Source organism: Xiphophorus couchianus, chromosome 19 (assembly GCF_001444195.1).
Source record: "Xiphophorus couchianus chromosome 19, X_couchianus-1.0, whole genome shotgun sequence".
In the NCBI taxonomy this organism is placed as follows: Eukaryota; Metazoa; Chordata; class Actinopteri; order Cyprinodontiformes; family Poeciliidae; genus Xiphophorus; species Xiphophorus couchianus.
In genome coordinates this window covers 23,107,651-23,163,983 of record NC_040246.1, presented here as the reverse complement: position 1 = coordinate 23,163,983, position 56,333 = coordinate 23,107,651, and the positions used below count along the sequence as shown (strand labels likewise).

Genomic DNA, 56,333 nt, shown 5'->3' with positions numbered 1-56,333 from the left:
GAATGGATTCAAACACTGTGCCCTATGCCATAGTAAACATTTCATTAAACATAAACAAAGTAAAATCTTTCACATAAACACTAAATGATCTAAACAGATCAGTGATGTTTGCTGAAGATCTACTGGGATCCAGCAGGCCAGGTGCAGAGGTCACCTGAGGCCATGAAAATATCACTAATGACTTATCAGCCGTGAAATCCAACTTCAAACAGATTAGTATTGTGTCAATGCTCACAAACCTATAGCAGATTTTCTTCCATAATTTAGAGAAAAGAATTAGGTAGAGGTCCGTTACTGATTAAACAGCTTGTTTGGGAGGAAAGGTTAATGCTGACATCATTAGGCGCTGGTGGCGAGCGTCCTTCCACTAAATGGTTCGGTGGAGAAAACAAGCTGAAGGTCCAGATGAGGCTAATAGCTTCATTAGCTCCACGGCTCAACTCAACAAGTCCTGAAACAAAGCAAATAAAACGAGTCCAAAAGAGATTTACTGTCAGACAATCAAAACGCTACATTAAAGTGTTTTTCCTCATGTTTAAAATATATACTTTAATTTTAACACAAACGTGTTCAGTCTGCAGCGGTTTCATCTGCTGTTCCGTCTCTTTTCACCTCAGGAGTAAGAATGAGAAGTAAAATTATTAACTCAAAACTTCTTAGTTTGGCATTATCATTATAAGAAGGGAACAAATGGAGAATTAATAGTTTTTTTGTCTTATTTAGGATTGTATCTCCAGGGATTCACTGCTGTTGGCCAGATGCACACATCACAGCAAAGCTTATTTAATGGTGTTTAAAGATAAATTCAAGTTTCACTTTAACATTTTTATTCCATAAAATATTCATGTGAAGCATTTAAACAAGCTTATAGTTATATATTTTAATAATGAAACATAGAATAACTACCCGGTGCCTCCGGTCGGTGTCCCGCAGCAGGACTGTGACCTGTGGCTGTTTTCCTGCTCGTCTGATCAGCTGCTGTGGGACTTCAGAGCTGAGTATCGACTGCAGGTTTAATGGAGGAGACATTTTATCCCATGTCATCCACTTCCACAGGAATGCAGCCGCCACAACACAATGATTCTTCTGATTAGCCCACCACTTTGTTCTTTTTCCTAATATATGAAGGGAAGCAGCTGCTTTCACATTGTTCTCCAGAAATGATAATGATCAAATATAAATATTGTCCTGTTGCCTCTCAAGTCTCCTCTGTAAATCTGTAGGTCGGATTATGTGAAAATTCAGGTGTAAAAATAAGTGAAGCTGGAAAATGTATTGATCATCTAACAATACACATGTTTGACTTTTAAACCTTCAGATTCTGGCCTCAGTTCTTCTTGTTCAACAGATTTTCAGGTTGGGATGGAAATCCCTGACATGTGAGGAAGGTTGGAACCAGGATCTGAACCTGTCAGGTGTTCATCATCACGCTGCCTGAGTGAAGCTGCTGAATTTTCTCCATGTCTGTGGCTCCAGTCAGGCTTCACAACAAGCAGAAGGGATTTACTAACCAGCTTCAATACTGTGAATTTTTGTTTTAACTGATTACCAGTTATCTCACCAGATTTCCTCAGGATAAAATGTCCTTTATGTATAGTTTATTACACGTGTTTTAAAATATAATGAAATGAAAACTACTTTATAAATCCCAAAAGGAAATCCAGTGCTGTAACTCGTATTGTCCAAGTTTCTGCAAAGCGTCATTACAGCCGGTGATGGCGAAGGGCAGGAAGGATCTGTTGTCATGGAAACGGCTCTCTGCGTTCGGCTTTTTGTCCATCTCTGATCCACTACTTCTGTAGACGACAGAACCTCGACTTCCACTGGAAGTTAAACAGTTGACGGTGAAAAGCAGCGGTGAGAGATCAGCTCCCTGTGGTGCTGCTGACCAGACTGAAGGATCGATAAATCGAGTATTTATTTCGTTTCTGACATAATAAACGCTTCATGCAGATGACGGTGGGTTTGTCATGTTTCTGTTTCCCATTTTGATGAACAGAAGTTGGTTTGAAGTTCCTCCTTCTCTCCCTGCTTTGCTCCTGATTCTCATCCATGATATCTTTATTTGACTCATCTCAGGTATTATTATTATTATTAGGTATTACCTGAGACTTTGTCATTCAGTTTTCCCTTGTCGCCATGGTAACACATCACAATAACTTTCTAACTGCAACTATTCTTCCAGCTGCTCAGCATCTAAATCACAAACTCTTTCATTAATGCAATTTTTCATCTGATCTGTTCAGCTCTGAACCAGAAGCTCAAGCATTTTGAGTCTGGATTTGTCCAGCAGCTGATTGGCTGCAGTGTTAAAATTATGTTTCCTAACAGGTTTAATTTTTGTATTTTGTAAGTATTTCCTAAGATTCTGGGCTGATGAAGGATAAAAAGCATGAGAGTAAAATTAGTCACAAATGAAGTGGAGATTAAAGGCTAAAATGAAAATAGTATTTTTACTTCACAACAATGAAGAGTAATTGTAGATAAATTAGAGGATGATGAAAGCAGCACTTTCCTGGAGAGCTCATATTTACATATTATCATCGCGTTTCTGCAAATAAACTCTAAGCATGCTCTAATTCTCCTGTCTTTGAATTTTTTAAAAGGGCACTTCAGTTGAAGCAGAAGCCTGATTTATTATGCAGATCAGAGACTCTGGGTCGTGTGAGAAGACGAGTGAAGGCAGAGCGCCGCGCCGCTGCAGGAACATCCGACAGAGATCCAGGAAAAATGAAAACGTTACAAATTATTCAGAGGATTCTTAAATGATTACCACCCAGGTCAGAAGTTTACATACCCCACCACTGCTGACATGTTGTGTTCTTTTTAAACTTTAAATAACTGAAGATTTTCTCATCACAGAACAAATAATTTCTATTATCTGGATCTATTGCAAGTTTTCTACATTTCTTCACAGGTGGAACAGTTTTTTTCAAAGAGGTTAAAATCTTCACATTCAGTCATATTGAATGAATTATATTGTTTGTTCTGATGAAGTTTGTCTGTCTGATTAAAGAAAACTTTTTAAAGAATAACTTCAATGCTGGTATTAAACATACTTTTTATAAAATTTGCATTTCTATTTTGAAATATTCTAGTCTTAAGTGTATTTCTTTCATCAGCTGTAAGTGGTTATAACCTTTTCACTGGAACTTTGTAAATTGTGTTTTTAAAAAAAAATTTGTTAATATTTCTTTATTTTGTATGTTTTTTTATGATGAAAATAATCCCATCTGGATAAAATAATTAATATGAAGTTATCTGAGAGAAGGAAACATGTTGTTAACCAGTTTGGTTTGTTTTGTTGTCCTTCACATTTATTTTCTCTTGATTAGAAACGTCAGATCAGATCCAGACATGTCGCTGCATAATGAACGGTTACGTAAGAAGCAGAGCTGAAACCTTCCCGGTTCCTTCTGCTCATCCTTTTCCTCATGTGACTCGTCCTGCAGCTGCAGGGGTTTCTGAGCTGCAGTTAAAGTGGGACACGCTGAGACGCGTCCACAGCCGGACCTTCAGGGCAGCTGGCCGGCAGCTTCCTGCTGCCCTCATTCAACACACCTGAGTCAGATCCTGGGCTCGGCGGCTGCAGAGCAAGGTGGCGCTCAGTCTGATTTTTATTTTTAATGAGGTTTTCTATAACATTGGAAACATTAAAATTGTGACAATAAAAAAAATTTAAGATATCCAAACTTTCATGGCACTCCAGAAAGTTTCCAAAGTTTCTGTATGTAATTATTATTACAGCGTGCTACTAGTCAGTTCTTCATAAATACAAATATTTGTGGACTAATAAGCAAAAATAAGGAACCCTGGAGATTCTCAGTGAAAACACCAAAATGAGAACAGAACACTGCGGTCACATTGAAGCATCGTTCTGAGGACAGGAGAGCATTTTAATTCTGCTTCAGGTTTGGCTGTAATGAGAGGTGATTGGGTCGGTTATTTAAATGCAGCTGAATTAGACAGTAAAAGAAATTAGGACTGTTGAGGAAATGGACAAAGACAAAAGCAGAGAAAGAGCTGCACCAGGAAAAATCAGCAGATTATTGATCCGAATTACTAATAAACTGAATTGCTCGTTAAATGCAACACAAAAGCACATCAACATCCAGAGGTCCAGCGGGGAGACATTTAGCTGTTGCACGTGTGTGTGTGTGTGTGTGTGTGTGTGTGTGTGTGTGTGTGTTCCTCCCCAGACAAAAAAAGCTAACTTTTAATATCTGTCAGCATAAATAATGAAGCTGATTGAGCTAATTTAATAGCAGCTGATTATAGATGACTAATGGACAATAATCAGTCAATAATAGTTGCATTTCCATTATGACTTAACTTGCTGAATGATTAAAAATTAGCAGGAAAGTTTCAAACCGTTCCGTAATCACACAGAAACGTCATTTTATGGACCACAAAGACTAGACTGTTTTCTAGTTCACCATTTTGGTTTCCCAGTAGACCAGAGGCTTTATGAACATCACTGATATTTCATATTTAGCTCTGCTTAAAGCTCTGGGGGAGTAAAAATAGTATCGATAAAAGCATTTATGGAAAATGTTCCTTATGCATCTGGTTGTTTAAGAACATAAATTATTATACAATCAGGAAATAAAACATCCAACAAAAACTGATCATTTGCTCTCTACGTTGTTGACATGCATCAGTTTTTATGAGAATCAGTTTAGCCTACAGCAAAGAAAATATTAAAAACATTCATGTTTTCTCTTCTGAGGAGGAGGAAACGTAAGACGATGTGAAGCTGAAGTAGGAAGAACATGAGAATAAAGAGTCTGGATGTTTGAGCTGAAGAATCGACACAGTTACGTCTGAAAATCTCTGATTACTGAACAAACATCTTCAACCAAACTGGATTTTCAGTCCTAAAACTTCAGATACAATGCAAGGTTCCACAAAACTGTTTTCACAAAAGGTCTTCTTTTCAACAGAATCTTTCACTTAATCTAAACTATTAAATACAAGAAAACAATCTAATAAGCATTCTGTGAAAAGCTGATAAAACCGTTCAGTTAAAATATTAACAGGCCGATCAGAGCTTTGTTTCAGGGACATCTCTCACCAAACTAACTATCAAATGGCATCTCATTCATTTCTAAACAGACACGTCTCAGGCTGATACGGCCAAATGACACACTGTCATGTGTTTCTGAGCTGGGCAGCCTTTCCACTTGAAGCTTTTAAATGACACCAGCTGTCATTTCAAATGTTACAGCAATCAATGAGCTGCCCACACCGAGCTTCAGCTAACGAGCTCACATCATGGAGCGCAGAGGAAACCAGAACACTGGGCTTCTTCAGACTCCAATTACTGAATTCTTCATTTATTACTTAAAATTCAGCTTTATGATTCGAAGATAAAACCATTTTTATTTTATAAAATAACTACAGTAAATTTTGGGGACTGCTGAAAATCATTTCCCAGCATTTTCTTTTCCAAATGACTAATTACATATTTAAACACTACAATTCAAAAGCAAATGCTGTAAATGAACAAAAGCTCCTTTGTTTAAAACTAATGATTTTAGCCTTTTATTGTGGATCCACCATTTGTTAGCAACAAGAGTTTCTACCTGGTCGCCTCCCAGAGGTTGGCAAACGGCGCTGAATAATAATCCACTTGGAAAACAAGCGGAGCTGTTATGAATGTATTTCTGAAGCTAATCTCTGCATTTAAATTCTGACAGATGACTCTATGAGCACATTTAAACCTTGGGACTAAGTTTTTAAAGAAAGTTTCTTCATCTGAAGTGTTTTCATCTCGGCTTGGCCCACCAGGGACTGACAAAATGTTTGACAAGCGCAGCACACACAGCTGGGTGGTGCTTAGCAGTCAGCAGAATGACTGCCGGCCCCACAGGGTGTGTGATGTTGTCAGCCTCTAAAGCTCTTGCCTTTGGTCACACAGTGAGGCTCAGTGTGACTCAGGAATAATGTGGAAATGTGTCTGTTCATTCTACTCTGTGGAAGTTTAGTTCTCGGAGCTCCACTGCAGCTGAAATCTCATTTATTGTTGCATCCAAAAAGATTCAGTGTTTTTTCCTTTATGCTGTTCAGTCTTTATGGTTTATCTCCAACACTGACTCCGTTTTATAGTTGATGCAGCAGGTTCTGTCAGAGCAGAAGGTTCTGTCCTTCAGCTCAGCATGGGGCACCATCAGAACCCCAGGAACCGGCCAGTAACAGAACCTCTCTGATAACCCAGAGCCTGATCAGGAGGAGCTCAGAGCCAGAGGACCGATTTTAAACTTAGCACCAGATCTATCAGAACCAGATCCATAAGATCCATTAGAAACAGACCCATCAGAACCAGAACCAGAACCAGATCTATCATGATGTGAAAAAAGGCCTGGCAGCATTTTGAATAACTTGGTTCTGCTCTGCATCCAGAACCAGAACCAAACACTGAGAAGCAGCATTCAGGTTCTATGAACAAACTTCCAGAAAGCCACAAAATAAATAATAGATTTTGCTAAATAAATAATAGATTCTGTGGTTTATGTTTTTCTGCTTTGATGTAAAATTTTAATAATTGAGACGAAATTAAGTCTTTGCTTTCTCTAAAAAAACAAAAACAGAATATGGAAGCATAACTTGCTGCATCTGAAAGAACAATAACTACATTTTGGTCCAATTCACTCAAAGGACAACAAGGTTTAAGAATCGGTGCCAAAATTTGGAAGTTGGAAGAACTGATCCCGTTTTGCAGGCAGAAAAAAAAATCTGATTTCATGTTTGAGTCAAACATGAATGAATATTTTATGGTCAGATTTGAGTCCATCTGTCTGGTCCAAAGTGTGCCAGCAGCATGTCATTGAAAACATGGCTTTGGGTGTCCCAACTGGACAACACACCTTTAGGCATGTTGATTTTGAAAATCATAATATTAGCATTTTTTCAAATCTTCATTGTAGTAACATCATGTAAGTTTTTCTTATATCGATGAAAACTCAACATTATGTATGGCTGGTTAGTTTTAAATTCCCCAACATTTGCCAGCACTACAACAGAATGGCTGAAAGGAAACAAATTAAATGAGCTGCTGTGATTATTTTCCAGAGGTTGAGCTGCACCTGATCCATGCAGTCAGAATCAGCGATGATCAGTCTGTTCTTAAGAGAAACTCTTTCTAATTTTAACATTCTGGATTGATTTGATGTTTTGTGTCGGTAGGTGACGGTCCTCCTGATCCTCCTGATCCTCCAGATCTTCCTGGTCCTCCTGAGAGGTAAAAGTCTCGCTCAGACGCGGTGGAGCTGCGCGGCTGCAGGGGATCTGGCTCTGCTCTGTGTACATGCCAGTACTCATTATGTGCCTGATTTGGGCTGGTGGCTGTAATAAGCTTCGTGTCACTTGTGCTTAGATCAGAATCTCCTGCACAATTTTCAGACCTGAAGTGGCTGATTTGGAGACTTTGGAAATATTACATGATTTTACTACAATATGCTACAAAGAATCATAACCGCTTAATTTTCTCAGCAATAACTTTAAAAAGTTTCTCTGAGATTCAAATCAGAGATTCAAGATGAAATGAGCAACTTTATTTGGTGCTTCTAATAAACTGTTCCACATTTAAAGTAAACCAGCCAACCAATCACATGCAGCAACTGGATGAACTCAAGCATTTACAAGCTGCCGAAGTCCAATAATAAGCTATAATATAATGATGTAATTGATGCCAGATCTCCAGGATGTGGAAAAGCTCATTCAGGCAGATCCTGGACAGAGTAACACCTCCTGCTTTAATTAGGCCAGTAGCTATTCTTCCCTTCATTCTTATCAGTTGAAGCTGGCTGCTCTGTGCATCAGGAATCATCCGCAGGTTAAGCAGCTCGTCCTCTCAGCTCTGGATTCATCTGCCTGCTTTAAAATGGGTTTTTAAAATCTCCTCTGCTGACTGAGCCGTGAACCGCGCTGCGTTTAAATCCACCTTCATCAGCGGCTAAATGAACTGCACTGGATTCCTGCTCTGTTTTCATTGTTTAGCTGTAATGGCAACATTAACAGAAGCAGAATGGGAAACAGAGCGCTGTTTTATTAATGCTAACTGGGCAGAATGATCCGTCTCACTGTGGAAAATGCAGCAGAGGAAGAACAGGTCAGATGAGTCTTCATTCAACTCCTGGTCGCCGTCGTTCCTCTGAGGTCACTGCAGAGGAAACACCTCGTCCCAAACGTTTATCAGTTAAATCATTTAAAATGGTGAAAAGCAGCAGCAAAGGGTTTCCTTCAAAGCTCTCTGGATTTAACATGCATGGCTGAACCATTAGGGTGAACAGAACCAGGCTCTCATCACTCAGAATAAAAATGTATTTTAATCTAAGGAGAGAGCATAAAATAAATATCTGGTTGCAGAAATGAAAATGATTTTTAAAGCTCTGTCGATAACAACGGGAGTTAAACCTGCTGCAAATTTAAATAAAGTAAGTAGTATGTGGCAAAAGGCTGAAGATTATTTAAATGAATGCATACAAGTTTTATAGTTTAGAATTGTCAAAAAGGTAAAATAATATCTTTAGCTGTCAGGTAGCGGAGAGAGGGAAAGTAGGTAAAGCTGCAAAACAAATGAATATGAAGAAAGAAAAATCACCGTACAATAAGTTCTGCCATCATAAAGGAAAACAGTTTTCATAAAAATTGATGCATTTCTTTATTCCGCATGACATTTGGCCAGTATGGAGCCAGTATGTAGTAAAGAGTCCAGAGCTCTTTACTACAAAGCTCTTTACTAAACAATCAGTCACTGATGGTGGGGAGCTGCAGCCACAGCTGCCCTGGGGCCCAACTGGCCCCAGTAGGTCCCTGTAAACCCCTTTAGGCCCCTGCTGGCCCTCTGACCACCAGCAGCAGGAATATCAGGTGAGATGTTTTATCCCCAAAGATAAAACAACTGAGACCAATAGACTATAGATTTGAATCAGCAACCCACCAGTTACAGAACAAACTCCTACCTCCATCCACGTCCCAACATTTTATCTGTCCAGATTCACACATTCATTCTTTCTTTAATAGGAAAATATCAACAAAATATGGAAAATCAAGACTGACTGAAGCTACGTGTACAGAAAAATCAGAAAGAAGCAGAATGTCATCTGCATAAAGAGGTAGATTTTGTTATATTCATAACTGATCTATACAACAGGGAATATTATGAACTTCAAACAAAGCCCTGAGGTACGCCACATTCTAGATGAACAGTAAATCAGCCTTTACCCAAATCAAGCCTGTTAAGACAAACACACCAGCTTATTTACACTTTAACACTTTGCATATTATGATGAGGAAACCCCTGAGACAAAACTTAAATGCAACTCCTTGACTAAAACAGTTTTTAACTCAGGGAGGCTCAGTATGCAGTAAATGTGACGGCTAGCATCAGAACCAGTGCCGGCCACCAGGACTCTTCCATGTTTTATTAAACTTTCTGTAAATGGAACATGACCAACAGGGCTGTTTATTAAAACAAACTGAATAAAATAAATGCAGTTGTAAATGTTAAACTACATTTAATTGTGGGTCAGCAGTGAGTCACACACAGCATTTCAGCCATTTTTTTCTCATTCTGAAAACTGATGCTACCGGAGGAAATGCAGATGCTGATCCCTGGACAGACAGACGTCTAACTCGCTTCAGACCAGCCAGCAAACTGATGCTGATTCAAATTTCATATCATTCTATGAGGAACTAATATTTTTCATGCAGGGCTTCTTGTTTGAAAAACATTAGACCAAAGGTGTGAACCAGGAAGTTTGGTTGATTTAGCTGCAGTGATCAGACGGGTTCTCATGTCGTAGGGCCAACAGGAGCTGCAGCTTGTTATGAACAGATTCAACTTCTCCCCCGAGGAAAGACTGACAGCTCCTGACTGAACGGAGAGCGCCTGTGTGGACACTGTCACAACAGCCAGGATGATTTTACTAAATTGTTTTACTCCTCTGACAGCTGTGACACTTTCCAAAAGTTTGGACCATATTTCTGAGCAGGAACAAGTTTTTTATGGTATAAGGGGAATCAAATTATAGAAAAATAGAGCAGCTCAGAACCCAGCAGCATAGTTCATAAAAATGTAGCTTAATTACAGCTCAGATAAAAATCTGTTTTATTAGGCTGCTTAACATTAACATAAAACTTTATTTTCTAATGTGTCAGGGTGCAAAAAAAAAAAACTATAATAGTAGTGAGGAGAAAAATCTCTGACTTAAACATGACTAGATGCAAGCTGGTGAAATAAGAAAATAAACTCTTTGTATTTCATCTATCTTGGTTTGTCTTCACACAATAACAGTTATTGTTTGAAGGACGGAGTGGTAGATATCTTGTATTGCATGCATTTATTTAAAAATAATCCTGTAAGAGTACTTTTTTAATAATTAGCCCTTAAATCCCCAGTTAGCTCCTATGAAGGGTTGCCATGTTTCTGGAAAGTAACCTGTGAGTTTGGAGGAAATATCCTGTAAGCAGTCAGTAAGAAAAACTTCAACTGGTTCCAAAAAACAGCCTGTTAGGTTACAAGAAAGTACCCAATGAGAGCTGAACAGTCTCCTGGAAGCTTCAATAAAGTACACAGTTAATTTTGGAAAAGTACCACAAAGTTTCACAAAGGTACCAAATATTAACAATATATGGGAAAGTAGTTCCAAGAAAACAGCCTGGAAAATCTGGAAAGGATGTTGTAAGATACAGAAAACACTAAGTTTCAGGAAAGTTTCCTTTGGATTATAAAAGTACCTGTAGACACTATGAACTAAAACACTGCACTATGCTTGTCGTCTTGATTTAGATTAGCACATATTAAAACATTAAATAATTTCAACAATTGTTTTTCTTTTTTCAGTACTTTAAAAACCGAGCTCTCATTCTCCCTTACTTTCAATATTTAAACACCTTTAGTTTGCAGTAGGAATCCAAGTAAAACTAGCATCTCCTATAAAACACTCATCATAAAAACATCAAATATGTTCCAAAATGATATTCTAACCAGTTTTTATCTCATTGGCTTTGCTACCATGAGAGCTGGTGTGCAGGTTGCACTGTAGTGTTGAGCAGACAGCTAATCAAAAACAAAACACCTAAAGCATTCAAAGTTTTATTGCCAAAGATCTGCAGACTCCTGAATTTAAAAATCTATTTTGTGTAGAGTAAAACTGACCGGGGTCACGTAGGGAAGCAGCTTGTCCACACAGTGTGCTGAGACAGGACACAAACCAAGTTGATCCAGATGTCAGAAAGAGTCTCCATCCTGCCGTTCTGCTCTGACCTGAGGAGGGCGGCTGGGGCCAAGCCGAGCCAGGCGCTCTCACGCCAACTGGGTTCCCTGTGGACACACACAGCGGCGTGTTGAGGTGAGGCAGAGGGTTAGACGCAGCTGACCCTTTAAGAAGCTGAGGAAAGGGAAACAGGCCCAGTTGGAGCAGAAGTCACACATGAGGCGCCTCGTGTCTTTAATTCCTGCAGGCCAGAGTATTTTCTCTGGATTGACCCAACAAACACACATAACCCTAATTTTTATCTCTGCCTGACAATAAATCAGACTAAATTATTAAACTCCAATTTATTTCTGCTTCCCAAAATTAAAATTCAGAAGTTTACATACATTTCCTTAGTAATTCCTTCAGAACTCGACCCAGTTTTGGTCAAGCTTCAGTTTGCCTCATGTGATTCAGGAATACATTAATATACAGAGGAGTTTATGGTCAAAACGGTGCAACAAGCCCATAGCATCACAGTTCTGCACAACAACTTCTTGGTAAAATATTTATCTACTTGTAAATAATTTTACATACATACATTTTGTTGTATATTTTTAAAGAGGTCAAGTCTATTTTTGGGTAGTTTTAAAGTTTTAAATGATAAATTGTGACTCATTTGAGAATAAAATGTGTTTGTGTTGAGTCCTTCTATGCAGAGGGGAAAACATATTTCAGTTACTTCATATCTGCATGTTCAGCCTCATGGTGGCAGAGAGGGGTCAAGTAAGTTACTTGAAACTAACAGCGTTAATTTAATTTCCACTTGAACGACCTTACAATCCGGCTGAGCGGAATTAACCTCATGTATCCGTCCTTTAGCTCCCTTTCACAGGAACACACCCTCAGCGTGCCGCCAACGCGTTTCCCTGGAAACAGCAGCCAACCAAACAACCCACGCTAATCTCTGGCCAAAACGTGCAGCCAATATTTACCCTGACCTTTGACCTCAGCTCTGTGGCTGATGAATGAGGTGAGACTCCTCTCTCTGGCGCCGTCTGGAACTACAACCCGGCAGTAAATGTCCTTAAGAAAACATCTGTGAGATGGAAAACCAAATCCCAGAATTTGGAGAAGTGAAAAAGAACAAAGCTGATGAATGTAATACTGGGATAAACACCTACCAGAACAAAGGCAGTAAAGGTGAGGAGTAAAATATGGAAATAAATAATTACATCGGATTGAGAAATCATTTCTGAAAAGTCCGACTCTACTACTAATTTTCTACCATCTTGTTGTGATGCATTGCTTCCAAATACTCGTTTAGATAAACCTCCAGGTGAGATTAATGCTGTGACCTTATTCTCTCAGGTTCTTTCATGAATCAGGACAGTTGTTGGAGTTAATGAGTAATTCATATTCTTTATATTTGTACTTTTTCCCTTTTTCTGAGACCTTTTGCATTTTTAACTATCAAAATAAAATATATTTTAATATTTAAACATCTTAGCTTTTAACTGTATTGTTTTACTGAATAATAGTAAAACAAAAAACTACAAAACTGAAAAAGGTGTAATGCTCCTTTAATGCTGCGCCTCTTTACTAAGCTTTACACATAAACAGCCATTAGTTATGAATGTCGTAACAATATGGTTCCGATGGTTTTTGCAATAACCCATAAAGAAATCTCCATTTTACAGATAAAGAGATTAAAATCCTTTACCTGAAAATTGTTTCGAAATGTATAAAATCCAACCAGTTCAAGGTGAATCCAGCAGTCCTTCAGCTGTTTCTCAGCTAGCTCAGCACAGCTACACAGGCCGCTAGCATTAGCATAAATTAGCCTCCGGAATTATGTCCCGTTTTCTACACAACACTCATCATAAACTGGATAACGTGACTCACTAGTTGACTCCCGATTCAATAACCTCTTCAACTCCTAAAGATAATCAATATTTATGCATCAAGATATATTTTTACTGACCTGTGATACAGAAAAGATGAGACACACGTTGAGCTTCTATTAGCATCTAACAGGAAGGTTTATTCTTCTTCTGTGTGCACAACCTTCTCTATGCCACCAATGCGACAGACGCCCCCCAGCGGTTGTATGTGGAATCGCGCTGAATAGCTGAAATAACACTAAATAACTTATTACAATGAGAAACTTAAAGTAAAAAAAATATGTTGGGATGCCTGTTTTTATACTCAGTGTTTTCATTACTTATAACTTGTCTTTCACCCATCTACAAAAAGCTGAAGCTCAGATTGACACCTGACCTGTGGCGCTCTGCATCTCCTCCAGAGTTACCACAAGCTGCTTGTCACATAATAAACTGAACAGAACTTTGTGAAACTTTCCAACCATTTTAATGGTGCGCTGAACCCTTTGCAGATATTTAAAAATAATTAAACTTTGTGTTTTCCATTTTCTTCCCCAGTTGCGCTGATCCATCAAAATGCATTTGTGACCCCCACAAAGTGTGGTCACATTTGGTGGATTAAATTGTGATCTTAGTTGTTTTGAGGTTTTGGGGAGCAATGTCACGCAGTAACACGGGTGCGCCGCTAGATGGCAGAAGCGGGCTCTTGCGGGACTGACGGTGCATCATTGCGGTGTCGAGGAAGCTCCCTTCCATTCGGATGAGAGCTACCAGCACAGCAACACCGTCTCCTGTGGCTCATTTGTTCTTTTCCTGTTAAAACAGGTTGGTCCGGGTCTAAACTGAAAACTGTTACGTAATAAACATGGTCGTTCTACTAAGTGTCGCGACGTTGGTCCCCTGTGTATTTGGTTTGTGTTATTTTATGTCGTCATTATGCGGTTTGCTAATAAGCTCTCGGTTAGCTGCTCGGAGGATTTCCTCAGATGGTACACGAAGAATGCGTATGTTTTATATAACCGCCTGTAAGGTGCATTTATTTACAATTCCTGATATAGTAATAAGCTGGTGTTGTGTTATAGAGGAACTAGTGGAAGTGTGAATGTATAGTCACAATTTTCAGGGTTGTATGATGACTTTATTGTAATTATTTGGATTAAATTCGGATGAGAGCTACCAGCACAGCAACACCGTCTCCTGTGGCTCATTTGTTTTTTTCCTGTTAAAACAGGTTATCTGCATCTGTTTGCCTGTCCCTCCACCCGAGACCTGCAACACATTAAAGTCTGTGGTTGAACAGTAAGAAAATGTCAACAACTTGAGTGGGTATGATTATTTTTTCAACATTCATTGCAGTTTAGCATTACGTGAAGAGGGACTGATTGTTTTAGTGAAAGAAGTGCTGGGTTGAGTTTATCCTCCATGTCAGATGAACTCCATGGTTTTTAACATCAGCCTTCTGTTGTTGTTCTGCAGCTCAGATCTTTAACTTTCTGTTCAGTAATGATTCCTCTTCCTCTGCCAGTATCTGGCTGCCTCCTCTTGATGTTGAACACAACTCTGAGTTTTCATCACGCTCGTTCCCTCTTCATCTATTAGCCAAGACAGTTTAGGAGCTTTGAACAAACATTAGAGAGCTGAGACTTCACATCAGAGATGAAGCCAAGCAACAGCAGATTGATCTGTAGAATTGCAGATAAATAAATGTTTCTGCTAAATGTATAAACTACAAAAACAAATACTTGACTAGGTTTGAAACCAAAATATTTTAGTTCTTAACAGGGATTTGACTCCAAAAAGGTTTGGGCAGAAAAACATTAATTAAATCAATAAATTAATTTTTTTCTCTCTCTCTTGAGCTCTGAAGTTGCTTTTAATTTCAGTCATTTCATGAGATAAATCCACAAATACTTCAGAGCTGACCTTTGACTCTCTGCCTACCCTGGGACTGATGGTTACCGATAACAACCACCTGTCCCACGCGGATGGCTTCCTGATGCTGTAACGCATCAGTTCTTATTACCTTAAAGAAGTCATAACAAGCAGTCAGAAATACAGCTGACTTTCTTATTTACTTCACATTATTTATTAATGTAGGACTCTAAGAAAGCTTGTGAAGCAATCTCTGATTATTTAACTTCAAACTGTGATTAATATACATAAGATTCTCTTATGATTAACAGTATATGTTTCTTTTTTTATGACTTTAAACAGCTTGTTAAGATGGTTTAGGGCGGAGCTACCTGAGCTTCTTTTACACACTTTACTGGAAGTTTGTCGATGATGGCTCCCAAAGGACAAATTACCTTCTAATCAAACATTAATGAGAGTTTGCGTTTGAACATTAATGTGTTCTATCTCCATCATTGTCAGTAGTTGTTCACGTGAAACTGTTCTCACGCTGAGATAAATACAAAGTTAGAGACGCAGCACCAGTTGGAATTAAGTTAATAGGATTGAAGAGGCTGGAGACAGAAACAAAGAAAAGTTTAGGAATTAGAAACCTTGATTTTCATCCTACCTACTAAATCCTCTAACAGGAGAAGATCTCACCATAAAGTAGCACAGCTTTCTGCTGAGGATGCAGAGCTACATCCTGTTTTACTCTGCAGGGACCAAACATCCTGCAGAAAGGAACGATTCAGCTCAGGGTTGCATCTTTTCTTTCTGCATACACACCAGCCAAAAAAGTCAATCATTTGAATTTCTCTCTTATTTCTCTCTTAGTCACGCTCTAATCCCAAGATTAGACTACTGATAATAAATATGTGCTTTATTGACATATTCATATTAGGGTACAGAAGGAAAAAGAAGGAATCCTTTAAGGTGTAAATACCTTTCCACAGCACCATTTATTTAAAACATCGGTGTGAAAATAACATGAAACTTTGTTTAGGGGAGTCTGAGTAAAAGGAGATGAATAAAAATGCAGAACAAACACTACAATGTTTCACTTTTCAAAAAAAGGTGTGATTTTCCTTCCATTTCACAGTTTTTACAATTTTCAACATTTGGACAATGAAAACAGATCTGCAGTTGTCCTAAAACTGTACTGATTACCGCCATTTAAAATTCACTGGGTTTCTTCTCCAGGCAGTAGTTTGTTTTACAGCCAAATCATATTTTGGAATAAAAGGCATCACTACTGTGAGTTTGACAGAAGGGAAGTTGTTTTTCCAACTGATTTGGAGGTTTCCATCCCAAATGTGTGAAAGCTTGTTTGGGCGGTGGGCCTGCTTCATGTGGGCAGCATATCTTCCAACAACAAAACACGCAGCCATGTCACAGACAGCGGGGGTTTTATGTAGCTTCTAAACAGAACATGTTCTGCCCAAAGCGGTGTAGAACCGGGCCAACGCTCTGCTGTAATAATCTTGTCTAGAAACACTGTCTGCAGCATTTGGTTTCAGATGAATGTTTTTGTGGATTCAGCTGGTTTTCTGACACAGTTTTACACTCAGGAGTTTATTTCCTCTTCAACTTGGTCTGAGACTCAAAGAGCAGGTCTACTGGTAATACTGTGTGGTTTATAAGATCAGCATCGGATATCGATGTTGGCCACAATTTTGATGTTGGTGCATCATAAATAAATAATCTTCTGTAACTTAGAAAATTAACCTGTAAAAATAACAGCTCACTTTTCGGGTAAAACTGGACAAAATTACACTGAAATCTGAAACGTTTTCAATATAATAAGCATGAAGACAAAATGTGTATAATCCAGATTTTAGTTTCTGTTCATCTGACGCAGCCTTTTTAAAGTTTTTGTGTTTATGTGACCTACAGGTTCTTTGGCACTTTTGTCACAAACAGAAACACAGAAACATGCGAGCTATGAGCATGCTGCCCTGCCCCTGCAAGCAGGATGGTAGGAAGGAAATGTATTTTCTGGTTTGTATATGAAGCCTTTCCATAGCGCAGTGCTCTCTGTTCTGTGTATGAACGGATAAAAACCAGCCACCTGGCAGAAGATTGAGACATCAGTGAAAAGCTGCATCGCACCAGTTTATGTAAATATTGATCAATCAAAGACAGAACAGAACAGAAGTGAACACGTCCAGGAAAAAGAGGACATTCTGAAAAATGTTAGTATGACAAAAATCCAAAAACAGTATAAAAGTCTAAGGGGGCCAATACTTGTTCACTGGCCAGTAAATACATTTTAACCAACAAGGGACAAGATGTTAGTTAGTTAGTTAGTTTCCAGTGAATCTAATCCAGATTCACTGCAGTTCAGAAATTGTTAGACTCAAATCCAGATTTCTGAACTGCAGACATTTCATTTCTGCTCTTATGTTACAGTCCAAATGTATTTGTACCTCATAATTATTATTAAAGAAATGTCTTCTTACTGAAATTGAAAGGAAGAAAGGGAACACATTTTAGTCACACCAGGCCTTCAGCAGGTGACACTCCTCTCTCCTTTCCTGTGGAGCAATTACACGTCTCCGCCTTGTGTTGCCCGAGCTAAGCTGTCTGGCGGACATATTTCACCATATTACGCTGAGTTGCAGGAGAATTGAGCCAAAGCGTGAAAAGAAGAAAAGCACTGCAGTGACTAACTTTGGTGGACTCACAGCACGACAGCTTAAACGTGTGAGTGGGGTGTTTTATGACTCCTTCACTGAACTGGAACTGTATTCACAAGAGGGCCTGTCTCTTTCACATTCTCATGCTGTATGCATGCTGTCATGGCTAACGATAAGGCCGGCCTATTAGCATGCAGGGTTTTATCTGCTCAAAAATGCTGTAAAAGTCCACCACTATATTTTTAGAAGCAGTTTTATTAAGGAGAGGCTGCAAATATCCAGCATACATCTGTGAAGAAACGCTACCTGATGCTGTGATGCTGCTCGTCTGATATATAACCACTGAGCCGTTCTAATCACAGGAGCGGAGGCTAACCCGTCATCTCCTGCTAAACAGGCTGGAGTTATTGAACCCACTCAGAGTGTTTAATCCTGAAACATTGCATCTGCTTCCAGTGAGCCATGTATTAATGAATGATGTCCCTGCTCTGCATTAAAATGACTGGAAGTGTGTGTCATTATTCAGTAGTAGTCAGCTCAAGACACTGATGTGCACAGCTTGAATCTTTGTTCTCTTGGACAGGATGAGCCCATCTAAGGATAATTTGTTTCTCTTGAGCTACTAAAGGTTTAAAACATGCAACAATATCAGTTATCCCAAATATAACTAATAAAAATTTGCTTATGAAATATTTCATATCAGCTTTAAGTTTTTTTCTTGTTTAAAGATTCCTTACTATTAAGTTGGATTAGGACTTGATAACATCGTGTATTAACTAGCCAGAAGTGTTTTTTATCCCACTAATGCCTGTTCATATGCATATTCCACACATACCAAGGATCACATTTTAATAACGTTTCTGACATCTAGTAGTTGAAGTCTTGACCTATTATGACTAATTCTGCCAATTTCCAAACCAAATATGTACATCGGTCTTAATGTCTGGTGATGTTTGGACCCACATGCAGACAGGCTGAGGCAGAAACGGGAGAATTAATGAAAAAATAAAACAAATAAAACAAGAACTTACAAAACAATAAGGAGGACACAGTCCAGCAAGGAATGAAAGAGAGAGAGGTAGTTAAATAACGGGAGTTTGAATGCTGAAACAATGAGCCGGCGCTAATTAGAAAAGAGACTGCAGCTGTGAGGGGAGAGCAGAAGGCAGGCTGAGGGAGAGAGAAAAAAAGAGAAAGAGAGAGAGAGAGAGATGGCACCGGGGAGAAAGGAGGAGTCATCAACATGAGCAGGGCAAAGAACGACTAAACACAAAAAACAAATGAAATATGATCTAAAATAACTAAGAGCATACAGATTTAAAGTAAAGCAGAAACAAGGCTGATCTAATCAGAACAAGAAAAACTCCAGAAAAACAAATGAATAAAGTTACAAACCCAGAAAAACACAAACAGGATCCCAAGATCCTGATAATATTGAGATCTATGTCCTAAACTACAAAAGAATAACAGATAACAGATTGAGATAATCATCATGGCCTCTGCATTTTTGTCCTCACTCTATGTAACTCCCGCCCAGCAGTGACCTCATCAGTCTCAGCTCTGTGCCTTGTTGTGTTGGGGGTCATTTGGCCTCTTTTGGACGCTACAGAGTGCTCACACGACCGGGCTGTCTGGGACCCGGCAGCGCTTCTGAGCTGTATAAATTACAGGAGACGCATTGCCAGCTTGGCCATTAGGCCCATCAGACTTGCTCTCTGGCTTCATTTCCTCTAACTGCGCCTCTACTGTCACATTCAGCAGTAAAAGCTGGCACCGAGTGCCTGAAAGGTATTTCACCCCCATGATTAGAACATAAAGCTGGTTCTTCTCATGCATTCAATTAGCTCTTTATTGAATGATGAGCAATACACAAAAACAGATAGTTTCCTGAGGCTAAAATGACACAAACAATCCTTTATGCTACCTTCCATTTGGTGAGTAAATAAGTTTTTCCCCAGATGTTTTGATTTTCTCCAACATTTACAACAGACGTAAAATGACAGAGGTTGGCGTGATGTGAATAGCAGACATGGAGCCTGGAAATATCATAATCTGGAGAATTTTGGCTGTTTCTTAAACCGGACAATAACATTATTGTCACAGTGTATCTATTTTTTAAAAGGGGAGCCAGCCCAGGTATCCCTCCTGACAACTAGGATTTGCAGTTATTTTTAGTTTGCATTTTTGTGACGGTCATCAACGGCGGTGACTCTTTAGTACAATAAATGACAACAAATATTTTTTCCCTTTACCCGCCCCAGCTCCCCTCTTGACAACCTCCCTCCCCTAAAAAATTAATCCATGTATGTTCCTTTCATTTTATTTTTTTAAATTAGCAAATAAATACAATCCCTTCTCGTCAAAAATGTCCTATGTACCACTAAGCTGCTCACATGTACTAGTGATGTGTCGGTCGCGAACGATCCGGCTCTAAGAGCCGGCTCTTTGAAGTGAACGATTGGAACCGGCTCCACAATGGCAGCCGTTTTAGGATCCTATTTGGGAGCCGGTTTTTTTCTACAGTATATCGCTGTCTCTCCGCCTCCCTGTCGTTGTGCTTGTGCTCTGCAAGTGCCAGAGCCGATAGTTTTTCCCCGCGGTGTTTTTTTTTTGTCCTGCGGTGCCTCACTGTCTCTCCCCTCCTTCTCCCTCTCCTTGCGCGTTTTGCTCTTCTGTCAGCGCTAGAGCTGAGAGTTTTTTTCCCTCGGTCGGTCCACTGCCCTCATGTCAAGCGTGTGCTCCACACATCTGACCAATCACACATAGTTTCAATTAATAATGTGGCGGGAAAACACTGGAAAAAAAAGTTTATCTCCACTTTTTTTGTGGAAACGGCAGGCAGTTGGCCAAGCTGTATAGCGTTCTTCGGCAGGTGTTTATGTACAGACACTCAGTCAGCGGTCAAGAAGCACGACAGAAAGAAGGGGAGTCAGTGTGAGAACTGAATAGGTGAAAATAAATGAGTGACAGAAAACGGAGCAAGATTTGGACTCATTTTAATGCTACATCAAGCTCCAGGGCAGAGTGCAGACTGTGCAAAGTCAGCATTTCCTATCTGCAGGCTGACAAACAACCTGCACAGGCACATGCGGACATCACACGCATCGGTATTGCTATAGCATTGTTATGCGGCATTTTTACTCATCATAAGTGCTTAACAATGTCAATAATGAAACAAAATATTATAAAATTAGGTTTAAGCTATTAATTAATTAATAATGTCAAAAATATATATGGGGAGCCGTTTGGGAGCCGAAAGAGCCGGCTCTCCACAGTAAGAAGAGCCATTAGAGCCGCATCTCGAAAAGGAGCCGAAAATCCCATCACTAACATGTACAAATGTCACAAAAAAGAGGGGGAAAAACAGAAGGTCACGTGATAACTCTGACGTCACATACTTCCCAGGACGTATAAACGTATTTTTACTTTTGTTTTGTTTTTATCGTTCCGCGGTGATTGCATTGCAGCCACTCAGCATAACAGTGATTATGAATAAACAAGGGATTTTTATTGTAATAGTTCCTGCGAGGGATGGTGGCAGAAGTTATTGCTATCACCTGGTCTGGAAGGAAACTGCCATCTTTACGCACCGGAAGGGAACCAGTTTGAACAGCGGACCAATCAGGTGAGTCCAGGGGAAAACCGGCGCGATCAGGGGCGTGTCTGAAAATGTGGCAGGACGGGAGCTTTGGACAACAAGGGGTTGTTACCATAGACATAATATATGGATAGACGCCTCATGGGCCGCTCTCGCCTATTGGAGCTGACGAGATTTAGGGCGGCCATCTTGGAGCGGTATACCACTCCACTCAGCCTTATATATTTGGCAGGCACAATAAAGGATCAGCGCATTTAATAGATCATAACACGCTGAACAGTAATCACATTGTCACATAATTAAATTTTAGGCATACAGCTATTAAAATTGCATGTATAGGAACGTATAGTTTAGCATATTTAAATAATTTTGGTGGAATACAATGTTTTAAAGTATGACATGTTTTGCAAGATACAACCAAAGATGCAATTTATTCACACACATTATGTATATATTCCGATAATCTCATATATACACACATGCATACTTATCTGTTGTGACAGTATTTACATATTCATTACATTTTTACACAATCTAATAGCCTTGAAATAGGACAGTTTTGCAGAGCTTTTTTCTGGTGTTGCCTTTCTGCAAACCAAGACATGTGACTTTTGCAATGTGGTGCATCCTTATCTTCAGAAACACAGACACAACCAATGACAGCAAGTCAGAATGGTGATTGTCAATGCCAAATTGTGTCTCCTGAGTGTGTTCCCCAAGCTGGAAAACATCTTCTGTTCCAATGTCTTCACGGACTATGTATGTGACGGCGGACAGCTTAGGAGGATGGTTTGGTGAAGCACCACGAATCACCCTCTCTGCAGCTCTCACCACCTTCACTACGCCTTGTGAGGGAATCACTAACCCGCCATTATTTTTCAAAGTCAGAAGATGGTAATTCTCATCAAATGAAGACGGTGTGGCATCTTGAATCAAACTGACTCGACATGGGTCACAGGTTAGTTTACGCAGAATCTGCCTCACAACAAATCCAGATATGTAAACCAAGGCATTTTCTACCAGACCACCAAACTTGGTCGGAAGATAGCTGTGGTCGTCCAGAATGGCTGAAATCCTAGCAAAAGGACAGGGATGCTCTTCATTAGATTCAGGAGAGGACATTTCAACAGCAGACAGGGACACGGTGTTGTCTTGTGCTGCCACATTGCCAGTCTCACTGGGTGTAACCCCACACCGAACCATCAGCCGGCGGAAGATGGCCTGGAACTGGCATGCTGATGGGTTGTTATTCCAGCCACCTTGAATGGAATACAGGGATACAATACATGTGTTAATCATACGACATAACATATGAACACATTCATGAAGTATATTTTATGAAGTTATTCTAACTGAAAGGACATCAACAGTACCTGACGCTCTGATGGAATTAAACAGGAGCTCCAAGTGATCTTGGCTGAACCTGTATGTGAGGACATACCGCTGCACTTGGAGCAGCGGTATGTAATTTGGGGAATATTAAGGCTACCTTTGTAATGTGTGCGGATGTGGGAGGGGAAATCTTCGCTTCTCTCTAAGGTATTTGTATGCCTTTGGGCCATGGAGATGAAGTGTGAGGGCAAACTCTCTATATTCGTTGGAGTATTCATGGCCCTTTTTCTCCATAAACTCTAGTTGTAGATCTGACAATTTAAGAGGAAAAAATATAAACTCTTCTTCTGATGTAGCTCAGGAGGAAAAATAAACATACAAGAAAATGTACACAAATTTTGAGGAATTAATTTTGAATTACCAGAGTAGAATTCAAGCCGTTCTTTGAGTTCTTCAGTAATGAGATTTTTTTCACTCAATTCCCCCAAAAGTGACTTTGCTGTGGTCTTTGCCCTCTTCTCTCTGGCCATGGTGTTTTTCTTGTCCCGCTCCAGATATTCCACTCTTGCCAACGCTATCTTATGTTTTGCAGTGACAGCGGTAAGAGAAGCTGGCAAAGCATAGCAATGATCCTAAAGACAGAGAGATGGACATCACCCATCACTTAGACATCACTATGGCACACTTTCTTTCAGACGACAGCAGCACTGTGTGTGTCTTCAACTATGTTGGTTTTATTTGTTTTATTTGTGACAACATTCAACATGAGGGTTAGAAAATAATTTAGATTTTAATATGATCTTGACCATTATGATATGATATTTACAATAGAAAAAATACTCACATCATTAGACTGAGGTTGCAGGTCTGAACTACAAGTTTCTGGGTCATCTTGAGAGGCCACATACTCACTACTTTGGGCTTTTGTGGAGGTTATTGTAGTTCTGTAGTTTTCAACCTTAAATGTAAAAACCTTATGAATATGGACTTCACAGTATATACTACCTGTACATAAACACACATATATCCCTTAAGGCTAACATTATGCACATTTATGAATGCTAATGAACTTTTAATAATGCACCTACTCTTTGAAGGTGAACTGGGAAGCTGAAAATTGATGGTATCACATCAGCTCTCAGTCTGACAATCTGACCTGTTTTGTCAAAATCCTCCGTTTTGAAATGCTCACTGCATAGTACAGATGAATCACTTGCAGTGAATCCATCCCTCCTCAAAGCTATTTCCCACCTCTTCCTCCTCTCTTTATCTTTTGGAAACCTTTAAAACAAAAACGTGATATCTGGGAGTGTGTACACAAAAACATTGTCCGAATGAGGTCCATGTTATTTGCAACGGTTGAAACTAAGGAGCCTTGTTGCCTGCTTAAGCTGAGCATTCAGAAAAACGTTACACTCACTATTTTTGATCTTCATATTTTAAAGAACATAAAACTCCAAATTTGATTAAAATTTGTTGATAATGATAATTAAACAAAGCTACTGAAATTGTGAGTAGGCCTGTTTGAAACATATTCCTGTCATCAAATCTCCGGCTGAAGACCGATTGCTAACATTTGCTGTCATTTCGCTGGTGGGCATAAATACAGTACAGTAATATTACATTCACAACATACTAACAATAATATGTCATTCTTACTTGTGAAAAGTTATCCCCCGGTCCCTGACATCAACAGTTCGTAGATTTAAACACGAATAAGCCGAGCAGAACTGAGGCATCTTCTGTTGTTTTGGTTCAGCAAAGTACGAGGGTATACCGCTCTAAGATGGCCGCCGTATTTCCTGCGCCGGAGCGGCCAATGCGGCGTCTACCCTTATATTATGTCTATGGTTGTTACAGCCGCAGAAAACTTAGCAGTCTGAGCTAATGAGGCGTTTACGTTGTCCACCATTATGAATATGTAATCCATGTTACTAAAGTACATTAAACAGAAGCTACGAAATGCCACATGATCAACGAACTCTTCCGGGATTGACAGTCACTGCTCGGCGGCGTTGCGTTTGGCTACTGCTGTGTGAAGACTTGGCTTTCTAAGAATTGACCGTCTATTGTTCTACATAATCCATTGTTACACAACCTATATGTTAGACTCAGCGGTAAGCTTTGTAATTTTTCCATTTATAGCAGTGTTTGATTTAGTGTAACTGTTTAAAATCCTTTGTTGCGGCGCTTTTACTGCGACAACGGAACTCTATTGAGAAAATGTTTTTCAAAATTCAAGTTTAATTTAAACCTTTATGATTAAATTGCACTCGGATAACGTGCACACCGATTAATTTGAAGAGATATGTCGTTTCATTCGGCTACGATGCCTAATTGATTTAGAATTTTATTTTTGATAGGGCTGAAACGATTAATCGAGTAACTCTATTACAAAAAATCCTCGAGGAAATTTATCTGCCTCGAAGCTTCGCTAAATTTATTGTATTGTAATAAGCAATGCTGTTAAATACGCAGCACACTGGTCTAGCCGGAGGGTTTTTGTGTTGCACAACGCTACCACTTCCGTTAGCGCCTGGAGCACATGTGCTAAGTTTGTAGCTATGGAGGGAACCGGAGAATGCTCAGAAGGAGAACCCCGAAAGCGACAAAAAATGTCAAAAGTTTGGGAACATTTTAGGCTAAACAGAAAGGACAACACAGCGCAATGCATCCACTGCAAAGCAGAATTGGCGCACCACAACAGCACGACATCAATGTTGCAGCATCTGAAGAGAAAACACCCGCTACATGCATCCAACTCGTACACGGTTGCCAACAGGTAACGTTTATGTTCTCTTTGCTAACTACGTTGTGTGATAATCTGCCATGTTATAGATGTAAATTGAGGCACATTATTTTGCTGACGTTACATCTAAACATAGCAGTTACTTAACCGGGTGTAGTGTAAATTGTATGTGAGGGTGGAACTGAGAGAAATTATGCAGGACTTAATGGAAGTTTGTTAATAAAAATACGCAGCAACAGATTACAGGCATAAGCTGAAAAGCATTTATTTATTGGTGTCTTTCCATCCTGAAAAGTTACAGTCTTTTCTTCTCGCTACTGTTATGTATGAATTAGAAATTTTTTATTAATATTTTTTGTAGTAATTCTATATTTGTTTATACCTAAGCAATCAAGAATAAATAATAGCATCGTTTTAATAAAAATAGCAACATTTTTGCATTTTATTATGACTAGTTAAGGCTGCAGAACTCTGTACAAACTCAAACCTTTACATTTTGAGTAAGTTTATTTTTTTCCTAACATATAGATTACATTCTGTTTTCCAATACATAAAAAAACATTTCACTGCATTTAGATTTTTCTGTGATGGTTAAAAATAATGCTTTTAATTAAAGCATCCTCAAAATTGCGTTATTATCAATAAAATGTTAGAGTTAAATGAGTTGTTTACTTGGTTCTTTTACGTGTATGTGTATTACTCACTGAAGATAAATACATAAACTAAAAGCTGGAGTGTAGACATTTTTATAAGCATATTTGTGAGCCTGCCACTTTATTATTTGAATATAATTTAATATCTTAGTATAACTTTTCTTCAGGTTAAAGCAAACTACAGTTACAAGTAAACTTTCTAAACTACAAACATTTAACTGTTAGGGATGCTCAAAAAGGAGATATTGGACTGATCTGGACTAACTGGTGTTATTGCAGATTTGCCAATAGTTTATTTTATAAATTTTTTTATCCGATTACTCGATTAATCGTAAGAATAATCGATAGATTACTCGATTACTAAAATATTCGTTTACAACAGCCCTAATATTTGACTAATTTTGTGATTGGCATGCTAACCGGAAGTAGCATGTTTGAATATAACTGCGCAGTTAAATTTATTAGTTTTCCTAAAGAATACTGTATTGAAAACTCTATGTTTTCTGAACTGCTTGTTTAGTTATTTAAAGAGTGTATTGCATTGATGTTTATGGTAAACTGATTTAAATTAATGATTGAATTTGAATTGTTATTGATTGTTGTTCTGCCCCTTTACAGGTCAGGGTTTTTGCAGCCGAACTGACTTAATGGTGAGCTGGTAGGATCTTTTTCTATTTTTTTCTTCCCTTTTGATTTTTTTTCAGATTGGATTATCAGATTGGATTATAGTATCTATCTATCTATCTATCTATCTATCTATCTATCTATCTATCTATCTATCTATCTATCTATCTATCTATCTATCTATCTATCTATCTATCTATCTATCTATCTATCTATCTATCTATCTATCTATCTATCTATCTATCTATCTATCTATCTATCTATCATTGGTGTACATTTATTTTTATTTATTCACAATACACTTTTCAATTTCTGCACTGTTTATTGGTCATTATTCACTTTAATCAGGCTCCATAAAGAACTGTTCTTCTGTGTTGCGGTTATTTGTGTTCATTAAGCATTACGTTTTCCATTAGCCCAAATAAAACTAATAAATAACGGTTTACACATTATAAATACCATGAGGACACAGAAGACGGCTTAATCCCCCAACAGTTACCATACTGAAGTAAAATATGCTGGTGGTATAAACACTACAACTTCTCAGTTTGGCTTTATTAACAACACACACAAATACTTTAATCAGGTTGTGTTCTTTGCTCAAGCAAATGTTTTCCCAACTAATTTAACAGGCCGATAGGCAGACTGCAGTGATTTAAGAGCAAACACAAGTCCAATATTGGAACTGGTCCATCAGTTGGTGCTTAACAGGAGGGAAGCTGTGTTCACATGAGTTGCTCTCATTGTATTGAAAACATACAAATCTAGATATGTGTACCAAGTGATGCAGGTGTTCAAGCTCCTGTTATCTTCTTTTTTTCTCATTATGTGCTTTATGAATGTAGTTGGAATTTCAGAGGCCAATTGAAAGAATTTTCAATTGGCAACATTAGTTTAAGCTACTATGCACCACTTTCAATATTTTCCTTATTTTTATTTATTTATGTTTTTAAGGTTTATCGGCTTTGTTGGCCTTTATTTGATAGTGAATTGACAGGAAAGTGGGTAATGAGAGAAGGGAAGACAAATGTCTCCAGGCTGGGAGTTTAAGGCGGAGGGTTTAAGGGGTTGTGCTTAACCTGTGTCTCTACAGCGCCCCCTATTTTCCTTATTTTTGATTAAATATGTGACAGAAACCTAAGCATATTTAGATTATTTTTAGTTGCTTTTTGTTTTGCGATAATATTCCATTCTTCTACTGGTCACACATGACCAGATATGCAAATTAGGCAATGATGTCATAGAGACATTAGGACAGCCAATAGCTGCTTTTGCTGAGGAGTTGGCAACAAAGTATTTTTATGACTGATTGGTTTTCTTATAACCAATTAATCCAGATGGTAGAGAATATGGAGGTTAATATATTAATAAATGTTTAACATGAGTTTGCAGGTTTATCTGAGAGTTATCCTTTTGCAGTTTTCATCTACTTTCTTCTTTCTCTTTCCCCTAACGGTGCGGTCTGGTCCTGTTTGGACTCATGCAGTAGTTCCCTGGGCGCCCCTCCCTGCCCCGCCCTGGGTGAGTGGCGTACACATGTAACCCCACGGTTTCCTGTGTGTAATGTCTGCTGCTGAGGGTTTCCCGTCTGTCAGCGCGTTCTCTGCTGTGAGCAGTGAGCTGCCCTGTAACTTGATTTGCGCCGCGCTCTCGGTCTCCCAGGCCGACACACACCCAGCAGCGTGTTCATGTCCAGTGCATGTTGGACTCTGTATATTGTGATAAATTGAATGACATTGTCCAGTGTTTGCCCTGTGGGCAGCAATTACCTATTACATGATTCGCATGGAGCAGCTAATGGATGTGTGTAAGATGCATTAATGCAGCTCATAGTGTTGAGTTTCATTGTTTCACAAAGGAACATATTACTGACTTTATTTTCATTTTCCTGCTTTATCTGTTGACCAGTACTATGATTTTTCTACTAGATATTTCTTCAGTTTTTCATGTTTTCTTGAAAATCACCTTACTGGATTTAAGTGGACGAGTTCAAATTGAATACATTTCCCAGTAAAGCAGCGCTTCTACATGTGAATGTATTCATTCTGATGTGCTTACCGATGCGTCTGCATACTTATATGCATGTCTGTTTCAGTAATAATGTTGTTGGTGTGGTATAGAAATGAGCCTCCTAGAATAGAAGGAGAGAACTAGGACATAAACGATAAGTTAGAGCCATTGAGAGAGGAAGGAAGAAGAACCTAATGGAATCCTATCAGACGTGTTGTGAGGCTGAAATGGATAATTAATCCATTAAACCCTCACCCTTCTCCTCCTGTTGGATTATTTAATGCCTCAGCTAGCAGACCAACACAAACACATCAACAACCTTAATCTGGGCCGACTCCTCTGCAAATGTTTTGGGTTATAAATGATAATAGCACAATGAGGATATTACTTATCTCTTCACACTGGAGAACGAAAATGATAATTACAGTAAATTACGCATCATTATCCACCAGAACATTGTGCTTGGCAGTCTTGCATTAATATTTCACCCCTGGCAGAAACCTGGAGGTTTTTAGCAGCGTCTCAGTGACAGCGCAGCAGGTCCAGGGAATTCTGGAGCACAAAATGAGCAAACAAGTAGATTTTCCTCCAGGCCAACTGATCTGAGTCAGGCCTGTGCTGTTTGTTCCTTTAGACTTATTCTTCAGATCAACAAAAACAACACAGAGTTAGTCAGTTTCACTTCAACTCTGGCTCTAAAACACTGCAGTCAAATTCAGATTATTCTTTCAATAGATCAGAAGTTTTTCATCAAAGGAAATTTAAGATTTTGTATAATCTGTCTAAAGTATAAAGTAAAGTATCAATATTTTAACCTTGACCAAATTATAGACTGATTTACTGATTGCTGATAGATTGCTACTGGATTATTTGGAAAAAGAATCATTTTAAAATGCATTTATTATCAAAATCAACAAGTTCCAATATGATAGGCATTTGAACAATAATGTGGGGAGTAACTTTTACATAAATAATTTTTATAATTTTGCTTTTGTGAACCTTAAATGTTGTGATTATGAGAATGTTGATTGTTAAAGACGGCATTAAACCGTTCACCAAAGGAAACTGAAGTATCAGGATTTCTGTTGCTTTTGGAGTTTTGGCTTCTTCCTCTCTGTGTGGCTCTTCAGCTCAGTTCAGGTTAGCATTGTTTTCACTCTGTAATCAGCTTCAGGAGCTCTTTAGGTTCTGGGTTTGACTCAGACCAGAACCCGTTCACCTCCGCGATCAGAACCCGTCTCCTTCCTGCACCGTACGGTAACATCCACATGAAGGTTATTTCAGGATTATTGAACAGAACATGGCGCCTTTAGCAGACGGACAGATTAAATACGTTTGAGGACAGATCAGAGATCTGCTGATGATCCCTGGCAAAATATAACTTTGGGGTAATTCGTAATCGATGACACAGTTAGCAGGTATTTTATAAGATTTTGTATATTTGCAGAGTTGTAGTTTCTGACTCCTGCAGGTAAAATGAATTATGATGTTGGATGTATCAGAAGATGCTCATGTGTCAACATCAGCTTGCTGACAGAAATCTCTTCATCTTGGAGGGAAAATGCATTATGGGACAGCTGGAGCCTCATTTCCCTTCAGGAAAGGGCTGATTAAGGGCATCCTCACCATTATGCACTTGAAACATTAATAACAACTTGATCTCCACATTAAGGGACAGAAAAGGCTTTCAGGCATCCTAAAAACTGGTTTTGGTGGAAACCAGTTTTTAGTTTCATTTCATTTTGTTTTACACATTACAGATGTTATTGATCAAGCAATGATTGATTGATCAGCATGTTATGATGGATCCAGGTAGAATTATGTCCTTTAGAAAAGGTTCCAACACTGACAATGAATTTACTCTTTTTATTTTAAATGTGAGCTAATAAATGGATTTAAATTAGGTTTAGTGTTTGTAACAAAAAATGTTGAACATGCTTTACAGTCTTGTTAATGACAAAAGTACTTACTTTGTGAAATAAGGACCCTAAAACTTTAAACTATAGAATGGGGCCATCTGCTGTTACTGGTGCCAATGGAAAGAATGTTTAAAATAAAAGAAAGATCATAAATCAATGTTTAATTTGAGACGTGAAACACTGAAACAAAATATACTGCAGCACTGGAAATCCAAAAATCTCTTAAATAGAACCTGTCTGGCAACATGAAGTAGGAAAAAAGAATAAAAAAAACATCCCATCAGTCCATTATGTAGAGAAATTACAAATTCAGAAAGGTTACAAAGCCAGGAGAGATCAGTCTACCGAAATGACTCCAGTATCATGTTGACAAGTCATCCAGGAAGTTAGAGATCCCGAAAAACATGTGAAGGCCTCACCTGCCTCAGGAAAGGTCAGAGTTCAGGATCCAACAGTCAAAAAAAGAGAGACTGGGCCAAAGTAGTCTGCATGGACAGTTCCACCACTGAAACCACTGCTGACAGAAAAATTTACCAGAAAACATTTTGATGTGTGACCAATTACATTTGGCATAAAAATAACACAATTTCAGGAAAAGATAAAATCCTATAAAACACTTGCTCTGTGTGGCTGCAGAAATCACAGGGTGACTATTCTCCTTCATTTGATCACTGATTCCCAAGAAATTTGGGAATTTTGTGAAAAATGTCTAATTTACTAAAAACAGTTGTATGATTCTGAGAAGCGAAACAGTGGAGAGGAACGTCAGCAGCAGCTGATTAAACAGCAAATCAGATCTGAAGTTCCAGTCAAGGTGACGCATGTCAGGCATAAATACCAGAGCTAACGTTAGCGTAGCTTCTTATGACCTGTTTGCCGGCTCTGATCCAGATCAAGCAGCAGGAGGAAACATGAAGTCTGGAATATGAAGCTGATGTGACTATAAGCCAGTCCTCTGATGTGGCTGAATGAAAACAATGCAGCAAAGCAGAAAGTTTCTGCTCCAGAGGGTGGGTCAACCAGTTATTGGGTTTATTGGGTTTATTGGGCAGGTTGGTTGGTTTGGTAGATGCTTTTCCTTTAAGAAATGAATTTGAAAAGCACTTCCTGAGCTTATCTTCGTGTGATACAAAATTAGTTTGATGATCTGAAACATTTAAATGTGAGAAAAATTCTAACTCACATTTCTTTTCTTCAAATAGTGGATCAGTATTCTGGTCATAACTTCCATGCATTTCCTTCATTCCCTGTTAAAGCTGCTCAGTGGAGCCGTTACTAGCTCTCTTGTTTCCTTGGAGCTGGAGCGTCCAGGATCAAATCCTGATCTGGATCTTTTCCTGGGTGGTTCTCTGGTTTCTCCATCTTCTTTCCACAACCAAATAAACGCTGTGGCGTCATTTGTGTCTCTAAACCTCCGTTTGGTATCGGTGTGTGTCCAGGGTTGTTTGCTCTGTGTGTCTGGTGATGGATGGTGACTTGCCTCTTCCCTAATAGAGACAGGCATCAGCTAAAAGTGGTACAGACGATGGCCGGTTATGATTCAATACAGTTTATTTTATGAGGAAAGTGACACGTTGTTTTCATATTTTTAAGGGTTTCTTCAGATTTCTACACTCAGGTAAGAGAGATGTAACAGAAAGTGTGTTATACTGAGAGACGTCTTGTTCTCCGTCCTCAGTGACACGCTATTATGATGATGATTTCAGTTTCTCTCTCCTCTTCTGTCGCTGCATGCTCTTTTTTCCTCTGCTGAACTAGGACAAGGACACGGAGACAAAGCAGTACATATTACTGTCCTACCCTGAACACACACACACACACCACTGCGTCCTGCTGGAAGGGGCTGGGAGATGAGAAAATCCAGTCATTTTGTTACAGTAGCATCCTGTTTTATTAGGCAAGAGCAAATCATCCAAATGGTGCAGAATCCAAGGACAAAGAATTCCTCCATCTTGGCAACCATCACATTTTAGAGCCAACAGAGCAGGAGTGAACAAAACATCAGTGAAAGTATACACATATTGATGACTACATGAGAATCCACATGGTTTTCTGATCATTTTAGTTGAATAAGATGGTTGAAACACTACAATGTTTCTCCATATTGACTATGTTTAGGCAGATTAGATTATAAAAGATTCAATATCTTATTTAAATGCCAAATTTGTTGCTCTAAAATCTATTTATTGTCAGGATGATCCGAAGCTTTGCTGTTTGTCATCGTATTATCAGTTGTGGTTCTCTCATATGACAAAATGGCCGACCTGTGCACAAGCAGCTGAACTTTCTCTGCTGCCCACAGACTCTCAGCTGTCACTCAGCGCTCACCTTGAGGGAAAAAACGATTTTCTTTTTTAGTCTCAGGCAGAAAGAAATTTGTTCCTTTCTGCAAGTTTTTTTTTGGGGTTAACCTAAACAAATGTTTCACATACTTTAAATTCAGATTTTTACAGTTGTATGTAAAACATTTACAGGCTGCCTGTGAGTTATTATTTATATCTGGGTATTTCTGTGTGAAGCTTTTGATCCATTCAAGTCAAAAATAGCCAATAAAAAAAGCAAACCATTTTCCTGTTGATGTCAGAAGCCTCTCGGTGTGTGATGACAGAAGAGACTTCAGCTGGTGAATATTAAGCTACTTGTTTTACAGCATGCAGAACGGCTCAAAACACGTGACTTTTTAAACTCCAGTAGTTAAAATATAAAAAGAATCGGAAGAAAAATTAAAGATCTTCTAATGAGTACAAAACTTGAAAATAAGTGAAAATAATTACTGTGAAGAATGAAAACGAGGAATCAAATTCTTTTGTAAAATTATAATGCGGTAAATGGATTATTACGGTTCATAAGATGAATTATATCTATCTGCAGTTGGTCTATAACACTTAAACTGCTGTTAGCCGATGTTCATCCAGTCTGAATGAGATTGAGTCATTTTTATAAAGAATACGGAAAAAACGGATTAAATGCATTCAGGATGTGAAACGTCGTTTCTGAGGGATACCAGATGCTGCTGGTTGAATGAATGGCAGTCAGTTAAACGTCTGAGGTGTTTGGCACAATAACAAAGTAAGAAAACAAAATGGTTTTTGTGAGGTTTGGGCTTTTGGATAATATGTCAAACAAACAGAAAATGATTCAGGGGAATTAGTGTGTAGACTGACTGTGCTGCTCAGCCAACATCAGTGTCTGACCTCACCAACAGGCTCCTGAAGCCTACAGAACCTTTTCAGAAGCTTGAAGCTGCTGAAGTTTCAACCCAAACAACACAGAAACTTTAGTCCTTTAGTTCTTAATGGCCACATTCAAGTTTTCAGCAGCTGGTTCTGAAGGCCACAGAGTGGTGGGCACAGCGTGTGATGGAACATAAAGAAAAGACACACTTTTATTAAAACTCAGTGCAATTTTTAGTTAAAGTATGGCAGAGACATTTTCCTGCTGTTGTGCAGAACAAACCCAGATCTAACAGAAACACAAGGGGAATGCATTAGCTGCTCTGTTTTAGTGCTGCTTTCTTGCACGCAATGGGCTTTTATGGAAGGTTCCAGATCTGAACAAGTTGAGACGCAACCTGGGATCCACACAGTCGGCTCACACATATGTTCGCCCACTGCAGCCTCACACCAGGCTGGAGGAGCAGAACTCCGCCTCTGCAGCTCAGCGATGCTGCAGCGTGTGCCGTGATGAATTCATCAGAGCGGCGCTGCGGCGGCGGCCACACGCAGCCGCGCTCGGCCCTATCACTGCTGAACATGGGAAAGAGCAGAGCTGGTGGAAGATTTAAATATCTCGCATGAGATGAAATCAGAGAGATGGAAAGAGGAACACGGAGGACGAGTCGGCTTCAGAGAGGGAGAATGGAAGGTGGCAAAATGAATAGGAGGGAAGGGAAGTCCTGAATGTGTCTGATCAGTTTAGTGAAGTTCAGCAGGAGAACAGAAACCGGAGAAAATTACAGCTGGAGTGATTCATTATTATGAAGCAGAGCGAAGCTTCTCTCACATATCATCTCTTATCCATTATTTCTGCTTTATAGCAGTAAGGTTAGAATAATTTCCTGAATAATTACTGTAGCACTCTGAGTTTCACCTACAGCTTAGTTAAAATATTAATATTTTATCTTAATATTGTCAATGTTATTCAAAATAAGTACATAACATTAATCTTTTTAAAAAGTAATACCATTTTTTTAATAAACATAATTCTAGTTACATGTTTTCTATGGCACCTGTTTTTGTTAACAGTTTGCAAAATCCAGAGTTTCAATCCTGTGATTTTTATTTTTTAATTTGTGGCCAAGAAAGATGACCTTTATAAATGATCTATTAAAAGCGTAACCTGAAAACAATCCTGTGTTTATCTAGTGTGTGTTTTGTAAGCGGCGTGTTGGAGCGGCTCGGTCATGTTGGTTCTGATGTTTGTGGATTGTCGTTTGGTTCTGAGGTTGAGGCGTCTCATGTTTGGATTATTCTCTCTGGTTCTGGATGCTGTGAGGAGTTTCTGCTCTTGCTGTTTTACCGTCTGACAGTTTTTAGGATGTGTAACTATGGCAACAAGGTGTTGATTTTACAACTCTGAGCAGCTGATTAGCATCTCAAAAACAGCTGAACTTTGAAAAAGAGGCTTCCTGGTGTCGGAGAGGAGGAAGTTGGGGCTGTCTCTTCCATCCATCATCCTGATCCAGGATCAGATTGCGACTCCAAACGGCCACACAGAGTTCAAAAGGAGCAGCAAAATCAAATGAGGTGGATTAGCAGAGTTTAACTGATGGTGTCGTCCAGGACATGTTGGTCCAAAATATTGTTTCTGCTGCCCAGTTATTTAGCTGTTAGCTTACCATAACAGTCCTGATTCTGTAAGAAAACTCCACTGAGTCATGTTTGGTATCAGTTTCCACAAAAACCATTAGTCACTTTTTTATATACCTTAATAACTATAATACAAACATATCTGAACATAAATAAAACATTAATGAAGGTCAAAACACCCTCTGACAAGCAGCCAATATTTAATTTCTGTTGATATTTTTTGCTTTTGGCAGAATTCAGAGGCTGTTAAAGGTCCCTGGTCGTTCTCACGTTCTCCTGATGAACGGATTATTCTTTTTGCACCAGCTGCAGTTTAAGAAAGTCATCTTTTAAATCTCCACAAGAAGACGTGTTAAACCACAGAAGACTCGATTCATAAAATATTTCCATCTTAAGAGCCATTGTGTGATTGTGCAGGGAGCGCAGAGCGGTGCCGACTGATTCCACACCTTTCATGCAACACAGGACACCAGCACCTACTTTAAAACACCACCTGCTCTCCCTCACCGCCTCACTTCAGCATGCTTTCAGCCAGCCGTCCTGCCCCAATACAGTTTTAATGGTCCCTGCTGGAGTGGAAAGACCCCTGACATGCTGACAGCAGGCGCATGGTGCTGTGCCCCCACGGACATCCTCTCACTGTCACAACAGCTCTGCAACGCACAACAATGTAACCTTACTGGACAGATATAGATGCATGCACATTTAGAAAGTCTATTTTTGCCAATCGCAGGCCACCATGCATGCATCTGTTCTGCATGGCAAACACAAACATGCACACCCTGACAGTTTGACAAGACACACACCTATAAGCATGAAAACCTCTGCAGAATCCTTCACAGTGCAGTAATTATAGCAACACACTACAGAAACGTGTGGAATCTGTGAGCCATTCAGACATCACTAGAAATTTACCTTCACTGCTGACGAACTCTGGGAACGTACCTGAGAAGTAGGCCAGCGAATGACAAGCTGCATTTTCTCTGCTTCTACCTCAGAGTGACTGTAGGAACGGAGAACACACACAGGCATACACACACACACCCCAACACACACATGTACTAACCAAAACTGCTGACGTCCAGCTCTTATAACCCTGTTCACTTTCAATTAAAATTATGGTGTGTGTGTTTGTTTCTAATACCTTGTGGGGACCATTTTCCTGAGATATACTACGTTGTGGGGACTGAAGCCTGGTCTCCACAAGGGGAAACGCTGTTTTGGGTCAGATTTAGGACTAAGGTGTGAATTGAGTTAGGGTTAGGTATGTAATGGTTAGGGTAAGGATAAGGTTTAGGCTGTAGAAATGAACGGAAGTCAATGGAAAGTCCCCGCAAAGATAGCTGTGCAAACATGTGTGTGTGTTATGCTACTAACCAAAACTGACCTTTAAGGTTGGGAGATGAAAACATAACGGGGCAGAAACCCAAATGAAAATTACAATGTTTAGTCTTTATTTTTACTGCATGTGGACTGTAACTTCTAACCAATCAGGTTTGTCTCTGAATTAGAATCATCCATCCATCCATCCATTTTCTACCACCTTTGTCCCTACTGGGGTCGGGAGGTGCTGGTGCCTCTCCAGCTAACGTTCTGGGCGAGAGGCGGGGTCACCCTGGACAGGTTGCAGGGCAACACAGAGACAGACGGGACACACAACCATGCAGACTCACACCTAGGGAGAATTTAGAGAGACCAATTAACCTAACAGTCATGTTTTTAGACTGTGGGAGGAAGCCGGAGTACCTGGAGAGAACCCACCATGCACAGGGAGAACATGCAAAAGACCCCAAGCCGGGAATCGAACCCAGGACCTTCTTGCTGCAAGGCAACAGTGCTACCAACTGTGCAGCCTCCAAGTGGAAACTACAGAGCAAGATTAGATTTGATCCCTTGCATAAAGGCACGGGAGGGATTTGGTTTAATACTATCCGACAAATCCCTCCTGTGACCTCCTGAGGAACGTTTGACCTTGTCAGCCGTCAGCATTGGTACGTCAGGGTAAAGTTACAGTGACAGGACTGAAGCTGGAAAATGGAAGAGCTGTACATTCTCCAGGCTTTATGTGGCGTAGTCACAGTTTGTGCCACGGGTGGATTGTGTTATTTCACATCCTGGCATTAAACGTCATATGTAATATGATTAAAATTGAACTAAATACTTCCTTTGGGGTTTGGTCTTATTTTTGTTACTATCATACATATTTATGCTCATTTGAAAAATTCGAATTGTTAAATAGTTTATTTTTGAGATGGAACAAAACACAGAATCATGTTGGAATTATTTAAACTCAGATTCCTTTGATTCAGTTTCTAATGTGGATTTACAGCAGAGTTTAAATGTTGTAATCATGGGAATAAACAACTTCTAATTATTTATTAGAAACATTTTCCTTTAGGATGAAATAATTGCAAAATAGCAAGGATTTTTGTAGACAAGTACTGTGTGCCTTAAAATCTATTCCATGTTTCATCTAATTCATGCATCATTCAAATTATATATGTAGGCTCAAGTATATTTATAAACGTAGACTAAAATCGGGTTAAAGTTATACTTTGACCTCATGCTTCTGCCATCATTCTGGCTGATTTTTGACCGGCTTGGTTCCGGTGGCGGCACACGCCACTGATCTGCTGGTAGCACAGCCAAGCTTTCAACTTTAAGTTTAACTTTGATAACAATTACAGCACACTTAGCTTCTAAATGAATTTTTCTGGATGAAATTCACTTGACTGTTTTGTAAATGTTCAGTTGCATAAAGTTTGACATCTGTGTTGAAGTTTTAAATATCGACTGCTAAGAATTCAGGTAGTTGGACGTTTACAGTCATGCTCTTATTTTGAAGGGGGTGAAGACTGTTTACACAGCAGTTGCATTTCCTCTCTCTCTTCGTAGCGCATGTTGTCATTGACTCATGGTGCGAATCAACATGGCTGAATTTAGCACGTTAGCATTAGCTTCCACTAATTTCTAAGTGCTCTTGTTTTAGCCAAACTAATATTTATGATTAGTACATTAGAGTTAGTGCAACTAACTTTCTAGTTAGCGCTGAAGAGTTGAAACTGTTTGTTTTCCTGGTATAGATCTGACTTTCAGACATGAACACGGTATGATTTCCCCAAACATCCATCTAACCTCACTTTGAAGCAGGTTCTCCAACTCCTGTGTGGCTGCATGATAACCAGGTGTAAATAATGAATGGATGGAAAAGGCAGAATAACATTAAGCTTGAAGAATGGACGGACTTCTTCACAGCCAACCTGTTAGAAATGTTGAAAAAGCGTAACTGTGTTTAAGTTTCCACCGTCTAACTGCTGATTCTTGGTAAAGTTGGACGAATTTCCTGGGAGTCCTCCATCTTCATTAATGCTCCTGTGACACCTGCAGTAAAACTGGCCCATTTTATCACGGTGAAGCTGCCATGCATGGCAGTCGGTCCGCTGGTTCTATATTAATCTTTACCACCTTAATTTGTAAAACCTTAAATAGTTTTAAATGAAGTGTTTATCTAACCTTAAAAATGAAATTCTTATCCTCTGTTTGGGTTTGCATGAACATCTTTGAACTGACATGTACACCATATCAATGTGGCGTACACACACACACACACACACACGCCAGCCCAAATACCCTGACTCATTTCAGTAAAGTGTGCCATGTGAGGGGCGTGCTGTGGTGGCGCAGGGGGTTAGCACGCCCCACGTTTGGAGGCCTTAGTCCTCGACGCGGACGTCGCGGGTTCGACTCCCGGTCCCGACGACCTTTGCCGCATGTCTTCCCCCCTCTCCTCACCCTCCTTCCTGTCTGCCTACTGTCAAAAAAATACGAGCCACTAGCGCCGCAAAAACTCTTCGGAGAAAAAAAAATGAAAAAAAGTGTGCCATGTGAGAATCTTCTGGGATAAAAACAGAACGCCTGTCGGATCCGTTTCTGCTTACAGCAGCAACAAATTTTCCTCACCTAAAGCTGCCGTCCGTTTATCAAAACTGTGTTAATTGTGCTGCTACTTGCTAATTGGCCGTCGGTTTAACTTGCAGCTGTTATGACACAACGCTGCTGCGCCACAGGGAGCCTAAATACAAAGTGAAAAAAGCAACCTCCTTCAGGCTTCACAAATGTTTCTCTAATATGGCAGCCAAGGAATCTTTCCTTTACGCTTTAATGTGTTCTGCAGTTTCAGACAAAAATTGTGCTTTTCACCAGCAGTGTGCTCTGCTGCCTGCTAACATTATGCAAATGTGAGTGTGAAGGCTAGCCCTGCTGTGTCCGCTGGTGAAGGACTGGGTTTTAGCACAGCTCTCACATTCTTAGCATTTATTATGTTTTACATGTTGAATCATTCATGTACAAATTAACATTTTACAAACATGCGGGACAGAAATGTTAAAACTTGCATTAATCAGACATGAACTGAGAATATGAACCTGCTCTGACTGCTGGTGTAACAGAACCAATCAGCTTTCAGTCCGTTGACCAGTAGAGGTTCTGGAAGCGTTTCGACCATCTGTCATGATCCTGTTTGGGTTTCTGTGCGTTTGGACTTCTGCTCTGTCTTTTTATTGGTTCATTCTGTCGTGTTCCTGCTTTAAGAAGTGATTTTTTTATTTTCCTTTCCTTGGTTTAGAAGACGTAACAAATGATGTTGATCATGCAGTCAAACCGAATTCAGCTTTACAAGAGACAGAGGAAGTTTGTGCTGCTTCAAGTTGAATCAGGATAAATACTATAATGTTTATTATCTGGCAAAATGCAGATAAATCTGCAAATAAAATCAGAATCAGAATGAATTAAAAACAAAACTCATGTATTGAAATTAATTTGTACTTATCAGATATGTGAAGGTATTTTGAATGCAGAGTTTAGCTCACAGTGCTAACATGTTCATGAAAGGACATGTTAAATACTTTGAACTGAAAGATGCTGTTTTTTACATGATGCACTTGAAGTAAGCACAGCTCAGACAGACTGTTTTTAGGAAAGTTTAAGTATTTAATGGATGAAAGAGGAAGGTTTCCTGTGAGTTTGGTGACTCCCATGGTTTCTTTATGGGAATCTGATGGGATTGTGAATCTACCTTTAAACTTCCCTGAAATGCCTTTTTATTCAGACTAGATTGAGAAATATGAGATTCAACTGGATTTTTTTGTCACCTTGATTTTGTTGTTTTTGATGAAGGTGATTTTGAGCTGTCAGTCTGCAGCTGAACTCAATATGCTGTTGGAAAGATTTCTCCCAGACTGTTGTACAATAAGTAACCACAATAACAACCTAAATATTCTCTGTAGATAAAGTGGGTGACACTTTTATCAGCTGACGGCTCAGTCAGAATCAGAACAGAAACGTCGCTGGGCTGAATGACAAACATTTTGACTTCAGGAGGAAAAACCATTAAAATGTGAACATGAGTGTTTGTCCTGTAAACAGGGAACTTTAACAGATTCAATAATCAATATACTAACTGGTGATTGAGGCCATGACCTAAATACAGATTTTTAGATTTTATTTATGACCAAATATTTACATTCAACAACCAGTTCATGAGGGAACAGTGAACTGCTCCGAATGTTTAGGTGAACAAATTAATTCATTTGAAACTGAATTGAATTTAAAATTAGTTATTGACCTTTTTTCCCCTATAATTTAAATGTTTCTATCATGGCTGATGTATCCCCAGTGTGAGCAACACGCTCAGCTCACTGACAGAAAAATGAAGAGAAAAAGAGTTTTAAATAGGAGCTCCGTTTCTCTGTCCTGTCTGCTGGGAATTATTTTCCACTTTGCAGAGGCATGGAGGCTTTTGATAACAAAGATGCCTTCTTAACCCTGGCAGATAATGGGCTGCAAATTGGGTTTAAGTAGTGAAAGTGTTGCTCCATTTTAACAAGGCAATTCGTCAGTGCAGAAGCTTGGCAGTGGATTCAGAACCAATATGCAGAGCACTTGTGTCCTAAACAGCCAGCAGGCAGAGTGTGAAATAATAATATCATTGTTTAAATAAACCGTTAACAGAGAGGAACCTTCAGATGGAGGGAACGAAAACAAGAAAAACTGAAATTCATTAAATCAGGGTAACAAGATCGAGTCCGAAATATGAGAAAAATTAATGAGTAACAAGCAAGAAAACAAATGTAACTTGATTAACTTGTTATGTTTATTCAGTGGAAACAGTTGCTAATAAACCATGATGAGGTTAAATCAGTCTAATGGTCCAATCCAGGACGTTTGGGTTTTCACTGGAACCTTCATTTGCTTTTGTCCAGGTGTTGAATCATACTGCTGCATTTTGTGCTCATATTCACAACACCGACAACTTTACAGTAATGATCCTTTAAACCTCATGTTAGCCTTGGTGCTGCTAAATCTCTGAACAGGCAGAGCTTTATTTATTTGCTGGTATTTGGGTGAAATGTCAGAAAATCTGCAAAACATCAAAACCTTCTCCTGAAGCAGCTTCTCTGCTGTAACCAGTTATTCACTGTCTATGAGCTGAGCTGTAATTATCTATGTGAATAGAAGGGTTCATCCAAGCAGCTTTATTTTCAGTCAGTGTTTGTTCTTCGTTCCTCCTGGAGGAGATTTATCTTTATCTTGAGCAAATTTGGTACTTTTGAATTTCTGTCATATAAATGTCATAGAATGAATTTCTGTCATAGAATATACAGTTTTATTTACGAATGCTGTTACTCTGATTAATTGTATGAATTCTTTTCATGAACTGGATCTATTGATGCCCCCTGGTGCCCTGCCCCTCATCAACAGTAGGAGGCGCTGCAGAGATGTTACTCCACACTGAGCGGCAGCAGAAGAAGAATCCCACAGCAGTCCATTAATGTGAGCAGATCAGATTTTCCCAGTTAGATCCTGATGCTTAGATTACATTAAAAATAGAATCTAGAATCTAGAACAGGAGAAACGCATCAGATCCTCCAGGAGGAGAGATGCTGCCATGACTGGATTCAACCTGCTGGTTTCATCATCAACATTTCAGTCTGAATAATGACTGAACTTAATGCAGTGTTTCATAATAAAGATCAGCTGGAATGGATGCCACTGTTTGACTTGACAGTTTTTGTAAAGTTCCTTGACATGAAATTTGTTATGAAGTAAAACTGAACTGAATGGAGTTAGGTTAGTTTTTATTGGAAATTGTACAATAAATTAGCTTTCTCATAAATCTGTATGTAAATATCTGTCAGATACTCGAGTGAAATGAAGAGACTTCTTCTTTTCCTCTTCTTCTTAATCCCAGAGTCAGTTTGGAGAGTGTTTGTAGGAAGATGCTTCTCCAAATTATAATCAATTTTAAATAACCCGTGGGATGCCGAACGTCGCTGGTTCCGTGCTTCCCTTCCCTCTGCTGCTCACACAAACCTTTTTTCAGAAGCACAAAAGCAGACCTCTCAATCACTTCCTGTTATCATCAAAGTCATCACTTGAAACCGCAGCGTGCCCAGATCTTTCTTCTCACAAACTCAAAGCTGACTTTGTTCTTTTCTTTCCTGCAGTCGCTCCTTCTGTTCACTCCTGTGATTTAGCATTCATTGTTTTTGCCAATATTTGAATATAAAAGTACGACTCTGGTCCCTAAAAGGGGTTTAGATAATAAATAAAAGCCTTAGCAGACACATGCACAGACCACATGGTTAAAATTGTACATAACCCAAATACATATTCAGGTTCATAAATACCCAGCAAATACACCAACATGTCCCACTGTGTGTACCAGCAGCTACTCCTGTAAACTGACCATAACTAACAAAAACCTCATGAACCAGTCCTGATGCAGAGAGAGGTGTTCTTTATTAATACGTCTCATTAACATAATATCTACATTGTTATTGGGGTGAATTTATGGAGAAAGTTCAGTTAGTTTGGTAGAAGTGGAATCACTTTGACTTTATGTCTCTGTGTTTCTCTTCACTGCTGTTATCAGAGAATAAACAGGAAATTATTAAAAATACATGAATAGAAGGCATGCAAAACAGGAATTAATAAGACTGCCTCACAGCGTCAAGGTCTAAGGTTCAAATCCGGGCTGCGGTGCCTTTGAACATGTTTTCCTGGTGCAGGCCGGGTTCTCCGCTGGTTCTGTGGATCCCTCCTACACACCACACATTTTTCTTTAATTAAAAATTCCTACTTCTTCTGTTGGGTGAGTGTGTGAATGATTGTGTGTCTGTATTTTCACTGTGATGGACCGGTACAGAACCACTTCACACTTTAAATGATGCTCTAATGAACATTACAGATTGGTATTTGGAAAGTTAAGGTATGATTAAACTTTCAGACTCTTTAGGGCAGTTATTGAGCTCTTGGTCAGCATCTGTGGGTCTCGTTGCTCTCCTGAACCAACGGGAGGCAGAGACGTAAACGATCTTTTCTTATCTGCTTCCCTTCCTCTCCAACTTGCTCTTCTATCTCCTCACTTCTTCTTTTGCTCCCTGCCTCTCTGTTTTTGGCGCTCACACACCGTTAAATAATTAAGATGCAATAAATCCAACTGTCACATCAAGTTTTCAGACGCCATGCGTTGCGTGCAGAGACTCCAGCCAGCAGAAAGTGAGCCTGTGTGTTTGAGTGCAGGAGAACCAAACAACCTGCTGCAAAGGAAAACTTTATTGATTTCCACATCGTCCCAGATATATCACCCTGCTGTGTTTGGCTATCCGTGACTCACCTGGTCTTTAAATGCTGTCTCTGTAACCCGTCCAGAAGCCCAGAACATACGACGGAGTGTGAAGAATGGACCGGTCTGCCCAGGAACTCCTTTCTTTGATGATTTTGTTGTTTCATTATATTGGTTATGGTCGGATGCTTTGGATGATCACGCCTGGCTGCACAGAACACAAACCCAAACTCGGTCCTGATGCTCATGCATAAACATCCAGACTCACAGGAGAGGAACCAGAACTGGACTTTCTGAAACCTGAACAAACTTCAATAAGAAATCTCAGCAGAGCAATCACGTCATTTCCACTGATTTACTAGATGGTGACATTTTATAGATTATATTTTTAATCTGTTCTTCAACCAGCAGATTGGAGCAAAATGTGATGCTACCCATAACAGAACTCCTGACCATTCCTGGACCTCCTTTACAGATGTGGACAGTGGTGCTTACTTTAGCATTAGCATCTGTTAGCATTAAGATGCTAGTTTAGGCTTGAATAGCTTTGCTGACAGGCTAACTCCTTTTAGCACAACATAAACACATCAGTGTTTTCCAGAGTCCAGTCAGATTGGTTTAGAAACCGAAATTAAACCTCAAAAATGTTCCAATTCAGGACTTTTGTACGTAAAAAAAAAATCCCTAAAATGGCCTTGAAGTCGATGTAATTAATTAATCAAAAGCAACATGTTCCATTTCCGGCTCTAGTTTAAGTACATACTGCCAGATATTTGTGATGCTGTACTATCCTGCCTGTTGTTACAAGATGCTGAACTTTATTCTCTAAGGAACTGAAACACTTTACTTCCTGTTTAGGAGGAAGTGAGTCTGTTGAAGCTAAAACCAGATCTGATCGATGAAATCTGCCAACTATCCTTAACTTGTTCCACTGATTAATCTGATGTGCAGTTCTTTGTTTTTGTGGTTTCACATTAGGTATCCGTGGTAACGGGCCCATTTTTCAGCTTCATTAAAGCACAAACACGCTGCGTTGGGCCGTTGTAGCCGACGCTTTGGGTTAAATGAAGCATTAATGGTTTCTAAATGTTTTCACTCTCTGGGGTTTAATTACATTCAGTTGGAGTTTCAGTTGTTGAAGTTTAACGTTTCGGTTAAACGTCTGCAGATAAATGTAGGTTTGACTTTTATTTAATCTAATATTCCTGTTAGCTGATCATGCTGGTGTCGTAAAAAAGCACATTTTTAAAACATTTCATATGTGAATATTTAATTATTAATTTAATAGATAAAATATAAATAAACATTAATAAAGTTTAAATTTCATTGTTCTTGTGACAATGACAATAAAGATTTATCTTATCTTCTCTTCATCACTATAAGTCAGGATTCATTCAGACGATTTGCTGCAGTCGCTCTGGTGATCCGCCCTCTGGACCAATTCATTACTGCCATCCCATAATACTTTATAAGCTCTTTTGTGATTAATGGGGAAGCTTATACAGTATCCTGCTGTAGTTCCTATCCCAGTATTCCCACTGGCCTCAAAAACAATTTCCAGAGCCACTAACAGAGCAGCGTGTCACTGCAGGAGACGCCTGGCGAGCAGCGGCAGTTTCCGCTGCCCTGCATGAACCCACCACCTACAGACCATTTCATTTACAGAAATATGTTTTTTCTCATAGGAAACAACAGTTTTATTTTTCTGTATATGTCAGTTCCACTGGCAGATTTTTTCACTTGTTATAAGTGAAAAATCTTTAATATTTTAATAAAAAAGCTCTGCCAGTGGAATCAGAACTTTCCTGAAAAGTTACTTGTTTTTGTTTTATTTCAAGTGTATGAAGATATTTGCCCTGGTAAGATTTAGTTTTAGTTTTCTGCAGTGTGGCTCATGCTCAGTTTATGGATCAGAACCAAAGCAGGTTCTGATAGTTCAGGCCACATGCTCACGTCCGTCACACAGGCAGATATTTGGATCCCTGTAAGCTCTTGAGATTAAAGTTATTTCATATTTCAGTTTGTACAAATTTAGTTTGTGAAAGCTTCATCAAGTTTTAATAAAAACAATCTTTACTCTGCGGAGAATGTTGATGCATTTGGCATTTTTGTGACGCCATCTGTTGCTCTCAGATGGACTCACGTTTCCGAATCCAGCAGAGAATAAAAGAGACAGAAATGAAAGAAGTTGTTGCATCAGTTTTTCCCCTGAAGCTCTGCTGCGTCTTCCAGCTTCCATCCAGAAGGACATCAGAGCCTTTCTGCTGCCTGCTCCTGGATTTATGGTCAAATAATAAAACCTTTCATTTTTCATCTCATTCAAAACATAAAGTTATAATGAGCATAAAATTAAAATGTCCAGTCTATGTTTGAAAAACACTGACAGAGTTTTAGTTACTGAGCCTAAAACCAGAAGAATCCAGAACCAGAACATGAGCTGAGCAAAATGCTTCACATGTACAAAGAAAGGCATCCATAACAGATGATGGTTCAGACGAAGGAAGGAGCAGCTTTTACTGACGCTGATGAAGGGAGTCATTTCCAAAAGGATCATCCATTATCCTTTGTTCTGTGGGAAAACTGCAGACCTTTGTTTCCCTCTTTTGGTCTCATTACAGCATTTATCGCTCTGGGCTCAGGAACAAGTTTGGAGAAACTTCATCAGGCAGAGAGCAGTAATTATTTATTGATCTTTATCGGTGAGCTCATCTGTGAACAACAACTTATTCCAATAAAGCAAAACAAACAAAGCACCAAAAGGCTTGTTGATTACATTAGCAATGGATTCACGTTCACCTGGGAGGGAGAGAGGCCTCCACCAACACAAACACTATAAAACACACTGATTCATCCCAGGCGAGAGGAATGTGGCTCATAAATGTGCCATATTAATATTTTATAGACAAGGTGCTAAAAAGCTGAGTGACCAGCAGTCTGTATGGGTTAAAATACATACAGTAAATACATTAAAATCTTTTATTTTGTCTAATTAAAAAGAATAGAGACATTTTAAAGACCATGAATTAGATTTCTGTAAAGCTTTAAACAGTGATGAGCGTTTATCCAGTGTTTGAATTGTTTGTAACGTTGGTTTTTATAGATTGTATGGTTTTAGAGATGGGACGGCCAAGCTTTAATACGCAGCTGCTGCCAGTGAAAAACAGGATCTTCTTTCTTTCTCATCACATTGTGGTGAAACTCTTGAACTGCTCCATCAAAATGCCACAAACATGTTTCCATCAACGTTTTCAATGTGCATTTGGAAGCAAAATTCAAAATAACTTTATGTTTCTATGGTTGCTTAGGCGGTTCTGGGTTTTCCAGAACAAAGTTTCTTTGCTAAATGAGATGAAAAAACATTTTGCTGAATAAGTTTTGACGTATCCAAAAAGCTGTCCAAGTGTTTAACAATGATAAAGATTGTAATAATCAAACCCCATTTTCCTTCCTCTAGACTAATAAAATACATTATTAAACTGTTTTTATTAGCTTCTATTTAACCAGGAAACTCATTTCAAAAACCTGCAAAGTAAATGAAAATGAGCCATTCAGCTCCCAACCACAGCAGAGTCGAGTGAAAAAAACTAATGTGAGATGAGAGGGAGTTTGTTGAGGGGTGAGAAGCCAAAAAAATCTAACAAGTCCAAAATGTTTTTGAGTGCAAACCATCCTCACTTAAATTTGAATGTGCTTTGAGTCGGGTTCGCCCCACGCTGTTCCTCCAACTGTGAAACCGTCATGCTGCCTTTTCATGTCGCTGTTCCTCTGCACAGAACCGTTCTGCTCTCTGGTCACAACCTGGCTTATGCAAACATGGTTCTAATACAGACACATACTTTATTCAATGACACGCATCATTCTAGTATTCATGTTCCTTTGTGCACATATCAAATGAGGTAATCATTTTCACTCATTTCCTCAGAACTCAAACTTTCTGTTCCTGTAAATTAATATTTTCCTTCATAAAACAGTAAAACCTTCATCTGCTGGTTGGTGTTTCTGCATGTGGCTAAAGAACTGAACTCAAACGTTTTTAAATGTGTTCAGATAATAAAATGTTAATGTCAAACTTAGTAAATTTAAAACAGAGTTCTGACCTGATGTCATTATACATGAAACTTTGACGACACAGTATTTAGCAGAAGCTAATGCTAAGGCGCTAACTTCAGTTCAAATTATATCAGCCCAATTAAAACTTTAACATTTATTTGTGCCATAATGTCCTTAGATATTGCATCTTTGTTTAGATCTTTTCCTGTTCTGTTCTGTTTCATTCTTCCTTGTTCTATATTCTATCAGCAGCTTTTATTTTTAAAGATGGTGATGACAGCTGACTTGTTGCCATCGGATGAGATTCGGTCACATCGCAGGATTTGTAGACCATGAAAGTTTGATGCTTCTGCAGCAAAAAGCATCTCTTCATTTAAAAGCCTTTCTACTGCATGGGTCAAGAACACTTGACAGCAGGAGGAGCAGGTTAGAGGCTCAGAGGGTCGCAGGAGGAAAAAATATCCTCTAACATTTACTGCTCTCAGAGAGTAAAGCTGAACAGAATCTGATGTGCTTACAGCCTGGAATGCTTTCTTTGTGTTCAGCTCTGTTCTGTGCATCGGCTGTTCTCCTCTCCTGCCAACATCTGCTGCGCAGTAATTGCTGTCTGGATGTGTAAAATGTTTGCTAAGTGTGTGTAAAAGAGGAACTGAGACAGAAAACTCAAAATGGAAACTCATTTCACTTATTTTGCAGACGGCACCTGTTCCAAACATCGGTTTTGACATGAAGTGACGAAACGAGTTACCAACCATCATTTATGCTTTTCTTTGTTCACTGAGGCTTGAAAAAGAATCTTGCTAATTAGTGTCTCTTCAGTTACACGCTCAGTCTGGCACGTTGAGCAGAAACTGTAAACTTAAACGATTGAACCTGCATCATTTATTTACAGTTCTATAGAGACAAAATGTTTTTTACTGTCAGCAGATTCTATTTAAGTTCAATATAATATAAACCAGGTGTGTGTGTGTGTGTGTGTGTGTGTGTGTGTGTGTGTGTGTTTGGACGCAGATCAGTTTAATTACACATAATAAATGGTGTTAAAGTGCAAACTGTCTGATTATGCTACAGTTGGACCTGCGTCTTTTCACAGCTCAGTATTTGAAGATGTTTTTCTGTGGAACATGATTCCACATTATTTGCAGAAAATATATAATTTTTTCTTGGAGACTAAATTATTTGAAAGAAAATCTGCTATTGGCTGGTATTTGCAACGCAGCCAATCGAGTGGTGCCATGAATTTTCCTTGTCACTGATTGGTTGAACCTCCAGGAGCAGAAGTAAGGCTGCAGATGTTAGCTCCTGCAGTTGTGCTAATATGTTTTCCACTGTGTTTATTAATGTTATATTTGTGTTTGAACTATTAAAATATGCAGTTATTATTGTTATTAGAGCATCTAAGGATTAGTGGAACTGATTGTTGCTTTTTGTTGGTTTGAGGCAACAGAAACATTCAACCTGGCCTGACCCGGCCAGCGCTCAGCTGGTGAAACAGGAAGTGGTGTCTCTGATGGCAGCAGGAAGTTGACAGTCATCACTTCTTTCAGTTGGACTCCACGCAGCCTTCATGCCAGTTGAGGCTGTTTTCTCGGTTTTCTGTCTCGGCTGTACGCCATCTCTCCCTGCATGGATCTGAAACACAAACCTCAGAGCTGCCAGGCTTCCCAGCAGAGGTTGACCTGATGTGTTGGCTTTTCCCCCAGTGATGGCAGCAGCTAGGTGCTAGCTAGGTGCTAGCTGCTAGCTGGAGGAACGTGACCCGAGGCCAGTGTCTCCGTTTGCTGACAGATTCTCTCTGATTTACTGATCTGAAGTCATTCTGACCTGGTAGAAATTAATAAACCAAAATGTGATGAACTGTTGTGGCGTTCAGAGTTACAGCAGACTGCAGCACCTTGCTGCAGCTTCACCTCAGACCAACCAGGCTTCAGCAGCTGCAGGTGTTTCTCTGTGATGAGTCGCTGCTGCAGAACATGGAGGACATGTCTGTTATGTTCCTCTCCAGGCTGGTTTTAAATGAAAAACATGTTGTTTACCTGAACAGCTCCAGTGGAAGCTCTGCAGTCCTCTGAGCTTCTGGTTGCTCTAACTTTAAGTTGCTTTACTCTGTTTCAGATGTTTCCCCAGAACTGATTCCTTTCCTCTGTACCTCCAGAAGCTTGTTAACCATTTAATCCAGGCTTCTGCTGTGCAGCAGGGAAACGGCTAAAACCTGCAGCACAGGAAGGACCAGGATTTACATAGAACTTAGTTTTATCTGTCTGATTACATAAATTGCTAAATATTTAATCAGATATTCAGATATAAAATCCTTTTTACTTTCATTTCAGTAATTTTTTCCTGGCTACATTTGACTTTTACTTGAACAAAATAAGTTGAGGTGATGCTGGTCTTCAGGATGATCTCTGTCCACCACTGATTGTTTCTCACTAATTAGTCTGATAATCAAAACCGTTTCTGCAGAAAACATCAGTTCTGTAAGTTACAGTTTGAGGCTGATTCACAGGACAGACAGTAAAACGGCAGTGAAGTCTGAATCAGAGTCTCATGCTGATCACTGCGTTTCCATCCACTGGATGCAAAACAACCAACATTTCATCAGATGTTCTCAGAGCTGAACAGGAAGTAGAGGATTCAAACATTTCAGGAAATGCAGGTTTTGGTTTCATGCATGTTTTATTGATGATGTTGACATGTTTATCGTTAAAACCAGTTTAGATCTGAAGAGTCCAGAAGAAGAAGCAACTTTTGAAATGTATATTAGGAACCTTGATCATTTCTAACTGAAGATATGCTGATTAATTTTTCATATTTGTAGATTATTGGTACCCAAATTCATGCTAATGCTTATGTTTTTATGGATTTTCATTCAGCTCCATGGTCCTGAACAAGCAGAAATCATGTAGCGTCCGTCTGAACGTTTGTTTCCTGGTGATAAATCTTCACTTTGTTCTGAAAAGTTTAGCTCAGATTTCAGCCACATTAATAATCTAATAACAGAAAATGGGACAGTAAGTTATGATCAGGTTATGGTTTAGATATAAACATTTTGCATCCTTAATATTAACATGTTTGCACAGAACCTGAATATAATCCAGCATGCTTTTCCTTTACATATTAAATCTTCTAATGGCCGACATTTTCCCATCCTGAGTTAACATGAATTATTTAAAGATTTAAAATAAGAAAATAATAAAAGTGTTCTGGCCGGGGTTTCAGTCGCTCTGCTCCTGGTCAGATCCAAGTCAATTACTTTATTAATATTTGAATGAATTACTAAGAGCATGCTGGCTGTAACGGGGGAGCAGAGTGAATTCACTGAGGTTATGTAATTAATGTCTGGGTCTCCAAATGAGGAAAAAATGTGGAACACCATTAATATAAAAACTCAATCATATTTCTCCATTAAAGCTGTTTTATTGTCACAGCAGCTATTATCCTGTTTAATGTGTCTTAATATTTTATATTATACATCATGATGAATGATCCTGTGCTGGATTCTGGTTCAGACCGGTCCAGAGGTCTTCAGCCTCCGGCGCCGAAGTGGGTCTCTGGAGCTTCTATGATGTTTATGAATAACTAAACTGATAAAGAACCAACTCATGTTTAATATGGATCTAAAATAAATGCAGGTTTTAACTTTTGAAAGTAAAGGAAGCGTTGGGTCTGATTTTAAAGGTCAGGAAGCTTCGTGGCTCTAAACGACTTTTTCTTTTCTTGCTTTGTAAAGGTTGCAGATTTCTGCTCTACTTTTACAGACGCAGCATAAAAACATCAACTTGTATCAAACCTGACGAAATGTTTCATCTTTAGATTCATAAGAAAAGCAAAATTAAATATGCAGACATTTCATTCCTCCTTACCGTTTGGTAACATTGACTTCTGTCTTCCTGTGAAGTTGCCATGGCGACCGGTCTTCCTCCTCCTCTTCCTCTCAGGTGAAGGCAGCAGCAGGTGTGTGAGGTTTGTTCAGTCGTACATCATCTGATCATCACTTCGTGTTGAGGCTGGTTCGGGTTTTAACTAGGACCTGCTGGACTCGGCCTGCCGACCTGCTTCCCTCCCTCAAACATTTTAAACCAAACCTGAAGGAGAAACTTTGAATCTTCAGACCTTCTGTGATCAGGAGTTTTCTGCAGCTGTGGGTCAGAAGCTGAGCAGAACTTCCTGCTTTCGTTGAGCTGCTTGTTTCCAGCAGCAGGTCGTCTTGTTAGTGGATCTGTGATCCATCAAACTGTCAGCAGGAACAATTTATAACCTGAAAAATCTATTGAGCTTTTTAATAAGGTTTTATGTCTGCAGTGAGAGATAAACCCCAAACAGCTTACTGTGTATTTATGTGTTTTTAAATAAATCTGGACTCTTTTTGCTTTCAGGTGATTCAGCTAAACTTTATTCTGTGAAAATCTCTCACAGCTCCCTTCATCCCTCAGCTTCTCTCTCTCCTTCCTTCTGTCTTTCTTTCATGACGTCCTCCATTTCTCATTTCATCCCGTCTGTCTGGCCTCCTGCGTCTCTCCCAGCCTGCTGCAGGCGTCGCGCTGCAGCAGCTGCAGGCGTCGCGCTGCAGCAGGCTGCAGGCGTCGCGGTGCTGCTGCAGCTGCAGGCGTCATAAAGTCAGGGATGGAGGAGTGGAGGGTAAAACCCGATGGAGGAAAAACTCTTAGAACATTTATGATTGCACATTTTAATAGCTCAAACACCAACTGTGTGGATTTTCAATCAGAATTAGAATCCAAGTTTCAGCCACTGCACTTCAATCAGGTGGAAATTTTAGACTTTGACTAGGCCACTGTGTATTGATTACTTTCATCCTGTTGTAGATTTGCTGCCTTGTTTGGGTTCTTGGTCCCGTTAATGAGCCAGTTTGGACCAAACTTCAGACGGACGTCCTGCTGGCTGGTACCGGGTCACCAGGCCGCCTGTCCGTCTGCCTCTGGTGCTTTCTGAAGATTAATAACTTTTTACTAGTTTTAATACTTGTTTGCTATTTTGTGATCAGTTGAGTTTGACTGAACTGATCACAAAGTTCATGTCCAGATTATTGAATCTGGACATGAACTGGATTACTGGATGTCTGTTATTATTATTATTATTATTATTTATTTTGTGTTAGACCAAATGATTCAGTGATTTGAACAATCAGAAAGTTTATCACATATTTAAAACGACTGATTTTCTTTTCCCATTGACAGAACTATATTTAGTAAACAGATGAATATATTTTTGTCTGATCAGGATTTTCACTTCCAGCCTGTTTTCTGTTTCACATCTTTTCTGATTCTTTCCCTGAACCCAGATATGTTTTGTTTTCCTTTCTTTTTATTCTCTGTATCATCTGATCAGCCATTCCTTTCTTCTTTTCCTCTTTACCTCCTTCCCTCCTTCCCTCCTTTCCTCCTTCCCTCCTTTCCTTCTTCCCTCCTTCCCTCCTTCCCTCCTTCCCTCCTTCTCTCCTTCTCTCCTTCCCTCTTTCCCTCCTTCCCTCCTCCATCTCTGCTTCATTTCCTGTCTCCATCTATTTTCATCTGTCCTCTATCGGTGTTTATTTGGCTCCTATCTTCTCCTAAAATTCAATCGTTGTTCTCTTCTCTTCCTCTTTCTTCTCCAACTCATCATTTTTTCGATCCATAACTTTTCATCTGATTTCATCCCTCTGCTTTCTCAGCTTGGTAAATATGGTAATAAAACTTGTTTATTGTTCATATTGTCAGCAGATAAATAGGATTTAATCATGCATACTTATAAATAAAATTACTTAGTCTTATGCTTGAACATTTGCAGTTAAAGATTACAGTTATTTACATAAATGTGATTTTATTTTTTATTTACTTTGCATCAGATTAAAATGACTTCAATCACAAAATGAAGCTTAGTTTAGTTTATTACTTTATTTAAAAGGCATAATGTACAAAAACAGCATTAAAGATGATTTGCACCAACATTAGTTCACTTAGTTTCCATAATGAGTTCAGTAGATTAACCTGGTGGCAGATTTCAGGTCATATTTTCACAAATATTATAGATTCACTCTAACATATTAATTGATTGATTGATTGATTGATTGATTGATCTGTCAGTAGTTAGCTTAGCCAGCATGTTGTTTCCTTTATAAACTCTTCATTTCTCTCACATCTTTACTTTTAAATAATTCATTTGATTTTACTTTCATTCCACAGTTTAAGTTATTACTGTTTACTTTGGATTAATAATAAAAATCCTATTTTCAGATCATTATTGATGTTTGATTGGTGGAGCTTGTTACTAAGGGATATGTTAATATTTGATCCTTTATGAATGACAACATGAATTACATTCAAACATATTTTTATAATAACTGCAGCTGTTTATTGTACATCAATCCACCCTGAACATGCGTAGAAACTCCCAACCACAGATTAATCTTTATGTCACATCTTTTTATTATTTGTCAGATTTAACATATTTAATGCTCCCAGTAAATCTGCAGGGAATATTTAATAACTTATGTCTGATTTTATATCCAATGAGTTTCAGAAACTTTCAAAGCAGAATTAGGTGAAAGAAGCTGGAAGCCTCTAATTATTCCTCCATAAAGCCAACAGCAGTGCTGAACGTCGGAGGCCATTAGGTTCTGATTATTTTATAGGAATAATTTATCGGAGCTCAGCTTCGTTTCTCATCAGGTCATTTATATCCTAGAAATCCTTCTTGTTAAATAAAAGCAGTTTAAATGTTCCTCTCAAACTGGGAAAGTGTCATTATTTATGAGTTTAAAAGGTACTTTGTATTCATGTGCAAGAACCGTAAAACGTTCTTCTGTCCAAAACGTCCAGTCTGTCTTCAGATGAGTCCATCGTTCCTGAGCGAAGACCAGAAGAATCAAATGTTTGGGTGTTTTGTCCTGTCTAATGCTCCGCGCTGCATTGATGTAATAATTCATCCAAAATGTTTCTCTCTGATATCTGAGTTTTACTCCATCAGTTCAGTTCCTGAAACACATCAGCTCTCGGATGAACCTGAACGTCTCTTTGCTGCTGTTGTTGTTTTCTGATGTTTCTGTGTTTTCGCTCCGGGCCGTTGCGGCGCCGCGATGCCATCTTTAATCTTCAAACTGAGTCATTCATTCTGAAAAACATGTGCAACATTTATGAGTGCATGATTCAGAAGGTCACTGAACTAAATTTGGTTCTGGACAAGATACTCAGAGACTCGGATCAGCAGCGGACGAGTCTGCAGATTATTTTATTTATTTTTTTTAGAAAAATGAACATGTTGCTTTTTGTGAGGAAAATGTTTCAGAGCTGCTTTGTCCAAACTTTCTCATCTCAACAGTTTCTATTGTCACTTACTGTAAACAGTTTGTTTTTAATATTCAGATTCATATGCACATGTTGTACATGTTTCATTCTTTAGGCCTGGAAATCAGTAGTTTTCTAACTACAGTGTTTATGTTACTGTGATGTTCGTGGCTCTTTATTCTGTAGAAATATTCCTGTATGGATATGAATCCTCCTGCTTTCACCCTCTGCCTCTTCGCTGCTGTTGCTCAGCATATAATGAATATTTCTATTATTTTCTACATTCAGTGTTTTATCATAACAGTTTCACAGATTTAGTTCAGTATGAAAAGGACAGAAGAGCTTCAGTTACTGGGAATAATTAGTTTTTATGTTTCATAATGACACACCCTTTAATAATCTGGGATTATCTGTTGGAAGTGAAACAATTTTCTGCGTTGCCATTGGTTACAGTTTTTATTTGTTACACACAAACACGCATCATAAAGTTGAATAAAATCAGCTGTTGTGACATCTGAGTTAGATCAGCCAAACCATCCGACATGGACTCAGGGTGTGTGTGAGAGTGTGTGTGAGGGTGTGTGTGTGGGGGTGTGTGAGCTGAAAGGAGATGACAACAGGATGAAAGATGTAATGAGATGGAAACAAATGCTAAGAACAGGTGCATCTGCAGATGGTCACAGCAAAAGTCAGGTGACACACATACACGTGCATTCCTCCACCCCCTCACACACACACACACACACACACACACACACACACCCACACGTTTGCCCCTTTATTTTGCAACAGGCTCCACATTTTTTTTATAAACATCAGGCCTGTCAATGAGTGGCGATGTTCTGCTGCTTGTATAAACTACTGATGGTTCATTGGGCTTTACAGACCCTGGAGTGTGGGTGTGTGTGTGTGGGTGTGTGTGTGATGTTATCGGACCTCACAGAGCAACTATTTCTAGAAAGGATTTGACCTTTGTAAAGGTCGCGGTGGAGGTCAGAGGTCAGAGTGTCTTTGCTGAATGTTTAGGAAACTCAGAGTTCAGGTGGAAAGTGGAGATCCAGCAACATTCACCTG

At 39.1% G+C, this 56,333-nt stretch overlaps 1 protein-coding gene and 2 long non-coding RNA genes across 4 annotated transcripts; 1 reads left to right on the top strand and 2 right to left on the bottom strand.

Annotated features, from left to right (window-relative positions):
- Positions 1 to 249: 249 nt before the first annotated feature.
- Positions 250 to 13,245, bottom strand: LOC114134669 (uncharacterized). The gene is made up of 4 exons (XR_003593439.1): positions 13,183 to 13,245; positions 11,162 to 11,326; positions 907 to 1,005; positions 250 to 451 (listed from the first exon to the last, which is right to left on the bottom strand). It is a non-coding gene; the product is annotated as an uncharacterized LOC114134669 (long non-coding RNA).
- An 8,203-nt stretch (positions 13,246 to 21,448) lies between these two features.
- LOC114134822 (THAP domain-containing protein 6-like) lies at positions 21,449 to 24,398 on the bottom strand. Its single transcript, XM_028001638.1, has 6 exons — positions 24,200 to 24,398; positions 23,629 to 23,821; positions 23,385 to 23,498; positions 22,962 to 23,172; positions 22,582 to 22,851; positions 21,449 to 22,467 (listed from the first exon to the last, which is right to left on the bottom strand). The coding sequence occupies exons 1-5, from the start codon at positions 24,277 to 24,279 to the stop codon at positions 22,694 to 22,696; spliced, it is 756 nt and encodes a 251-aa protein (XP_027857439.1). The 5' UTR covers positions 24,280 to 24,398; the 3' UTR covers positions 21,449 to 22,467; positions 22,582 to 22,693.
- LOC114134823 (uncharacterized) lies at positions 24,391 to 42,358 on the top strand. 2 transcript variants are annotated; one of them, XR_003593478.1, is made up of 4 exons: positions 24,391 to 24,657; positions 26,561 to 26,592; positions 28,053 to 28,087; positions 42,063 to 42,358. It is a non-coding gene; the product is annotated as an uncharacterized LOC114134823 (long non-coding RNA). The 2 variants fall into 2 exon arrangements; XR_003593479.1 differs by lacking the exon at positions 28,053 to 28,087.
- The last annotated feature ends 13,975 nt before the right edge of the window (positions 42,359 to 56,333 follow it).

Coding starts and splice junctions, on each gene's coding strand:
- LOC114134822 (XM_028001638.1), bottom strand. CDS start 24,279: ATGCCTCAGTTCTGCTCGGCTTATTCGTGTTTAAATCTACGAACTGTT. Junction 23,822..24,199: donor CGGGGGATAACTTTTCACAA/GTAAGAATGACA, acceptor TTTGTTTTAAAG/GTTTCCAAAAGATAAAGAGA. Junction 23,173..23,384: donor TGCAACCTCAGTCTAATGAT/GTGAGTATTTTT, acceptor CTCTGTCTTTAG/GATCATTGCTATGCTTTGCC.